General features: G+C 45.7%; 1 protein-coding gene across 2 annotated transcripts; it reads right to left on the reverse strand.

The window, feature by feature from the left end:
* Positions 1-18,863: 18,863 nt before the first annotated feature.
* antxr2b (ANTXR cell adhesion molecule 2b) lies at positions 18,864-58,131 on the reverse strand. 2 transcript variants are annotated; one of them, XM_056294810.1, is made up of 17 exons: positions 57,839-58,131; positions 57,545-57,607; positions 56,613-56,684; positions 55,985-56,066; positions 51,681-51,785; positions 51,427-51,495; positions 48,351-48,431; positions 39,593-39,653; positions 39,206-39,304; positions 37,769-37,838; positions 29,050-29,128; positions 28,799-28,894; positions 27,751-27,801; positions 27,429-27,524; positions 22,492-22,665; positions 22,066-22,146; positions 18,864-18,944 (listed from the first exon to the last, which is right to left on the reverse strand). In XM_056294810.1, the coding sequence occupies exons 1-17, from the start codon at positions 57,967-57,969 to the stop codon at positions 18,906-18,908; spliced, it is 1,449 nt and encodes a 482-aa protein (XP_056150785.1). In that variant the 5' UTR covers positions 57,970-58,131; the 3' UTR covers positions 18,864-18,905. The 2 variants fall into 2 exon arrangements, with proteins under 2 accessions (XP_056150785.1, XP_056150784.1); XM_056294809.1 differs by having other exon boundaries at positions 57,536-57,607.
* Between the last annotated feature and the right edge of the window lie 13,958 nt (positions 58,132-72,089).

Below are 72,089 nucleotides of genomic sequence, written 5' to 3' on the forward strand. Positions count from 1 at the left end.
TTTTTACAGTACTTGGAAACATGCATGGCTTCGTTATCCCTCTTGTGCGTGCGCTGATGGGCCAGCGCACAATTGGGCACTACCGGCAGGTGCTCGATTGCATCAAACGGGAAACCAGGAGGATTACGCAGCACCACTGGGCACCTCAAAAGGTCATATGCGACTTTGAACAGGCGCTTATCAATGCGCTGGAAACAGAACTTCAAAGGGCACAAGTGAGTGGATGCTACTTCCATTTCAGTCAAGCCCTGTGGAAGAGGGTGCAAAGACTTGGACTGACTACTGCATTCCGGGATGACCTTCAGTTGGCAGCAGTCATCCGCAAGGCGATGGCACTCGGCCGCCTACCACTGGACACAGTTCAAGGCAACTTCGCCCTGCTCGTTCACCACCCAGACACGAGGCGCGTCCAGCGGGACCATCCAGAGCTGCATGACTTCCTGCAGTATGTCGGGAACACATACGTCCACGATGGAGCCCTCTTCCCACATCCAATGTGGAACGTCTATGCACGCAACATGGAGCAAAGGACCAACAACCACGTTGAGTGTAAGTGACTAAGACTTATTTTCTGATTTATTGAATAATCAGCGAACAGACTTTATTTTTGATGTGTGGCCCATAACACGCTTAACATTTTCATGCGACACCACAGAAGCGTGCAGGCTATGATAACGTAGGCCAATTGTATGATTATGGTTGTGTAAATTAGGCTATACTGTTTTAGTCGATTATTTGTATCATTATTTAAAAAAATAATATAGCATCGGTGTAGGACTCACAGTCAACCATTGCTTTGGATACTCTTAAAGCTTGATGAATCTACATTGTTTCCATCAATTAGCTGTGGAATTCACCATAGGCTATGTGTTTAACTTTCATTTTAAAAATTAGTTTAACACAATCCAGCATAATTTTTGGAGGTCTACATCACACAAAGGCCTACACTCCTAAAGCTGTATTATGCATTCATGTTTATCAAGCCACTGTCAACATGTTCAGCATATTCACATTTCTTTAACAGTTTACATGATTAACCTCTTGTTTTTGTTTTTGTAGCTTATCATCGCACTCTAAATGATGCGGTCCAAGTGCGCCACCCATCCCTTTGGATGTTTCTGCGCCACATTAAGGACCAGCAAACCCTGGCAGAGGAAAGGCTGGAGATGGCGGAGCGAGGAGATGCTCCCCCAAGGCGGAAGCCCAAGTGGAGGAGGTTGGAGGCCCGTCTCCTGCGGCTCAAGGGTCAACTGGATGCTGGTCACAGAGATTTGGAATCATATTGGAGGGCTGTAAGCCATCACATTTTCAGATAGGCTGAGTAGAGGTTTTAGCCCCTCTTTGTTGAGTAGCCTAATGGGCTAGGACTACTCATTTTGCTTTTTTGAAGAAGAAAAAAGCCTTAACGTTAGGCTAGTTAGGCCTTGGAGATTTTTGTTTTAGACCATGCCTTTTCTGGGGGGCTTCTGCCATAGACCAACCCTTTTTCAGCCAAGCTTTTACTAGAAGCATTTTGTTATTAATAGCCTATTATCAGTGTTACTATTGATAGTATTATGCCTGTAATTGTTATTTGTTATTAGGCCTCTTTTATAATTAGGCTATTATTATTATTATTATTATTATTGAAGAAGAACATCAAAGGATGTAAGGTAGCACTCATCAAATGAAAAAAAAGACACAATTCTCTATTTTACCATTTCATTGTTTGGCATCAGTCAATAACTTGGCCGGGTGGTCTTCTTCAGAAACCTTAATGACTGATGCCAAACAATAAAATGGTGAAATAGAGGACTGCCTCTGTTATTTTTTTACCATTTGGTGAGTGTTACCTTACATCCTTTGATGTTCATCTTTGATTCATGTTTTTGGTTTAGCACCTCCACAAGCCTTTAGTTTTTTGAGAAGCACATATTATTATTATTAGGCAATTAGCCTATTGTGTAAGGTAGGCGGCCCCCATTGATGGATACTTTGTGCTGGTCCTAAATTCCAAGTCCTGGTCTAAGTTCTCTGCCTAAAAAGTTCATCATTAAAGTCTTTTTGAAAGAAAGTCTGCCAAGTGATTTAATATGGAGAACGAACTGCAAAGTAACAAGAAAGTGGCTGAAGTGTCCAGTGCTGTGCAAATTGAACTTTGAGCGAAGGTGGAAATGGCTACTGGTTATACTGGTAGGCGGGCCTACTGCAAGACACACTTGCGTTGATTGCCGACTGTCCATGCTGAGCCGGAGAGCCAACTAACTAGGCCTACAGCAGTAAATATTGGTAAGAAATAACAATAAAGCAAATTACAGCCTCCTCTATAGGCCGAATTTGGATACGCACTCAAGGTGGCCTGCGATATACAACAGCCAACAATGGTAATACGGCCTAATTTAATCAGCGGAGGAATAGATTGTCGTAGCCTACATCTCAGCCATGACCCCAGTTTTTATTATTTTGGACCCGTTAAGGAAATAATTTGCAAAAAGGGTTCTAAGTTCCCCGGTTTGCTCCTCGATTGGCAATAGCGGGGAATATAGGACCCTTTATTTGGAAAAAGGTCCTATGTTCCCCTGGAAACAGCGGGGAATATAGGACCTTTTTTCCAAAAGAGGGTTCTATGTTCCCCGGTGTCTATTGCAACGGGGATTATAGGACCTTCTTAGGGGAAAACGGGGAATACGGGACCCTTTTTTTTCGAAAGGGTCCTATGTTCCCTGATCGGGGAACATAGGACCCGGGGAATATAGGACCCGGGGACTATAGGCACGGCCCCATCTCATGCAAGATTGTGTTGCGATTTAACTTGCAAATGTTATGGGAGATGAAATTGCAATGAGTAGAAGTTTGAGTGCAGCTTTAAAAAAAAATCCTTGAATTTACTTTACACTAAGAAATGCTTAAGTAAACACGGGAAAGTGACCTGGACTCTACAGGAGGCAGCTGTCAGTTCTGAAGACTGTAATAATACGCGAAGGGGCAAAATGAGTGTGTATATATATATATATATATATATATATATATATATATATACATTGCATCCGGAAAGTATTGACACCCCTTAACTTTCCCCACATTTTGTTATGTTACAGCCTTATTCCAAAATGGATTAAATTCCTTTTTTCTTTTCATCAATCTACACACAATACCCCATAATGACAAAGCGAAAAAGGTTTTGTAGAAATTTTTGCAAATGTATTAAAAATAAAAAACTGAAATATTGCGTGTACATAAGTATTCACACCCTTTGCTATGACACTCAAAATTGAGCTCAGGTTCATCCTGTTTCCACTGATCATCCTTGAGATGTTTCTACATCTTGATTGGAGTCCACCAGTAGTAAATTCAATTGATTGGACATGATTTGGAAAGGCACACACCTGTCTATATAAGGTCCCACTGTTGACAGTGCATGTCAGAGCAGAAACCAAGCCATGAAGTCAAAGGAATTGTCTGTGGACCTCTGAGACAGGATCGTATCGAGGCACAGATCTGGGGAAGGGTACAAAAAATGTCTACAGCTTTGAAGGTCCCGAAGAGCACAGTGGTCTCCATCATTTGTAAATGGAAGAAGTTTGGATCCACCAGGACTCTTCCTAGAGCTGGCCGCCCAGCCAAACTGAGCAATCGGGGGAGAAGGGCCTTGGTCAGGGAGGTGACCAAGAACCCGATGGTCACTCTGACAGAGCTCCAGCTTTCCTCTGTGGAGATGGGAGAACCTTCCAGAAGGACAACCATCTCTGCAGCACTCCACCAATCAGGCCTTTATGGTAGTGTGGCCAGATGAAAGCCTCTGCTCAGTAAAAGGCACATGACAGCCCGCTTGGAGTTTGCCAGAAAGCACCTAAAGGACTCTCAGACCATGAGAAACAAGATTGTCTGGTCTGATGAAACCAAGATGGAACCTGGCCTGAATGCCAAACGTCACGTCTGGAGGAAACCAGGCACCTCTCCTCACCTTGCTAATACCATCCCTACAGTGAAGCATGGTGGTGAGAGCATCATGCCGTGGGGATGTTTTTCAGCGGCAGGAACTGGGAGACTAGTCAGGATTGAGGGAAAGATGAATTGAGCAAAGTACAGAGAGATCCTTGATGAAAACCTGCTCCAGAGCGCTCAGGACCTCAGACTGGGGCGAAGGTTTACCTTTCAACACGACAACGACCCTAAGCACACAGCCAAGACAACGAAGGAGTGGCTTCGGGACAAGTCTGTGGATGTCCTTGAGTGGCCCAGCCAGAGCCCAGACTTGAACCCCATTGAACATCTCTGGAAAGACCTGAAAATAGCTGTTCAGCGACGCTCCCCATCTAACCTTACAGAGCTGGAGAGGATCTGCAGAGAAGAATGGGAGAAATACCCCAAATATAGGTGTGCCAAGCTTGTAGCTTCATACCCAAGAAGACTTGAGGCTGTAATCGCTGCCAAGGGTGCCTCAACCAAGTACTGAGTAAAGGGTTTGAATACTTATGTACATGCAATATTTCGGTTTTTTATTTTTAATAAATTTGCAAAAAATTCTACAAAACCTTTTTCGCTTTGTCGTTATGGGGTATTGTGTGTAGATTGATGAGAAAAAAAAGGGATTTAATCCATTTTGGAATAAGGCTGTAACATAAAAATGTGGGGAAAGTGAAGGGGTGTGAATACTTTCCGGATGAACTGTATATTCAAATTAAAGTACAAAAGTGTTACTTGGAGAATAATGATGTATTGGTGGAAAGCAGCTACACAACACTAAGATGACAAAGTTTCCACAATAATAAACTTTATTTGTTCCATACAAAGGAATATATCAGAACAGGCGTGGGATGTGACTGTAGCATGTGGGACAATATTTCACAGCGAAGGGGGTGCGGTCAGCATGGTGCCAAGCTCAGTGGGCCGGCTCTGGAAGAGAGGACGGGTCAGAAGCTGATCAAACATCTACAACAAGTCAAACCAGTTGAGCATTTTAAAATGTTTCCTTCATTTAAAAGGTCGTTTTTACTTGGCACCTGAAGCAGCAGAACAACCTCAGTGAGTAGTTTTTATGATTCCTGCATTAATATCAAAGGACACATGGTGGCTACTTACTGCTCTTCACAGCTTTCTTTCCTGTGAGAAGAAAAGAAAAATGCATCAAAAAAAATGTCAGAGACTCATCATTAACCAGCTCCAGGACCAGATGCAGCATCAAGTCAACAAGGTGAATCTGCAGTGAGAACACACGACACGACTGAGCAGACCAACACTGACAAGATTTATTTGGGATGTCGAGTGTTTCACGTTTACTCTCCTGTACTGGACAGACGCACATGATGGTTTAGATTCGGGGACACTTTACTATAAACTCAACACCAGGACAAAATCCATGAGGTTCTGATGCAATACATCTCTCCAGTCTTAAAAACACCACCCTCCCACTATTAACACTCTCCCATGATTAACACTCTTCCACTATTAACACCCTCCCACTATTAACACTCTCCCACGATTAAGGAAAAAGCATATTTTATATTTAAGCATATTGGAGTGATGAAGAAGGACAGGATTAGGAACGAGTACATTAGAGAGACAGCTCAGGTTGGACGGTTTGGAGACAAAGCAAGAGAGACAAGATTAAGATGGTTTGGACATGTGTGTAGGAGAGATGCCGGGTATATAGGGAGAAGGATGCTGAATATGGAGCTGCCAGGGAAGAGGAGAAGAGGAAGGCCAAAGAGGAGGTTTATGGATGTGGTGAGGGAGGACATGCAGGTGGCTGGCATGACAGAGGAAGATGCAGAGGACAGGAAGAGATGGAAACGGATGATCCACTGTGGCAACCCCTAACGGGAGCAGCCAACAGTAGAGTAGTAGAGACTATTAATAAAAGAAGCAAGACAAGCATGGAGACCACTTCTTTTTTTCTCCCTGCTTGTACTTGGCCAATCACCCCACTCTTCTGAGCCGTCCCTGTCGCTGCTCCACCCCCTCTGCAGATGCAGGGAGGGCTGCAGACTACCATGTCTCCTCCGATACATGTGGAGTCTCCAGCCGCTTCTTTTCACCTGACAGTGAGGAGTTTCACCAGGGGGACATAGCGCGTGCGATGCTCACGCTATTCCCCCCAGTTCCCCCTCCCCCCCGAACAGGCGCCCCGACCGACCAGAGGAGGCACTAGTGCAGCGACCAGGACACATACCCACATACGGCTTCCCACCCACAGACACGGCCAATTGTGTCTGTAGGGACGCCCAATCAAGCCAGAGGTAACACGGGGATTCGAACCGGCGATCCCCGTGTTGGTAGGCAACGGAACAGATCGCTACGCTACTATTTTAGGACAGTTGTATGTTGAAAAATCTAACAGTTGACCTGACTTTTTATTCACCTGAGATTAAGCTAGCTAATCCTTGGAAAGCAGTCGAGGCCTAAACCACTAATCAACATTAAAACAGACGTCTGTGTCCAGCATCAATTTCTGGGTGCTATGGAAGAGATTACTGAATAATTCACTAGACAACATGACGACGCTTTAGCCAGATAGTTCAGTTCATTTGGACTCACCCCCATAAGATATTTTGTAGTACAGTAATGCCATGATAGCGATGCCCGGCCACATCTCCTGGTACGCCTGCGTGTAGTATGGGGACATCTTGGACCACCAGTTTGCAAACATGCGTCCAGCCATCTGTTGGTGAAGCGTTGAAGTAATGTTTCAGTTGGATCTACGGTACTCTCAAATGAAGTTAATGTTAAATATACGGCTGATCTTTTCTTTAAATAAACAGTTGTTTTTCTTCACTATCTATTATCCTGTGTGCTTTGTATCCGTTATCCAACCCGCTTATCCTGCTCAGGGTCGCGGGGATGCTGGAGCCTATCCCAGCAGTCATTCGGTGGCAGGCAGGGAGACACCCTGGACAGGCCGCCATGCCATCACAGGGTCCACACACACACACACACACACACACACACACACACACACACACACACACACACACACACATACAGACCTAGGGGTAATTTAGTCGGCCGCTTCACCTGACGTACATCTTTTTGGACTGTGGGCCCGGAGGAAACCCACACAGACATGGGGAGAACATGCAAACTCCACACAGAGGACGACCCGGGACGACCCCCAAGGTTGGACTACCCCAGGGCTTGAAGCCAGCACCTTTTTTTCCCTCAAAACCTTATTGATAACATTCAGTCAAACAACAGTAACATATACATAAGTTTAAAGAATAAAACGAGGAGAGATTGCCAGGGAAATCAGTTATAGAAAAATAAAAAGGGATTGTGCAAGACGCTTTTTACAATCAATAGAAGCAAAATAATACGTAGGAGGAAAAAAAACCCAAATATATTCAGGTGCACAGATTAATATTTCAGTGGCATTAGTCGATCATTTTATGTTTCAAATATTCTTCAGGTCTTTGTTGCGTTTCTATTTTTCAGCTTGACTAGAGAATTGTAATAGAGGTTAATATCAATTAGAGATAAGGTCAAGTTTGGTTTTCTATTGGTCCATTTCGTTCTATGTATATGGAATTTGCCAAAAAGTATAACCACTGCGCCACCGTGCTGCCCTGCGTTGGGTAATATTTTGTGAAAACTGACTGTAATGGTACATACACGAGACAAATGTTAGAGGTTATTTCTAGCGTTCTTAGCATCAGTACTGAAGATGAAACGTGACGTTAATGAGAATTTGATCCATAATGGTGAGTTACTCTCCTAGTGAGAGCATCACCCCACCACTTGTGTTGATTCCTTTGAAAAACGGAGCTTACACCTGAGCGGACTGCAGGCTCGGTCGTGGTTCGACCCAACTGACGTTAGCGCCCTAGCATTAGCCAAGGTTACCGGCTAACGGAATTAAAGCCCCCATATTTAACAAGTGAAACAACCACATGAAGCAGACGAACAGCCGATGGGGGGCTTCTCACATTAATGTCCTTTAGCCGGCACGCCGAGTAACCTAGTTAGCTCAGACACATTAGCTAGTGTCTGCTAGCGTTGCTAGTTAGCTCAGACGCATTAGCTAGTGTCTGCTAGAGTTGCCTGTTAGCTCAGACGCATTAGCTAGTGTCTGCTAGCGTTGCTAGTTAGCTCAGACGCATTAGCTAGTGTCTGCTAGCGTTGCCTGTTAGCTCAGACGCATTAGCTAGTGTCTGCTAGCGTTGCCTGTTAGCTCAGACGCATTATCTAGTGTCTGCTAGCGTTGCCTGTTAGCTCAGACGCATTAGCTAGTGTCTGCTAGCGTTGCCAGTTAGCTCAGACGCATTAGCTAGTGTCTGCTAGCGTTGCTAGTTAGCTCAGACGCATTAGCTAGTGTCTGCTAGCGTTGTCCGCCTGTTCACAATGAGCAGACTAGCCTCTGCAGGCAGCCAGCGGGCCCTGCAAACATATGTAAAGGGAACGTCTAGCAGCAGGATAATTGATTTTTCTTTCTAAATATCACAATGAAAGAATTGCTGGTTCACACGAAAAAGTACCTTGATTTTTGAGGGAAATGTTGTTGCTAAATCCACCAACCTCCTAGTTGTTCACACTGCAGACAAGGTCAAGACAGCTGGTTACTGGACGACAGTCGGTGTGACGCGTCGTCTTCTTCCTCGTTTTGAAGTGTTTACTGGCGATTGGCAAACAAACGAATTGCTGCATTACCGCCACCAGCTGGTATGGAGCGTGGCTCAGAACGTCCTTTAGTTAAACTATTCCCTCCCCTCCCAAAAAAAGAAAAAAAGGGGGGGCGAGCGCGTGTTTCTTGTTCCTTCTTTTTCATTGTTTGCAAAGTGCTCGAAAGGTACACTACCGCCACCCACTGATCTGGAAGGCAGTCCGGAAAGTCAATTTCACAAAAATACTTACTAGAAAGAACACTTAAAAAATTTATATATGTAAATATATCTATTCTCGGTGGTACATTGCTTGCACTGTTGCCTCACAGGAAGAAGGTCCTGGGTTCGATTCCCGCCTGTTGGTGTGCACCGGCTGTCTGTCTGTACTTTGCATATTTTCCCCGTGCTCAGGTGTGTCATCTCTCTACTAGCGGCCTTTCTGTGTGGAGTTTGCATGTTCTCCCCGTGCTCACATGGGTTTCCTCCAAGATGTCCAATAAAAACAAGCAGAACTATTCAGAACACCATTCCTGACCACGACACGGATGTCCACCTGGAACTGGTCCCCGGGGCCGAAGGAAAGGGCCGCCCACTGCTCCTGGAGGAAGGACAGCAGGGTGGGAAAAATGCAGACGGAACATTTCTTAAGCCACCACTCCCTGCATGCGTGCGTGCGTGCATGCGTGTGTGTGTGTGTGTGTTCTGGTGTGTAGCTGCAAGACGAAGAAAATATATGTGTCCCCTTTTTAGAAATTCTATACAAACCATATTGTTTACCCCCTTCTCACAATTTGGACTCAAAAACCTCTTCTTCTGACAAATGTACAGCAGCTTGTCATTACATGGTTCACAGTTTCTTTCTCTCCACAAACATCATAAGAGCCATCAGTCTAACTTTTAATCGAGGACAGCTTGCTGTCTTATCTTACTGTCTTATTCTTGTAATCACAGTCTAATTTTCCCTCTCCGGGTCATACAGACCCACTTTTGGATTGATTCTGGGCAAATGACATGTTATTATTATGATTATTGTAGTAGACCAACAGCGCTACCTAGTGGTGGTTAAGCTAGGCTCTCATATACCCCGGATGTTAACTGCTGCGACAGTCGGAGAGCTACAATAAAGAGGACAAGACGTTGGGAATTGGTCTCCGGCTCAAATCACTGTTATGGATATATTAGCAGTATAAGATACATCCAGATAATATAGAGAATATATTACAGTGGCGACGACGGATGGGATACCTTTAATGTGAGAAGGTAATCCCGGTAGTTAATAAAAGCGGACGAAGCAACGTGACGCTACAAGCTAGCTTCCAGCCAGCTAGCAAGAAAAGGCTAGCTAGCCAAGCCAAGCACAAGCATGGCGCATTTCATCGGCAATATTGCTGAATGCAAGGAAGGTAAAGAGGACTTCGAGTCGTACCTTGAAAGATTGGAGCAATGGATGATCGTTAATGAGGTGGAGGACGGTAAGAAGGCCAATGTTTTCCTGTCTGTGATAGGCGCAGAAGCCTATGGCCTACTAAAGAATCTCTGCATACCAGACAAACCGAGTAGCCTCACGTATACAGTACTGAGCGGGAAACTAGCATCCCATTATAAACCCAAGCCACTAATCATAGCTGAACGTTTTAGATTTCAGAAAAGAAACCAACTAGAAAATGAGTCAGTGTGTGATTATGTGGTTGCTTTAAAGCACTTGTCCACACATTGTGAATTCGGTCAGCATTTAAATGAAGCACTGAGAGACCGATTTGTTAGTGGTTTAAAGGTGGAGGCTATTCAGAGAAAGTTGCTCGCAGAACACAATCTGACTTTTGCAAAAGCATGTGAGCTGGCCTTATCTATGGAAATGGCGTCAAAGAATACGCTGGAGTTTGCCAACAAACCAAGCGGAGCTGCAACTGTGAATAAGATAGACAACTGTGAATAAGATAGACTACTTGCTTCTCTGTGGAGAAGCAAGTCGTTCACCAGCGAGTGGAAAAGCAAGCAACCTGCCAGTGACAACTCTAGACCACAGAGAACAGAAACGCACAAACCCTGTCACCGATGTGGAGGTAACAACCATGCAGCTCAAGTATGTAGGTATAAAACCGAGACATGCCACAAGTGTTCCAAGGTAGGGCACATAGCAAGAATGTGTGAAACTAAAAATAGACAGGGACATACACAGTATGTGGCTGAAGACCACAGTCCAAGTGAGAGAGGAGATGGAAATGAGGATGAACTGTTTGGTGTGTATCCGATGAATACAGTGTACTCCACGAATACAGTTGGTAATGGAAAAAAGGACATTAAGGTCAATATTAAGTTAGAAGGAAACCCTGTAGACATGCAGCTTGACACAGGAGCTGCTGTAACCCTGGTATCTGAGATAGTGTACAAGGAACATCTCTCACACCTGCCACTGAAAGAAAGTAAAGTGCGTCTGTCAACCTTTTCCGGTGAGAACATTCCCTTGATGGGCCAAGTGACTGTCAATGCGAAATATGACAACCAGAGTGGAGATTTACCTCTTGTGATTGTGAAAGGTGACAGACCAGCCCTCTTTGGCTGTAACTGGCTGGCCAATTTTAAACTAGACTGGGTAAGCATATTCTCAGTTACACCAGCAGGGGGCAGTGATAACAGATGTAGAGGCAGTGTTACAGAGACACAAAGCAGTATTTGCTGAGGAGCCTGGCACTGTTCGTGAATTTAAGGCAAATATCAAAGTGAAGCCAGATACAAAACCTGTCTTCAGAAAGGCAAGACCAGTGCCATACGCACTAAAAGACGCAGTTGAAAAAGAGCTAGATAGGCTGGAAAAAGCTGGTATTATCTCAAAGATAGACCATAGTCAGTGGGCTGCCCCGATAGTAGTTGTACCCAAATCAGACAAGTCAATTCGTATCTATGGAGACTATAAAGTCACGGTTAATCAGAGTGTGGAAGAGGAGACCTATCCACTACCGAACGCCGAGGATCTCTTCGCCACACTGGCCGGGGGCACTCTCTTTAGCAAATTAGATCTCTCACATGCCTACAAACAGCTTGAGTTAGAGAAGGACTCAGAGAAGTATTTAACAATAAATACCCACTATGTTTATCACAGACTTTCATATGGAGTGTCGAGTGCACCTTCTATGTTCCAGAATGTGATGGACCAGATACTACAAGGCTTAGAGCATGTGACCTGCTTCCTCGATGACATACTAGTCACAGGCAGAACAAAAGAGGAGCACCTGAGGAACCTAGATGAGGTTTTGAGCCGACTGGAGAGCAACGGGGTAAGAGTGAAAAGAGCAAAATGTGACTTTATGCAGGAGAAAGTAGAGTACCTGGGGCATCTGATAGATAAAGAGGGACTTCACCCCACTGAGACAAAGGTTGCCGCCATCGTAAATGCACCCCAGCCCACAAACGTCACAGAGCTACGGTCATTCCTAGGACTGTTAAACTATTATGGCCGTTTCATGAAAGATCTGTCGACCATATTGCAGCCACTACACTAACTCCTGAAGAAGGAAGTCGAATGGAAATGGACACCAGAGTGTGCAGCAGCATTCAAGGCTGCCAAAGAACGGTTAGTGAAAAGCTCAGTAGTAGTACACTACGACACGCAGAAACCACTGAGATTAGCTTGTGACGCATCCCCTTATGGGATAGGTGCGGTAATGTCACACATAATGGAAAATGGGGACGAGAAACCAATCGCCTTTGCGTCACGTACGTTGACAGAGGCAGAGAGTAAATATAGTCAGATAGAGAAGGAGGCGTTGGCCATAATATTTGGCGTGACCAAATTTCATAAATATCTCCATGGCCGCAAATTCAGTTTAATAACTGACCACAAACCCCTCCTTGCCATCTTAGGACCCAAGTCAGAAATCCCTACACTAGCCGCTTTGCGTATGCAGAGATGGGCACTGAGGCTTATGGCTTATGACTGCAGTATAGAGTACAGAACGTCAGCGGACAATGCAAATGCGGATGCGTTATCTAGACTGCCGGGGAAAGAAAAGGACAACACAGCGGAGGAGAACAGCATCTTTTATTTCTCATTAGTAGATGAGCTACCCATGCAGGCTACAGAGATTGCACAGAGCACTCTCAAGGACCCAGTCCTATGCAAGGTACTGGAACTGACCCGGTCTGGATGGCCGAGTTACATCAACGATGACACACTGAAACCGTACTTCAACCGAAGGAATGAACTGTCTGTGGAACAAGGATGCATTCTGTGGGGAATTCGAATTATCATCCCACCAGCACACAGAGAACGACTACTGTACGACCTACACCAAGGGCACCCCGGAGGGTGCAGGATGAAAAGTTTGGCGAGGGGCTATTTATGGTGGCCTCAGTTGGACAGTGATATCGAACGTGCAGTGCAGCAATGTGATGCTTGTCAGAGTGTGAGGAAACTACCAGCAGTAGCACCACTACACTGCTGGCAGTGGCCTACGAGAGTTTGGCAGAGGCTATATATTGACTTTGCAGAGAAGGATCAGCAACATTTCCTAGTGTTAGTAGACAGTCATTCAAAATGGCTTGAGGTGATCCCCATGGCAACAACTACCGTCGCCAAAACGATCGAAGTGCTGCGGAGCATCTTTTCGTCCTACGGTCTTCCTGAGGAGATCGTCTCGGACAACGGTCCACAATTCACCTCGCTGGAGTACAAAACATTCCTGAAAAGCAACGGCATTAAGCAGACCTTGGTGCCAGCTTACCATCCTGCTTCTAATGGTGCCGAAGAGAGAGCAGTCCAGACGGTGAAAGCTTCACTTCTGAAACAGCTGCTCGATGAGAAGAAACAAAACGTCACTATTACAGTAAAACACAGGCTCGCCAACTTCCTGTTGTCATACAGGACCACACCACACAGCGTTACAGGTTGCACACCAGCAGAACTGTTCCTCAAACGTCAGCCTAGGACCAGGTTCAGCCTGCTGAAGCCAGACCTCGCTCGAGTGGTGGGGGACAAACAACAAAAGCAGAAGGACTGTCATGACCAACCCGCCTCGAAGCTGAGACATCTGTCAGAGGGGGACTCAGTACTGATCCGAAACTTCCGTGGAGGAAAGGAGAGGTGGACGAAAGGGACAGTGGAAAAGAGACTCGGACCAGTCACCTACCTGGTGTGGAATGGAGTGAACCGACGTTCAGTCCACATTGACCATCTGCTGTTCGACCGACCCTCCAGTCCTCCTGAGGCATTTCAGTTTCAGGATGACCAGATGGGTATCAGCAACACCTACCCTGCAGTTGCGGATTGGGGGGGGGGGGGCACACCTGGAGCCATAGGTGCTAGCCCGTACTCACCTGAAGATACACCCGTTCCAAGGATGCAGGCTCCGGAGAAGCTTGCAACACCCTTACGAGGTTCGGTGGGCAAGGCCGTGTCGCCTCCTCACCGAGCATCCACTTCCCCTGAGGTGGTTGAGCGCCGATACCCTCAGAGAGAGAGGGCACCTCCAAAACGACTGTCTTTGTAAGATCAGCCGAGTTCCTGATTGAAAGAGTTCCTGAGAGACTAAATTGTTCAACTCCTGTTCAGAAAAAAATGTGAAAGAGTTCCTGAGACTGATATGTAAATGGGCAAATGTGGGTCGAAGTGGGTTGTGTAACCAGTAATGACCAAGTAAAAGATGCTGAAAGTAATTTGCCATATCAGCATGTTTTAGAGTGATAATATTTTACTAGGGGAACTTCATAGTTTAAGGGGGAGGAGTGTAGTAGACCAACAGCGCTACCTAGTGGTGGTTAAGCTAGGCTCTCATATACCCCGGATGTTGACTGCTGCGACAGTCGGAGAGTTACAGTAAAGAGGACAAGACGTTGGGAATTGGTCTTCGGCTCAAATCACTGTTATGGATATATTAGCAGTATAAGATACATCCAGATAATATAGAGAATATATTACAATTATGATTATGATTATTATTTTGGTCATAACGTGTAGGCCTACCTTTGTAATAAGAACACTAATTTGAATTCTCTACTTTTAAAGCAATTTGCATATTTGTCAGCTTCTTTGTTACCTTGTAATTCCCCTATCGGCTCTGTGTATAACTGTAGTCCACTGACTTCCGGTTTCTACTGCAGTGGTCATACCAGTTTCCTGTTTGTTGGCGTGTGCTATTGACAATGGCATATTTTTCGCAATATCTGCAAGATTTACCATGGATAAATGTCAACGACGTGCACAGAACCGTCGACAAACTTTCACCTGCACCTACCAGCAAATGGGTGAAACGTCTGAAGTTGTACATATCAGTTATGTCCACAATTATGAGGATGAGGAGCCTAATAATTGTCGACAATTCTGTGAGTGTCGTTGACATTTATCCATGGTAAATCTTGAAGGCATCGCGAAAAATATGCCATTGTCAATAGGATGTGCCACCCAGATAGCATTCGGATGTGGGCCACTTCAGGCAATGATGTGGCACCGATGGCCTTCTTCTGGCCCGGACAAAATGGATGTGAGGCTGAAGTGGCCCACATGTATAACAGTAAATACGACCCAAATATGCAAAAAAAAAATGTGGGCCTTTTTTGGCAAAGATGCGGTGCTCTCGGCAACATGTAATGTGGATGTGACCCTTAAGTGGCCCGTGTGGTAAATGGTGAATATGGCCCAAATATCACAAAACAAATATGGGCCACCTTTGGCAAATATGTGGCACATGTGGCATTGCTATGGCTTGGTTCTGGCCCAGATCTGGCAGGAACGGACCGCCCAAGTACCATCATTCCACGCGGTATGTGGGCCGGGTCCAGACCACAGCAGTTTTGCTACCTGGGCAACAAACAGGAAACTGGTGTGACCGCTGCAGTAGAAAACGGAAGTCAGTGGACTACAGTTATGCACAGAGTCGACTGAATGTGCTTGTAACCATGCAAAGTTTACACACATCTCATTTTTAAAATTCATAAGGACTTTAGGATGTAATATAAAATACTTCTAACTGAAACTACAGAACTGCAAATTAATTAATGCTTTACAAAAATCTGAGCGACTCATTAAGGCCTCGCTTCTTCTTGCCGTTGCATAAGTAATTGTGATGAACATCAGTCCACTTGAAAACAGACAAATAATTTGACAACTGTCAAGACGGTTTAATACATTTTGTTTCTGGATCCATTCATTGCTGTGGTTACTTTTTTTGCAAAAGAGTTAAAATATATCAAAGTGTTTAAATAGTATCAAAACAGAAGTGAAAATAAGCTTAAAATGCGGAACATTTGAAAAGCTGAGAGCAGTTGCTGGCTTGGCAGGGCTGCTGAAGTGCCACAAGGTGCATGGAGGTATAATAAGACAGTAAAGGTAATCCTTCTGAAGTACGGCCAGTAACTAGGGCCACAGCAACTCAGGGCCAAGTGATTATAATAAGATTGTCTTCATTTGTCCTTATACAGAAATTATACATTCAGTTGACATCCCCCCCGCCCCCACACACACACTCGCACTCACACACACAGGGTGTAGGGGTGAAGGTCAGCTACAGCACAGCATGCTCAGAGCCGGCAAAGATTCAGTGTCTTGTTCAAGGGCACTTCGTGGAGATTAAACGTGGGCAGTCTGTTTGAAGGATGGTCTTTCTGACTGACCCCCTACACCCCAACGTGCCTGATCCAGTGCAAACACAACATATATCACCCATCTGTTGTGCACGGATCATATACGAACACGTAAGTAAAAGTTCGCTCTGTGTTGTCCCAGTAGTGGAACGTTTCTCCGTTAATAAGTAGTTATTTTATCCATGTGGGCCGCGGAATCAGGTTACAGAATACAACTTGGCATCTTAGCATGGTTGGAGATGCTCGCCAGTCTCAATATACCAATGCAAAAGATGTCTGACCACGTTGAACGAACACTGGTGCAGAGACAAACACATACAGTGCATCCGGAAAGTATTCACACTCCTTAACTTTCCCCACATTTTGTTATGTTACAGCCTTATTCCAAAATGGATTAAATTCTTTTTTTTTCTCATCAATCTACACACAGTACCCCATAATAACAAAGTGAAAAAGGTTTTGTAAAATTTTTTGGAAATTTATTAAAAATAAAAAACTGAAATATTGCATGTACATAAGTATTCACACCCTTTGCTATGACACTCAAAATTGAGCTCAGGTTCATCCTGTTTCCACTGATCATCCTTGAGATGTTTCTACATCTTGATTGGAGTCCACCTGTAGTAAATTCAATTGATCGGACATGATTTGGAAAGGCACACACCTGTCTATATAAGGTCCCACTGTTGACAGTGCATGTCAGAGCAGAAACCAAGCCATGAAGTCAAAGGAATTGTCTGTGGACCTCCGAGACAGGATTGTATCGAGGCACAGATGTGGGGAATTGTACAAAAAATTTCTACAGCTTTGAAGGTCCCGAAGAGCACAGTGGTCTCCATCATTTGTAAATGGAAGAAGTTTGGATCCACCAGGACTCTTCCTAGAGCTGGCCGCCCAGCCAAACTGAGCAATCGGAGGAGAAGGGCCTTGGTCAGGGAGGTGACCAAGAACCCGATGGTCACTCTGACAGAGCTCCAGTGTTCCTCTGTGGAGATGGGAGAACCTTCCAGAAGGACAACCATCTCTGCAGCACTCCACCAATCAGGCCTTTATGGTAGAGTGGCCAGACAGAAGCCTCTGCTCAGTAAAAGGCACATGACAGCCCGCTTGGAGTTTGCCAGAAAGCACCTAAAGGACTCTCAGACCATGAGAAACAAGATTCTCTGGTCTGATGAAACCAAGATTGAACTCTTTGGCCTGAATGCCAAACGTCACATCTGGAGGAAACCAGGCACCTCTCATCACCTTGCTAATACCATCCCTACAGTGAAGCATGGTGGTGGCAGCATCATGCTGTGGGGATGTTTTTCAGCAGCAGGAACTGGGAGACTAGTCAGGATCGAGGGAAAGATGAATGGAGCAAAGTACAGAGAGATCCTTGATGAAAACCTGCTCCAGAGCGCTCAGGACCTCAGACTGGGGCGAAGGTTTACCTTTCAACACGACAATGACCCTAAGCACACAGCCAAGACAACGAAGGAGTGGCTTTGGGACAAGTCTCTGAATGTCCTTGAGTGGCCCAGACAGAGCCCAGACTTGAACCCCATTGAACGTCTCTGGAAAGATCTGAAAATAGCTGTGCAGCGACGCTCCCCATCTAAACTTACAGAGCTCGAGAGGATCTGCAGAGATGAATGGGAGAAATACCCCAAATATAGGTGTGCCAAGCTTGTAGCTTCATACCCAAGAAGACTTGAGGCTGTAATCGCTGCCAAGGGTGCCTCAACCAAGTACTGAGTAAAGGCTGTGAATACTTATGTTCATGCAATATTTCAGTTTTTTATTTTTAATAAATTTGCAAAAATTTCCACAAAACCTTTTCACTTTGTCATTATGGGGTATTTTGTGTAGATTGATGAGAACAAAAAGGGATTTAATCCATTTTGGAATAAGGCTGTAACATAACAAAATATGGGGAAAGTGAAGGGGTGTGAATACTTTCCAGATGCACTGTATGTGCTAGAACGAACCAGGAACAGCAGGAAAAAAAGAAACATGATGCCAATGTGGCCAAGACGATCAATATTACTCTAGAACAGTGATCCAGTATGAGCTGATGTAGTTTACATTAGACTGCCTGTGTTGGCTTCGGTGTGAGGGCCCAGTTCTACGAGAACACAGAGAGTTCGCAGCTGAGCTGAAGACACACACACAGACACACAACACATCTGCAGGCCCACACAGTGTCACCAGGTCTGTTTCTCTCTTCCTCCTGCACCCACCCATCACACAACACTGCTCAGCTATCACATGTGATTACCTGTCCAACACAACCACATCGTCACCACATGACACATGTGATTACCTATCCAACACAACCACATCATCACCACATGTCACATGTGATTACCTATCCAACACAACCACATCGTCACCACGTGACACATGTGATTACCTATCCAACACAACCACATCATCACCACATGTCACATGTGATTACCTATCCAACAAAACCATATCGTCACCACATGTCATATGTGATTACCTGTCCAACACAACCACATCGTCACCACATGTCACATGTGATTACCTGTCCAACACAACCACATCATCACCACATGTCAAACAGGTAAAATTATGTCTTGTTAATGAAAAAAAAAGTTACTGATTACAGCTTTAAATACTCAGGCAATCTTCTTTTCTCCCTTTCGTTTTCTCTTTTCGTCTCTCTCATCGTCTCTCATTGTCTTTTGCATGTTCTCTCTCCCTCTCTGCCCCCCCCCCCCGCTCTTCTCCCCCTTGTTGATTGGAGTCTCAGTGGCTCTGAACTCTGGTGAAGTTGATGCAGCGACCCTGAACAGAACAAGAACAGATACCACAAAGTCATATGTGGTGCAATAGAAAAATATAACCAAACCACGTATACTGTACACACAGTACATCTATTTAGTGCATACTCTACTGTAACATCACTCAGTACTACTCTCCAGGTATGTCAAAACGTGCTTGGCTTTATTTGCAGATATTATCATAATACCTTGTGCAATATTCTCAATGTCAATAATGTCAATAATGCATGGTGTGAATACTGTAGTAGTACAGACAGTAGTACAGTAACTTTGTAATTTTTCTCCTATATACACAGATAGATAAACAGATGTCTGAATAAACAGATAGATAACAGTGGCACTGATGAAAAGACAGCAGGCGGAGCTGGAGGTGGCAGAGTTGAAGATGATAAGATTTTCATTGGGAGTGATGAAGAAGGACAGGATTAGGAACGAGTATATTAGAGGGACAGCTCAGGTTGGCCGGTTTGGAGACAAAGCAGGAGAGACAAGATTGAGATGGTTTGGACATGTGTGGAGGAGAGATGCTGGGTATATTGGGAGAAGGACGCTGAATATGGAGCTGCCAGGGAAGAGGAAGGCCAAAGAGGAGGTTTATGGACGTGGTGAGGGAGGACATGCAGGTGGCTGGTGTGACAGAGGAAGATGCAGAGGACAGGAAGAGATGGAAATGAATGATCCGCTGTGGCGCCCCCTAACAGGAGTAGCAAAAAGTAGTAGTAGTAGTAGTAGTAGTAGTAGTAGTAGAAGAAGCACTAGTATTAGTAGTAGTGGTGATAGTAGTAGTAGCAGTGGTGGTGGTGGTAGTAGTAGCACTAGTATTAGTAGTAATGGTGGTAGTAGTAGTAGCACCAGTAGTAGTAGTAATAGTAGTAGTGGTGGTAGTAGTAGTAGTGGTAGTAGTAGCACTACTAGTAGTAGTAGTGGTGGCAGTAGTAGTAGTGGTGGTGGTAGTAGTAGTAGCACTAGTAGTAGCAGTAGTGGTGGTAGTGGCAGTAGAACTAGTAGTAGTAGTAGTAGTAGTAGTAGAGCTCTTCGAAGGGTATCCTTGGCCATATGTTATGATGTACAGCATATAAAGTAGTTTTGTAATCACACTCTGTTGGTGTTTGAACTGTTTCAGTCTGCACTGCAACATTGTTGTTCTTGTAATTACAATAGTATTCTATTATTTCTTTTAGAATTACAACAGTATTCTATTATTTTATTATAATTACAATAGTATTCTATTATTTTTATTATAATTACAATAGTATTCTACTATAATCACAATAGCATTCTTTCATTTTTATTATAATTACAATAGGTTTCTATTATTTTTGTTATGATTACAATATTATTCTATTATTTCTGTTATAATCACAATAGTATTCTATTATTTTTATTATAATTACAATAGTATTCTATTATTTCTATTATAATTACAATAGTACTCTATTATTTTTATTATAATCACAGTAGTATTTTATTTAGGTCTTGTTTTGTTTCAGCCTGTACAGAGAGATACCCTTTACCCCCTGATTCCAAAGTCACCAGAAAACGAGACATTTCAAACTCTCGGGCACGTGGCTACTACTTCATTGACAATATCAGATGATGTTATTTTAACTTCAGAACATTCATTTCCTTGTCTTTATGATGTTTCACCCAGCAACTTAAAGGAAGACCGCACGAGGCTCAGTAACCTAACAATAACACGGACGGTGGTGATTTGCCTGACAAAACGGATTCCCTGCACACAAACTAAATCCTTCTGTCAGCACCGCCTCAGGATAATGCGTCAAATGACGACACCGACTTGGGAAGTGAAAACCTAAGAGACTACAGGAGAAAAAAAAAGAAGAAGAGACTACAGGGGAGAGAGAGTATGTGTGCGGGCGTATTAGAAGCATTACGGCTGCAGCAGCATGTCAGGATGGCTGGTACCAGTAGTAACTACAGGACAGTCTCTGAACAGGAAAAGACCATTTTTCAAGTTTCATTTCACAAAATAGGCCAATCGGTACTTCCTGAATGTGACATCATGAAGAGTCACATTTTCCATTAAACCTGAGCTAGATAAGATAATGCTGTGGTGACCTACTTTGACCTTAAATATTCAACATATGGAAGAGAAGGCCCCTTTAAGACAGTGGACTCAGGGGTAAGCAGGGGGATTGTGGGTAGACTTGAGGGCGTGGTTTACTTGGAGTTTGTTTTGTGGACTAAACAACCTCACAGCTGTGTAGTCAAAAGGAGAAGTGGTCCTCCACACTGGTGACCCTTCCGCGTCCTGGTGGACGGGGACTAAGAACTTTGTGGTGGACGTGGGCAGTAAGCCAGAGCGGGTTTCGGTGGATCGCCTCAAGCCGACTCACCTGGACTTGAACAAGCCGGTTCAATTGGCCCAGCCCCCTCGGCATGGACGCCCCCCTGCCCCTACACCCTTCAAGAGGAGCCGTTTTGGCCACATTATTCATCCCCCGCCATGTTGATTTTTTTTCTCTCTTTTTGTCATGGTGAATTCTGTGGGGGGTGGGGGGGGGCATGTGTAGTGACCAACTTTGACCTTAAATATTCACCATGTGGAAGAGACGGTGCCTTTAAGACAGTGGGTTCAGGGGTTAGCAGGGGGGATTGTGGGCAGACTTGAGGGCGTGGTTTTAGAATATAAGTCTGTTTACTTGATATTTGTTTATAAACGACCCCACGGCTGTGTGGTCAAAGGAGAGGCGGTCTCGTCTCCTTTCTGGTGGGTTTGATCCTCCACATTGTATTTTCATTAATCCCCGTGGGGAAATTCATCTGCATGTAACCATCCTATTGTATAGGAGCAGTGGGCAGCTGCAGCGCCCGGGGACCAACTCCAGTTCTTCTTTCCATTGCCTTGCTCAGGGGCACAGGCAGGAGTATTAACCCTAACATGCATGTCTTTTTGATGTTGGGAGGAAACCGGAGCACCCGGAGGAAACCCACACAGACACGGGGAGAACATGCAGATTCCACACAGAAAGGCTCTGGGAAGGCCTGGGGTTCGAACCCAGGACCTTCTTGCCGTGAGGCAGCAGTGCTAACCACTGGACCACTGTGCCGCCCCATAAAGCTGGTTTGGGGTAAATGTAGAGGAAAATTATTATTTTACATACCTTGTCCTGTGGCAGGGGTCTCATGATAGCCACCCGGTCGTACTGTCTCCTCAGTAGGGCCACCACCGCATCACACCGCCCCTGAGAAAGCAGTCAACACATATTTTTGAGGAAAGGATCCAAAAGCATATTTAAATTTATATAAATAAGATTTTTAAAAAAAAAGGGAATTCTTCTAGATATGGTGTGACAAAAGGAGAATTTTTTTTCTTTCCAAAAACCTTCAAGAGAAAATGGTGAGGGTTTGAAAATGTTTACCAGCCATTAAATCCCACTTCAGTAGCTCTTAGTTATGTTTTGATATCAAAAATGTACTTTTTCAAAATTTGGAGTTGCTATTCAGTGGTTCTTTTTCAAAAAACTTGAGAATTGGCAGAAAAGCACAATACATGAACCAGCTACATGCCATTGAGGACAGCGGCTGACCTGGATGGGCGTGTACCAAGTGGAGCGCTGTGGGTGGTTGTATATGGGGGCTGGTCTCGGTGGGGGTCTGGGTATAACAGGCTCTTCCACTTCCAGGGGCATAGTTACCACTGCATTTTTAGCCTTTTCTAAACGTGCGCCCTCTTCGGTGGAACCCTTCTCACCCCAACGCACCTGTTAGGACAGGTAGAGAGAAACACCTGTTAGGACAGGTAGAGAAGAAACACCTGTTAGGATAGGTAGATATGACAGGTAGAGAAGAAACACCTGTTAGGACAGGTAGAGAAGAAACACCTGTTAGGACAGGTAGATATGACAGGTAGAGAAGAAACACCTGTTAGGACAGGTAGCGAATAAACACCTGCTAGGACAGGTAGAGAATAAACACCTGTTAGGACAGAAGAAACACCTGCTAGGACAAGTAGACAATAAACACATATTAGAACAGGTAAAGAAGAAACACCTGCTAGGACCGGTAAAGAATAAGCACCTGTTAGGACAGGTAGAGAAGAAACACCTGTGAGGACAGGTAAAGAATAAAACCTGCTAGGACAGGTACAGAGGAAACACCTGTTAGGACAGGTAGGGAGGAAACACCTGTTAGGACAGGAAGAGAATAAATACCTGTAAGGACAGGTAGAGAATAAACACCTGTTAGGACAGGTAGAGAAGAAACACCTGCTAGGACAGGTAGAGAATAAACACCTGTTAGGACAGATGTAACACCTGCTAGGACAGGTAGACAATAAACACCTGTTAGGACAGGTAGAGAATAAACACCTGTTAGGACAGAAGAAACACCTGCTAGGACAGGTAGACAATAAACACATATTAGAACAGGTAAGGAAGAAACACCTGCTAGGACCGGTAAAGAATAAGGATCTGTTAGGACAGGTAGAGAAGAAACACCTGTGAGGACAGGTAAAGAATAAACACCTGCTAGGACAGGTACGGAGGAAACACCTGTTAGGACAGGTAGGGAGGAAACACCTGTTAGGACAGGTAGAGAATAAACACCTGTTAGGACAGGTAGAGAAGAAACACCTGTTAGGACAGGTAGCGAATAAACACCTGCTAGGACAGGTAGAGAATAAACACCTGTTAGGACAGAAGAAACACCTGCTAGGACAGGTAGAGAATAAACACCTGTTAGGACAGAAGAAACACCTGCTAGGACAGGTAGAGAATAAATACCTGTAAGGACAGGTAGACAATAAACACATATTAGAACAGGTAGAGAAGAAACACCTGCTAGGACAGGTAGAGAAGAAACACCTGCTAGGACAGGTAGAGAAGAAACACCTGCTAGGACAGGTAGAGAATAAACACCTGTTAGGACAGAAGAAACACCTGCTAGGACAGGTAGACAATAAACACCTGTTAGGACAGGTAGAGAATAAACACATATTAGAACAGGTAAAGAAGAAACACCTGCTAGGACCGGTAAAGAATAAGCATTTGTTAGGACAGGTAGAGAAGAAACACCTGTGAGGACAGGTAAAGAATAAACACCTGCTAGGACAGGTATGGAGGAAACACCTGTTAGGACAGGTAGGGAGGAAACACCTGTTAGGACAGGAAGAGAATAAACACCTGTTAGGACAGGTAGAGAAGAAACACCTGTTAGGACAGGTAGATAGGACAGGTAGAGAAGAAACAGGCCTATGGATGACTTCACGACATTCACAAGGGGTGTGTGTGTGTGTTTGTGTATGTGTGTGTGTGTGTTTGTGTGTGTATGAGTTTGTGTGTACGTATGTGTGCATATGTGTGTGTGTGTGCGTGCGTGTGTGTATGTATGTGTGCATCTGTATGTGTGTGTATGTGCGCATGTGTGTGTGTTACAACTTTCCCCCTCACATCAGATGTGATGACTGACCTGTGAGAGATGGATGAGGCAGTCAGTGTGAGAGATGGATGAGGCGGTCAGTGTGGGAGATGGATGAGGCGGTCAGTGTGAGAGAAGGATGAGGTGGTCAGTGTGAGAGACGGACGAGGTGGTCAGTGTGAGAGAAGGATGAGGCGGTCAGTGTGAGAGATGGATGAGGCGGTCAGTGCGAGATGGATGAGGCGGTCAGTGTAAGAGATGGATGAGGTGGTCAGTTTGAGAGATGGATGAGGTGGTCAGTGTGAGAGATGGATGAGGCGGTCAGTGTGAGAGGAGGATGAGGTGGTCAGTGTGAGAGTGTGAGATGGATGAAGTGGTCAGTGTGAGGGATGGATGAAGCGGTCAGTGTGGGAGATGGATGAGGCGGTCAGTGTGAGAGATGGATTAGGCGGTCAGCGCGAGATGGATGAGGTGGTCAGTGTGAGAGATGGATGAGGCGGTCAGTGTAAGAAATGGATGAGGTGGTCAGTGTGAGAGATGGATGAGGTGGTCAGTGCGAGATGGATGAGGCGGTCAGTGTAAGAGATGGATGAGGTGGTCAGTGTGAGAGAGGGATGAGGTGGTCAGTGTGAGAGATGGATGAAGTGGTCAGTTTGAGAGATGGATGAGGCGGTCAGTGTGAGAGATGGATGAGGCGGTCAGTGTGAGAGTGTGAGATGGATGAAGTGGTCAGTGTGAGGGATGGATGAAGCGGTCAGTGTGAGAGATGGATGTAGTGGTCAGTGTGAGAGAAGGATGAGGCGGTCAGTGTGAGAGATGGATGAGGCGGTCAGTGTGAGATGGATGAAAAGGTCAGTGTGAGAGATGGATGAGGCAGTCAGTGTAAGAGATGGATGAGGTGGATAGTGTGAGAGATGGATGATACGGTCAGTGTGAGAGGTGGATGAGGCGGTCAGTGTGAGAGATGGATGAGGCGGTCAGTGTGAGAGATGGATGAAGTTGTCAGTGTGAGAGATGGATGAGGTGGTCAGTGTGAGAGATGGATGAAGTGGTCAGTGTGAGAGATGGATGAAGTTGTCAGTGTGAGAGGTGGATGAGGTGGTCAGTGTGAGAGATGGATGAGGCAGTCAGTGTGAGAGATGGATGAGGCGGTCAGCGTGAGAGATGGACAAGGTGGTCAGTTTGAGAGTTGGATGAAGTGGTCAGTGTGAGATGCTCTCTTGGATGAGACAGGAAATGCCAGGGTGGATGCTGACAAGGTCAGGCCATCACATTTGGATTGTGCTGGGAGAAAAAAGAGGAGGTCTCGTCCTCTGGATCTGTTGCACATTCACAGTGTTTGCTATTGGCTCATCCTCTTCATTTAAATCTGTGGCCTGTTCCAAACCTCAGGCTGGACCGTGTATCTTAATCTAGTTCCCAGACTTGTAAGTGGTTTACATGTGGATGTAATCAGACCTGAACACAGTCTGCGTCTGTTCTGCTACGTAAGTGCTATCATGGTTGACAGTTTACAATGTTTGTGTAATCCTGTCTCATGGCCTGTGCTGCGAGCCATGTTAATAATATCCTCACGAATAAAGGACGTCTGAATAGAAGTATGAGACCTGGTTTTGGCGGATATCCTTTATAAGATGTCATGAGGAAGCATCTGTGGGAAAACGCAGTTGTGAAGTCAATGTGGTGCTCTAGGTGTGTCAGCCCTGTGATGTCTCCCTGCCTGCCGCCCAAAGACTGCCGGGATAGGGCTCCAGCATCCCATGACCCTGAGAGCAGGATAAGAAGTTTCGATAATGGATGGATGGATGGATGGATGGATGGATGGAGTGTTAAAGTGTTAAAGGTAGGGTAAGTGTTAAGGGTAGGGTTAAGGGACAGGGAATGATTGTAGTCAATGAGGGTTCCCCACAAGGACAGATCAGCGAGGATGTGTGTGTGTGTGTGTGTGTGTGTGTGTGTGTGTGTGTGTGTGTGTGTGTGTGTGTGTGTGTGTGTGTGTGTGTGTGTGTGTGTGTGTGTGTGTGTGTGTGTGTGTGTGTTCTGGTTATACACCGGGAGCTCTTACAGTTGTGTCCTCTCATATGTTCCAAAATTTGTAAAATGTTGTACAAATCACAGATGGAAAAATAAAATCAAGCACGAGCTCTTTTTAAAGGAACGCAAGGTAACTTTAGTCCTTTAGTGACAAAATGACAACACTTCCATAAAAAACAAGTGCATGTGAGAGATATTACATTATGAACAGCAGATGACAGTTTTTATTTACTCATGATGTTGAATTGATGTTATGGGTTACATTACAAGACACAGTCTTCATCATAAATGTGTCTTCATGGAACAACAGGACATATCTACTGAAAGATGCTGCGTTAACCTGCAACATCTTCAGTAGATATGTCCTGTTGAGCAGGATGGCTCTACTGAAGAGGCTGCAGTAGCCTGCAGCACCCCCGCGCCCCTGAAAGCAGGATAAGCGGTTTGGATAATGGATGGCTCAACAGCATCAATGCTGTATACCAGTGTTTCTCAACCCAGTCCTCAAGGACCCCCTATCCTGCAGATGTTCATTGTAACCCTGCATAGGGAGCCCTGCTTGTACTTACTCGACCAATCATCTAGCAGCACTTAATTATGCAAGGTGTGCGACGTCTGACAAAATTCATTGCTGATTGGTTGAATAACTACAAACAGGTACCTATTCAGGGTTGCAAAGAAAATATGCAGGATAGGGGGTCCTTGAGGACTGCGTTGAGAAACGCTGCTGTATACGACAACGTGACATGAGAATGAGCTCAACACGTGCAGACATTACCTTTTTGGGACTGGTATTTTTTACTTTTTAGCACTGTATACAGAAAAAGAAGTATCACCCCATTACATCATCTTGAGTTGAAAATGAGATGTCGAAAAAAAATAAATAAATAATTGAGTTTCTTTTACAAGAAAAGTCAGATATTCTAGTTTGTTTTTCATTTAAAGTGTTGTTTTCAGGTACGTAACACTTCTTCTTTGGGTGCATAGCACCTAAAGAAAACGTTCTCGTGTGCCCTCTTTTGGGGCTACCAATGAACCCAAACTAAGATGAAGTGAGCACCGAGCAGAACTTTACCTCCATGCGTGTGATCCCACCTGCCCCCCTGCCTCCATAGTAAGAAGCATCCACCGTAGGCCATCTGTGTTTGGGTAAAGGCTCCTTCTCTGGCTCCTACATCCAGTAAAGACGGATACACGTTAGGTATCATGAATGCCTGCCCTAGTAACCCTGCTATTACTACTATGAACACTACGTCAACATAACATCAACTCTACAGGAACATCTACACCACTTCAGATGGTGCTGCTGAACAGACTGCTGCTGTCTTCTATGTGTACATCTGAGAATGACGTTTCTTTTTTTCAGATACATACTCTTAAATATTAAATATACTCACCGTCACAGGGCGAGGGGGTGGAGGACGAGAGGGAGGTGGGTCTCTTATTACCTGGAGGAAACCATGTAAAACAATATTACTATTACTGTAACTATTACTACTGCAACTGTTACTATCACTACTGATACTTGTACCACCACCTCTGCTCCACCCAATACTATTTCTATCTCTACTACCACTACTACTACTAATGTTACAACAAACTACTACTTTTACTATTGTTACTACCACTACAACAATACTATGTACTGCTGTATATAATAGTGGTAGCAGTGCTATCATGCACTATTGCCTACTACAATAACTGCTACAAACACTACTACCACTACGTCTACTATTAATTTTATTACTACCACATCCACTTCATCTTCCACTGCTTCTACAACTGCTACAACTTACACACTACTACAACCTCCTTTACAGCTATGACTATTCCTATTGCTACTACTACTACTACTACTGTAATACTACTATACTACAGCTACTACAACCACTGCAACTTTTTTGGGGGGGGGGTTTCCCCCTTTTTCTCCCCAATTGTACCCGGCCAATTACCCCACTCTTCCAAGCCGTCCCGGTCGCTACTCCACCCCCCCTGCTGATCCGGGGAGGGCTGGAGACTACCACATGCCTCCTCCCATACATGTGGAGTTACCAGCCGCTTCTTTTCACCTGACAGTGAACAGTTTCACCAGGGGGACGTAGCGCGTGGGAGGATCAAGCTATTCCATCCAGTTCCTTCTCCCCCCTGAACAGGGGCCCCAGTGCAGTGACCAGGATACATACCCACATACGGCTTCCCACCCGCAGACACGGCCAATTGTGTTTGTAGGGACGTCCGACCAACACAGGGATTCGAACCGGCGATCCCTGTGTTGGCAGGCAACGGAATAGACCGCCACACCACCTGCACGCCTGAACCACCGCAACTTTTACTCTTGCTTCTACAACTGCTGCCCTCACTCTTACTTTGATACCAACAAAACTGTAGTACTACTTACTTACACACACACACACACACACGCACACACACGCACACACGACTCACCACTGTGCAGCAGAGAGGCCAGAACCACCACAGTAGACCCAAAGTCAGTAACAGGAACAAACTCAGCAGTAACCACAACACCCAGGTTGCATCTGACTGGAACACACACACACACACACACACACACACACACACACACACAGTTTATTAATAATGTGTGTTGTTATGTTTATGTGAACAGGACAGACGGCACATGTGGCTGAATGTGAAATCCTGCTACGTGTTCTTACACCCCCTAGTTGGGCACTCACACATTCGGTGGCGTACATGGTGACGGGGCTGGAGATGTAGGACTGTCCGTTGTTTAGGCTGACCAGCACGTCTAGAGACCTGCAAATATCACAGGCTGTTCAGATTTACTTGTGGTACTCAGAACCAGAACCGGTATCTGTTAACTCCACTGAGCACGTTTTCTCAAGTATGTAAGCAAAATAAAGACTCTGCACAAAAGACTAAGTCAAACGTCATAGTATAACATGTATGTCAGGCTTGTGTTTTATGTGGGACGTCAGTGCAGAAACTAGGGCACGCTGTGTACAATGTTCATGAAGTCTTACGTAAACATGAGGTAGTGAGACAGGTCTCATGCAGCAGTGAAGTTTCCAGAAGTACATAGGCACAATTATGACACGTTTCCAAAAAATGAGTATTTATGTTCGTATTACAAAAGGAATATGACAAAGTTTGTAGGAGCCAAATGTCTCCTAATGGTTAATAATTAATGTTTTAATTAGTAATTTGAATAATTAGTTTAAATACTTATTTTTTACACATCGTATACTTAAGGTAACTGCTTTCTTTATTATGTATTAAGTTTGCTGTGTAGTCTAAGATATATGCATGTCACTTTAAGAACTGGAGAAGGGTGTTCCTGGGTTAACGCACTCCAGAAGAGGAAGTAAGTGGAAGAGTGAGTTGCCTAAAATGGAAGAGTGGAGCCAGATGGTTTTTCTGACCATGCATAGCCTACATGTATTCGTGCTTTGTGTATACATGTATTATGTCAGGTTAAAAGTTATTATTTCATGGATGCAATTCATTATTTCACTGTATGTTTCACTGTTTCGCTGTATTTCTCTGAAGGCTCTTCTCTTTTATTTAGTTTATCAGGATAGCTATAGCAGCCCTTACATCTTTGTCAGAAAAACCCTCTTGCTCCAAGTGGAAAAGGAAGATTGAGACGGATTCAAGGCATTGTGGACAGCAGGGAAACTCGCTGACGAGGATTACCCAAGCACTGGTGAGCGACGGTAAAAAGAAAGGCAGCACGGTAAGCAGTAAAAAACTTATCGCTAGCGTTGTTTAATTTGGAGACGTTTCAAAGTAACGTGGAAATATGGAAGAAGGGTTTGAGGAGCTACCTCGACAAAAGAGGAATGAGAAAATGACGGAAAAGGCTGTCGAGGACAAACTGCATAGGTTAACACAGTCTAGAAGAGCTAAGCTAGGTCAGCTAACCAACCAGGCAAATGAGCTGGAGCGGCTAATGGAAGATGATGCTAACGTCAATGCAGTGAATAGGAAATTACGTTTGAATTATCAGGATTCGCTTGGGGAAATAAACAAGCTAAATGATAATATCAAACAATTAATCGTCAAGTTCTCTGAAGATCAAAATTCATACGAGTCTAAAATAAGTCGTATAAGATGATTAATACAAGAAGTGGAAACGTGGCTAAAGGCAGTCGAGGAGCGGGTAGAGCAAGCTAGACGCTGTGATGCAGAGGTAAAGCCTACAGACAGTGTATCAATAGCGTCCTTTGCTTTGAGCATTAAGAGTGGAAGGCGTGGGTCAGACATTGGAAGCAAGGCGTCCTCCAGTGCTTCTTCAGCGCATTTCAAGGCTGAGGTAGAGAGAGCCACATTACTTGCAAAGCTTGTTGCTCTCAAGCAGAAGCAAGATCTTGAACGTCAGGAAGCTGAGTTGAAGGCAAAAAGGGAAGCATTAGAACTACTAACTGCTATTGCTGCATCTGATGCTAAAATCAAAGTATTAGAAAATTTTGAAACTCAGCGCTTATCCCACGTAAGTCCTACATGTCGAATGACTATTGAATCTGGAGTTCTACCACCACATGCAGAGCCAATCGTCAACACAGAAAACGGGGGTGAAGAATTCAGGTCACTTTGTCCCCAGCCCACTAGTGTAGGTCAGTTTAGTAATTTTATTGTAGATGATCATGCAGTAGAAACGCTCTGCAGTGTCAGACACGCCAGAATAGCATTACAGAGTTGATGGTGAAGCAGCAAAAAATTATGACCTTGCCACCGTTAGACATCCCTATCTTCAGCAGTGATCCTTTAGAGTACAATCTTTTTGTAAGAGCCTTTGAGCATGGAGTAGAATCCCGCACCGAAAGCTATAAGGACCGTCTCTACTTCTTAGAGCAATTCACTAGTCATCCACCTAAAGAGTTGATAAAAAGTTGTCTTCATATGAAGTCAGGTGTAGGTTATTGCAGGGCTAAAAAGCTGCTCAAATAGCATTTTGGGAATGATTACAAGATTGCTGTAGCCTACATGAACAAGGTCTTGAGCTGGACAACTATCAAGCCAGAGGATAGAGAAGCTTTAAATGCATTTTTACTCTTTCTAACAGCATGCTGTAATATCATGACTGAAGTGACATGGAAGAACTGGATAATGTTGTGAACTTAAAGGCTATCGTAGCAAAGCTTCCATACAAGCTACGTGAAAGGTGGAGAGCTGTTGTGTGTAGTGTACAGGAGCAATGTGACAAGAGAGTCAGGTTTAAAGATCTGGTTGAGTTCATAAACAAACAGGCCAAAATTGCACTTCATCCAGTCTTTGGCGATATAAAGGATGGCACAACTGCTAAAGGATCCACAACGAAACAAGATGATCATAGAACACAGAAAAGAAGTGGAATCAAGAAGTCGTTCACCACAAGCGCTATACCATTGGGTCATCAAACAAAAGATGCAGTGCAAACAGAACACACGAATCCCATCACACCTACGGCAAGGACATGTCTCTTCTGTAAGGGTGAACACGCCATAGGGTCATATAGTAAGCTAAAAGACAAGCCACACAAAGACAAGTTGGAATTCTAGAGAGGCAAAGGACTGTGAAGCATGGTCACATGAGCAAAGCCTGTAAAGTAAAGGTGAGTTGTCAGGTGTGTTCCTTAGCTCATCCTACACTGCTGCACATTAAGAAAAAGGACACGGTTGCTGAGCCAAAGAAGAGGACTGATAACTGTGAAGGTCAAACAGTTTTGAGTGCATTTGTCTGTGCAGAGTCTGATGGTTATGAGTTTACTGGGGCCAGAGAAGATGAAAGCACACTCGCAATAGTTCCTGTCCAAGTCAAAGCCAAGAAGGGAAGTATGGTGGTGCAGACTTATGCTTTTCTGGACCCAGGGAGCTCTGCCATGTTCTGTATGAAGGCATTGATGGATAAGTTAAAGCTCATTGGAAGGAAGACCGACATACTGCAGAGAACCATGAATGAAGAGAAATCTATATGCACTTACGTGGTGTTTGGCTTGGAGGTCAGCAGTTTGTCAGGCGGCGAGTTCCTTGAACTTCCAGATGTCTTCACGCAAAGGTCAATACCTGTAGGTAAAGAAAACATACCCCAGCAGAAGGATCTTGAAAGGTGGTCTTACCTCAAAGAAATCTATCTCCCTCAAATTGAGGCCGACATTGGGCTGCTCATTGGAGCAAATGTACCCAAAGCTACGGAGCCGTGGGAAGTGGTGAACTGTGTTGGTAATGGACCATACGCTGTAAGAACCAAACTAGGTTGGACTGTGAATGGGCCCTTAAGGGAACTATGCAGTCATGCACATATGAGAAAACCAATGAAGACAACAGTGAATCGTATATCTGTGGCCTGTTTAGAGAACCTGTGGCTTCAACAGTTCAAGATGGATTTTCCTGAGGGAGGAAAACATGATGAAGTAGAGATGTCTGGAGAAGATCGTCCATTCATGGACATGGTCATGGAATCAGCTAAACTGGTGGATGGTAATTACACCATATTTTTACCTCTAAAAAGTAAATTTGGTCAACATTCCAAATAATTGCAAGATAGCTGAACAGCGAGCACACAACTTACAGCCGAAGTTTATCAGGAATGCCTGCTTTCAACAGGAATACACAGATTTCATGGAGCAGCTTATTCAAAAGGGCTATGCAGTGCAGTTGTCCAATGAAGAATTGACAAACAAGGAAGGGAAAGTGTGGTATATACTGCACCATGCAATTTACCACCCAGTGAAACAGAAACTGAGTGTTGTGTTTGACTGTGCTGCATCCTATAAGGGCAGATCCTTAAATGATCAGCTTCTTCCAGGTCCAGACCTGACCAGTAGTCTAATTGGCATTGTAATCTGATTCAGACAAGAACCCGTTGCAATCATGGCAGATGTGGAAGCAATATTCCACCAGGTTAGAGTGCCTAATGATGACTCTGATTTACTCAGATTCCTTTGGTGGACAGGTGGTGACTATAACCAACCCTTGACTGAGCACAAAATGACTGTACACTTGTTTGGGGCTATGTCTTCACCTAGCTGTGCCAGAAAGTGTGCTGAAGACCAGAGTGGGCGGTTCAAAGCTGAAGTGATAGAGACAGTGTTGCAGAATTTCTACGTGGATGACTGCCTGAAATCTGTTGCTACAGATGAAGCAGCCATATCAATGTGTCAGGACATGATCAAATTCTGTCAGAAAGAGAAGTTCTCTGATGAGATTTTAGCTTTGCTCAAGGGACAGAATGTGAAATGCAGTAGCCACTTTATAAGCTGAACCCTGTGTTTCAAGATGGTCTGTTGCGAGTTGGTGGAAGGCTATGTCGAGCGGCTATGCCAGAAAGTTGTAAGCAGCCTGTCACTCTGTCTAAAAACTTTCCCATTGTTGATGAAGTTCTACGACAGATCCATGAGGAAACTGGACATGGAGGCTGCAATCATATGCTCTCTAAACTGTGGCTTTGGATCCCTAGTGCCAACACAACCATTCGAAAGGTTCTCTCAAATTGTGTTACATACAGTCGCTTAATGGAACAGTTGGGAAAAAACTAATGGCTGATCTTCCACGAGATCGGTTGATGCCAGATGATCCACCCTTCACCAGAGTTGGGGTGGACTATTTTTGACCATTTGAGGTGAAACGTGGAAGAAGCCTCACATAGAGATATGGTGTTATATTCACTTGTTTAGCTGTTCGTACAGTTCACACTGAGCTTGCCTCATCATTGGACACAGACTCGTGCATAAACGCAGTCCGGCGCTTCATAGCAAGGAGAGGACAAGTGAAAGAGATTCGTTCAGATAATGGGATGAACTTTGTTGGGGCTAATCATGAGCTGAAGACAGCCATTGCTGACTGGAACACCTCTGAATTTCAGCATTTGTTTAATCAATATGGGATAAAATGGACATCTAACCCTCCTACAGCTTCTCATCATGGTGGAGTGTGGGAGCGGTTAAGAAGATCGGTTAGAAAGGTGCTGAATTCCACTGTGAGAGAACAAGTCCTTGATGAAGAAAGCCTTCACACAGTCTTATGTGAGGTTGAGTCGATCATCAACAGCCGACCTATCACAAAGGCATCTAGTGACCCCAATGACTTGGAGGCACTGACGCCCAATCATCTCCTGCTGCTGAAGGTGAAACCATCATTACCACCAGGATTATTTGACAAGGATGATCTCTACTCACGGCGTAGATGGAGGCAGGTGCAATATATGTCAGATTTGTTTCGGAAGAGATGGATTAAAGAGTACCTACCTCAACTCCAGGAGCGGCAACAATGGCCCACAGCATCAAGAAACTTTGCAGAAGGAGATGTGGTTCTTCCGGTGGATGACTGTGCTCCAAGAAATTCATGGATTATAGGAAAAGTCATTGAGGCTATTCCAGACAAGAAGGGGCTTGTTCGCAGAGTTCGCATAAAGACAAAGACCAACATCTTGGACAGACCCATCACAAAGATCTGTCTCCTCACGGAATCTGAATGGGCAGGTGGGAAAGACTGAGCCCCCATGATGAGCCATGTGCTGGAAACCTCTGTCTCTCTGTCTCTGTCTCTCTGTTTCTCTCTCTCTCGCTCTCTCTGTTTCTATTTTTTCTTTCAGAAAACGGACCTGTCAAGTTGACTGGCGAAATATTGGACTGTGTGCTTACCAAGCACTTCCTTTTCATATTTTGTAACATCAGATGTTTGATAATACAAATGCCTGTTCATTTTATGTATTCATGGAATTTGATATGGAATTTGTTATGGATGTGGTAATTGTTCTAGGCTTTAGCATTATCAGAACAATTGAAGGCCGGTAATGTAGGAGCCAAATGTCTCCTAATGGTTAATAATTAATGTTTTAATTAGTAATTTGAATAATTAGTTTAAATACTTATTTTTTACACATCGTATACTTTAGGTAACTGCTTTCTTTATGTATGTATTAAGTTTGCTGTGTAGTCTTAGATAGGTGCATGTCACTTTAAGAACTGGAGAAGGGTGTTCCTGGGTTAACGCGCTCCGGAAGAGGAAGTAAGCGGAAGAGTGAGTTGCCTAAAATGGAAGAGTGGAACCACACGGTTTTTTGACCGTGCATAGCCCACGTGTACTCGTGCTTTGTGTATACTTGTATTAGGTCAGGTTAAAAGTTATTATTTCATGGATGCAATTCATTATTTCATTGTATGTCTTCAAGCAAGTTTAAATAAATACTTAAAACGCAAAGGAAGAATCACTCTTGGACCAAACAGATAAGTGGAACACGTGTCAGCCATAAAGCTCTTCTCATTAGTTTATCAGGCTAGCTCTAGCAGCCCTTACAAAGTTACAGTTGCACACACATTCATACCCACGAACAATTTAGTACAGGTGATTCCCCTGACCTACGTGTCTTTGGACTGTGGGAGGACACCCAGCGGACATGGGGAGAACATGCAAATTCCACACAGAGGACGACACCCAAGGTTGGACTACCCCGGGGCTCGAACCCAGGACCTTCTTGCTGTGGGGCAACTGCGCTAACCACTGCACCACCATGCCTCCTGTAACTAATGTACATGTCTAAAAATAGTCTTACTGGCGTCTCCCTTCTTCTCGTCCTTCAGCTTGTCTCCATCTCATTTTTCATGTGTAAAAATTACTTGTCAAAAAAGTCTCACATAAATTCCGGTTGTGTTGGCCAAACTGTGAGCACATTTTTGAAAAGAACAGGATAAGATAAACGTTATTGTCCTGGAAGGGGAAAACTGTCTTGGACATCAAGTGCTGCTTATTCAGCATTGAACAGTCAAGACATAAACTACAAAAACACATAAGCAAAAATCTACGTTTTTGTCAAGTCGAGACTATGAAATAAAAATCGGTGCAGCTCTCCATCAGTTGGTTGTGAGCTAACGAACAGTCCCTATGAGGAAGACACACTGTGGGTGAGGTGAGGTGACTGGCTGGAGAAACATCTCGACCAGACACACCTAACACTGGGACAGAGCTGGGGGGACATGGACGACACTTATTTAGACATTTGATTTTAAAACTCCTGTGTTTTAAATCTAACTTAGTTTCAACACGTGGGCCCTCATTTACTGTCGGAGCCACAGAAGGCTGGGCATCAGATCTGCCACATCATCAAAGTCTTTGTTTGATGGAGAGCTGGCGCTGGATTGGCTGGGAGAGCTTGGTCTGCTGCGTCCTGTGGGCTCAGGGACCACAGCCATGCCTGGAGCTGTGCCCGAAGAGGTAACACTGGGGGCGGTCTGACAGGACGCGGAAGCGGGACAGGCTAAGCGAACTGCTAGCCCATGCAGACCGGCAGTTCCGATAACATTGAGGGTGGTCTGGCAGCGGCCTCGCCTAGCGTTGAGTGTGTTCTCAGTGTTGTCGTGTGGAGTGCGGGGAGGTGTGTCGAAGGTGTCGGGCTGGCAGAGCTGGCGTTGGATCAGCTGGGGGAGCCTGGTCTGCTGCGTCCAGTGGGCCCAGGGACCACGGCCCTTCTTGGAGCTGCACCCAAGGAGGAAACACCGAGGGCGGTCTGACAGGGTGCAGATGCGGGGCAGGCTAAGCTAACTGCTAGCCCATGCAGACCGGCAGTACCGACAGTCATCCTGGCGTTCACTCTCTTGGACAGTGATTTTTATTTATTTATTTGGGATATGTTGGATATGTGTTTTTGCAGGGTTTTTTTTTGTAGTTTGAATATATGTGTTCTTGTAGTTTTTTTGTAGTTTGGATATATGTGTTTTTTTGCAGTTTGGATATATGTGTTTTTGTAGTTTTTTGTAGTTTGGATATATGTGTTCCTGTAGTTTTTTGTAGTTTGGATAGATGTGTTTTTGTAGTTTTTTTGTAGTTTGGATAAATGTGTTCTTGTATTTTTTTGTAGTTTGGATATATGTGTTGTAGTTTTTTTGTAGTTTGGATATGTGTGTTCTTGTAGTTTTTTTTAGTTTGGATGTGTTCTTATATGTTTGTTTTTGTAGTTTGGATGTGTGTGTTTTTGTAGTTTGGATATGTGTTTTTGACTTGTGTTGCACTGCGGTGGGCTGGGGGAAACGACGTTTCGTTTCATTTCCTGTGCGCAGGTGCATGAAATGAAACGACAAATAAGTGTTCCTGGTTGCTGGTCTACAACAGAACCAGGTGTTCTCGGCTGTGTGGATCATGGACGCTGATTGGCTGGTAAATACTGCAGGCAAGCACAAGGACCTCTTTCCTTCCTATTCAGAGTTCGAAATTCTTTCAAGAACACCTCGACGGAAACATGACCTGTATTTCCCCCGTCTGGGGCCTGAGACAAGACGTTTATAATCAAGTCGTCATGATGTGTTTCAGCAAGGACACAGTGAAGTGAATCTCATGACTTCATTAAAATGTGCACGTGAGCAACACAGTTGTTTCTGTTGGAGGAATGGAGCGATTCTACGGTTGGAAGGTCAAGATGTTTGCTTAAGGTGTTGTGTGTGTGTGTGTGTGTGTGTGTACGTACTGTCCAGCCTCAGTGAGGACCGGCGCTGGGCACAGCAGATAGCCGTCCTTAACCACTGTAGGCTTATGGTCTAGGGACGGAGAGATAAGTAGTAAGATGGGAAACAGAAAAGTGAAGAAAAACTTCCATTAGCAAAGTTCAACCAAAGCAACGCACCAACTTGTGATCTCACATTAACACACTGAAACCCACAAAATGTTAAACACGTCAACTCTTATAAACTGCACACAAATATAACAGATAAAACTGAAGGACACGATTTAATATAGTAGGTCATATGAACAATTAAAAACAAGGATGAAAGGAAAGACAAGAGGAAAAAATGCAGCAGTGTGTGCAAGCCCCGAGTTCCTCTCTCCCCCTGTAAGTGATGTGATGTAAATAGACTGATGAGAAAGAGGACAGAATGGACCTTCTGTTCTCTGGAGAGTCAATAAGAGGCTTCCACTGTTTGACTGGAGCACCACAGATAGTCTCTCTGTCCACCACCCTCTTTCCACTTACACATAGACACTCACATCTCATGTCCCGGCTACTGTTACCCATCAAGGTGCCTGTTGCACTTCTGTTAGCATGGACAGCCCCAGCTGTGCCATGCTGGACCCATTCACATACATAAGGGATGGAGAACACCCAACCTGATAGTCTCAGGATGGAGGGTGTCCTACATTGTACACAGTGGGATTGTAACTGCAAAGTCCTCTAGGACTAAATTGTGATTCAGGGCTTTACAAATAAATATGGCTAAAAAAGCAACAAAAGCGTCAGGGTAGAATGATGGTCTATTCCACTGCCTACCAACATGGAGATCACCGGTTCGAATCCCCGTGTTACCTCCGGCTTGGTCGGGCACCCCTACAAACACAGTTGCCCCTGTCTGCGGGTGGGAAGCCGGACGTGGGTATGTGTCCTGGTCGCTGCACTAGCGCCTCCTCTGGTCGGTCAGGGCACCTGTTCGGGGGGGGGGGACTGAGGGGAATAGCGTGATCCTCCCACGTGCTACGTCCCCCTGGTGAAACTCCTCACTGTCAGGTGAAAAGAAGCGGCTGGTGACTCCACATGTATCGGAGGAGGCATGTGGTAGTCTGCAGCCCTCCCCGGATCAGCAGAGGGGGTGGAGCAGCGACCAGGACGGCTCGGAAGAGTGGGGTAATTGGCCAAGTACAATTGGGGAGAAAAAGGGGGAAAATGTTCAAAAAAACCCAACAACAACCAAAAAAAAACAAAACAAAAAGCTACAGAAGACAAAGACCAATTTACAGGAAAAAAAAAACTAAGAAAGGGTGTAAATATTTCAGATAAAGACTATATATATTGAACAATGTTTAATGTACACATCATAAGCATACCTACACATGTTCTCTACTGACAGTGACCCATAGATACTGACAGTGTGCTTGTTGACATGGGGTTATGGTCCATAGATACCGTACTGACCATATGTGTTCTGGTTGACAGTCAGAGTACAGAGTATGTCGCCCTCCGAGCTCCTGGCTCTGCTGAAGCCTCGCCCCCTTATTACGATGCTGAAAGATTCTGGGAAATATTGACATTAGAGGACGAGATAAAGAAATAACTCATCCTATTTGTAATTTTTATATTTTGAAAATCTAAAATAAACCGTTAACATCCACTGCCTCTTGTGGTTTTAACATGGGAAAAGCTGAATCCATGTTGTTAGTTCTCCTTGTGGCAGCTGTAGAGTGTGTTCTAACAACCATATGGTGCCATTCAGATCTTAGTGAAGGCAACTATTACACAACTCTGTGTTGTGTCAATATGCACACATAATAATTAAAGAAAAATTTAACTCAGCCTACTTACCATTCACACAAACACGTGGCACCTCTATTTTGAAGACTTCTATGCACGACTGTTTCAAAATCTGTGTGGACAGACATACAGGGATCAGAACGAGGTCTTAATATTTCACTACAGACATACAGGGATCAATACGAGCTCTAAACATGTCTACTACAGACATACAGGGATCCGTACGAGCTCTAAACATGTCTACTATAGACATGCAGGGATCCGCACAAGCTCTAAACATGTCTACTAATAGTCCATGGGCCAGAGCTCAAAATTTCCTATTTCGGTACACTCAAGGTGGCAAAACTTACTTATAATTTTTGAAAGGATCCATGTCTGTAGATGATATTTTGGTATGATAACCATTCCTGAGTGGCAGCTGTATCACAGTTATCAGCTCATGAAGTTAACCACCCGCTAAAGTAAATTGCATTTTAGACGCTGGTGCATATCCTGGTTTAGCCTCATGGTCAGGACATTTTTCAATGTTCTATAATATTGTCTTTGGTATCATTTTAAAGGGGACCTTCTTAGCTTTCATTCAAGCCCTGTTGTGGATATTTCTCACAAATATAGAGGTCACTTGAGCTCTTCAACCCGTCAATAACACACATCTTTCTGCAATGTTCGCCTAAACTATATACTTTCTTTTAGCCCTGTGGCATCTAGGAATATCAGGGACACAAAACACAAAAACTGGAATACTCACAGGACTGTAAAGATTCAGGAAATGTATAATATACCCATACTATTTCATTGTGTGAGGTGATTGTGAACCTTAAATTAGAAGGGCATTATTACTAAGAAACTAACTAGACCAAAGCCAGTTAGTCCATGGGTCAGACCAGATATCGATATCACCCAAGGTGACACAACTTCACTGGTGCCATTTTATTTGGTACACTAACAGAAGTAAAATAATACATGATAACCTTTCCAAATGAGCAGCTATTTCATTTTTCTTTCAGGAAACCTGTTTCTGTGCCTCTCACGATTGTGTATTTGCCCAGATTTTTACAAATATAGCATTTCAACACCCCTGGTACTGATTAGCCTAGCTTAAACTCTGGGACAGTTCTTAGTTGGCCAACAACCAAGGATAACCAGTACTGTGTACTTCCATTCATTGTGCTAAGCTAGGCTAACGTGCAGCCAGATAGCTTTCTACTAAACACATATAGAGGAAACTGGTATCTATCTTCTTGTCTCACTCTGGAGAAGATTGTAAGCTAATTTCCCATAATGTTAGCATGTTCTTTTAATGTATATGTTAATATGATTAGTTAAAGTGGCTACGAGGAACTTTCATCTTGTGTTGATTTTAGCGGCCTCATGTGGACAAAATACAGCTGTTGCATAGCAACTAGGTAATGTATCTATTTGTGGCTATGTAAGATAAATAATGGTAATATGACGCTGGTGAAGCAAAGTAAACTTTGTTTTAGTAGTGTTCATACACCTAAGTTACATGTATTTGTTTGTATGTGGCAGGTGAAAACTGACTGAATATGGCCACTGGTGAACAAGCAAGTTTTTACCCAATACCAAAGCGCCCACGGGTGGAGTGCATTATCCACTGTTCTGATGATACAGATAAGCTGGTTTCACTACAAAGTGTCGACTCATGGAGAACTCTGCTCAGGGCAGCTCAGATACGAAATCATGCACCAGTTTTGAAACTGGCAAAAGACATTCCTGAGGGACAGATTCCAGCAATCTACTACCACAGAAAGTGTCGCAGTATCTTCACTATGAAGCAAATTCTTGATGGCCTCCTTGCAAAAGAAAAGAAAAGTTGTGTCTCTGCTGAAGAGAAACAATCTAAGAGAGTAGCTCGACATGCTCCAAGTACATCTAGGACTTATGATGCAGAGTGCATATTTTGTCAGAAAAACAGCAAATATTCCAAGAGACAGAATACGAGAGAAGTACTGGTGCAGTGTCGAGAACTGCGAGCTGATGCAAAGATCAGGAGTGCATCCACAAAGAAAAGGGACAGCAGAATCCTTGCCATTGTGAGTAGAGACCTTGTAGCAGCTGAAGGGCACTACCACAGGTCATGCTATAGACTTTACACCAAAGAAGAGGTTTCCAAAGGAGAGGTTGCCAGCAATGAAGATGATGATGCTGCAGCCCAGTATGAAGCTGCTGTGAATAAGGCATACAATGAGCTGTTCCTCTTCATCAGGATGGAGCTTTTTGGCAATCCTCAAGTGATGACAATGACTGATCTCTCTTCTAGACTGGTAGCTTCAATGAACTCCCAAGGCATTGCCCAAGTCAAGGAATCAACCAAGAAGCACATAAGGCGAAACCTGGAGAGTGAGTTTGCTGGAGCCTTGCAGATATTCCCTGATGAGAAAGGAAAATTCCTCCTCTATCCCGATAACTTGTCCATGAGGGAACTTGCCAAAGAAAATCAGTCTCTCAAAAGGGAGCTGCAGACCCTGAAAAGTGTCAGTGCACAAGATGTTATAGCCAAAGCAGCCATCAAATTGAGAGCAGACATTAAAAGTCAAGATGTTCCTCAAACCTGGCCGCCTGAAGTCAAACCAGAAGCAGAATGTCCTACCATTCCAGAGTCGCTCATTATCTTCCTGTACTCTCTACTCACAGGCTCAAATGATCCTGATCATGCATCCCAGAGAGTGCAGTGCCTTCTGCAGTCATTTGGCCATGACATAGTATATGCAGTGACATGTGGAAATACCAAGCCTTCCAAGCACATTGTTCTGCCATTCAGTGTCAAATTGTTGACAGGAAATGTAGAGTTGATAAACATCCTCAACCGACTTGGTCACAGTGTGTCCTATTCACAGATGGGAGAGATCAACACTGCCCTGTGTCTCCAGAAACTCTCATCATCAGGGAGTGGCATTGCCCTTCCAGCTAACATCCATCCTGGCATATTCACAACTTTAGCCTGGGACAATATCTACCGTCTTGAAGAAACTGTCAGTGGTGAGGGAACATCTCACAGAGTCAATGGGATTGCTGTGCAAGCAAAGCCAGTCAACCCACTTCCTGTCCAACCCATGCCCACTGTTCCCAAAACAAAGAAGAGAAGCATTGATGGACCCCCACCAATGTTACCAACTTACAATGCTGGACAACGGGTAGGGTCACCACAAAGCAAAAAGTCAGATGCCGATACTGCAGCCAATACTAAGCTTGCCAGAGAGAAAAACCTTCTTTGGGTCCTAGCACGCATGTCACAACAAGAAGAACAGTCAGTCAGCAGCTGGACAGGCTTCAACATCCTGACTCGAGGAGAGATGACGGTCATCCCCGACAATATAGACTATCTGCCTACCATCAATGCTCCAGCGACACAAATGTCTACTGTCAACGAGGTGCTTAACCAGTCACTGAGCATCATGCAGTGCTTAGGCCTGAGGAAGATTGTCTGTGTCTTTGACCAAGCCCTGTATGCGAAGGCTGTCGAGATCACATGGAAACACCATGACAAGTTCCATGATATCATCGTTAGGCTTGGGGTATTCCACACCATCTGCACACTGCTGGCAATAATAGGAAAGCGTTTCCAAGATGCTGGACTCAAAGACCTCTGCATTGAGTCTGGCATGATTGCAGAAGGCTCAATTGCTGGTGTTATGGATGGCCGCAAGTACAACAGGGCAGTGCGACTACACAAGCTCCTGTATGAGGCTCTCATGCGACTGACCTTGAATGGTTTCCTGTCCTGGTTGGAAGAAACTCACAGGAATGACATGGTTCACCTGAATGAGACACTGAAGACCATTGACAGCCTTGGGAAAGAAGTCTCACAACATGCTTTGAAGGAGGTCCTCGAGAACAGCTCTTGTACACGCATCATGGATCTATTTGAAGTCTACCGTGAGTTCCTTAGAGGTGGAAACGGCAGCCTCTCGAACTTCTGGATGTCCTATTTGGACATGGTTGAAATCTTGTTGGGGCTCATCCGAGCATCCAGAGAGGGAGACTGGATGCTACACTTGGCTAGCATTCGAGCAATGATCCCATGGTGCTTTGCTTATGACAGGATGAATTATGCACGCTACCTCCCCTACTACTAGGCCCAGATGTCTGAGCTGCCCATCACACACCCAGATGTGTACACAGAATTCATGGAAGGAGGCTTCTCAGTCCAACTGGGCTCCACCAATCCCTTTGGCCGAATCCCTGTTGACCAAGCTATAGAAGAAACGGTGAACAAAGACACCCAAACAGCTGGAGGGACAAAGGGATTCAGCTTGAAGCCAGGAGCTGTGACCAAATATTATCTCACAGCTGAGTATAGAAGCATGTACCTCAGACAGCTGAGAGACCTGACAGGTCAAGGCAGGTGCAAATGGTCTCATCCAGATCTACAGAGTCCAAGGATCAAGAGAGATGAAGCAGATGTCCAGTCTGTCATGGACCTTATGGAGAATAACAGGCTCAATCCTATGTCCCCTGATGAGATTGATTTGGTTAGCCTCTCCACTGGCAACATGGCTCCACCTGATGTGACCATAGATCTCTTGAGAGCTCTTGAGAAAGGAGAAGAGGCCTACCAAGCATTCCAGCAAACAAGGTTAGATGCAGACCCACCACCTGTGAAAGTCCACGACAAGATGACCAAGCAAAGTCTGAAAACATTCTCCAATGTCAGCACAAAACAAGCTCATGGAAAGAAAGCACAGGATGTGGTTCTGAAGGCAGATAGAAACCTTTTCAGTCACATGATCCTGGTGGCTGAAAGCAGGAAGGTGAATCTGAAGGATGTCCTTGCCTACCCATTGGGCCCACTACCATGGCCACTGGCAAATGCTGATGGGTCCTTACGAAAAACAAACAAGGCTGCACTTGCCAGAGAGCTTGAAAAGAATGTATCTCCTGCAGAAGACATCCCAATCCCATCTACTTCCATCATTGATGGGATGAGCCTGGTCCAAAAAATGAATGGCAACAACAAAACCTTTGCACAGGTGGCAGAGTCAGCCTTGACCCAGGTCCTCCATGAGGGAGCACAGAGTGGGAGGATTGATGTTGTTTTTGATGTCTATCACCAGACTTCGATCAAAGATGCTGAACGACTGAACCGGGGTGGAGATATCACTCTCCAGTACAAGAATCTTGCAGGGGGACACCACGTCCAGCAGTGGAGAAAATTTCTGTGCAGTTCCTCCAACAAGACCAGTCTCATCAAGTTTCTGGTGGAAGAGTGGAAATTCCCACGATACAGAGCTATGCTGCATGGCAAGGTGTTGTACATGACCTGTGAGGAAACCTGCTACAAGTTGACAGCAGAACTGCACTCCACACATGAAGAAGCTGACACCCGTCTGCTCCTGCATGCATTGCATGCAGCAAATGCGGGCTCAAAGTCAGTTATCATCACAGCTGAGGACACTGATGTCATGGTGCTTTGTCTTGGCTTCCAGAAGGACATCACCTGTCCCATCTACCAGAAGTGTGGGACTCAGAACCGCACACGGTTTGTCGACATCACCAAACTGGCAAGTTCACTTGGAGACAGCATCTGTGACAGCCTAATTGGCTTACATGCCTTCACTGTCAGTGCATTCGCTGGTCGAGGGAAGCTGAATGCCCTGAAGATAGTGAGAAAGCACACTTCCTGCCAAGAGACTTTTAGTCAACTGGGACAGACATGGAATGTGAGTGATGAGCTGTTCCAGAAAATTGAGCAGTTCACCTGTCGGATGTATGTTGCTAATAGCAGCACTGCTGAGGTGAACAAACTGCGTTACCAGCTCTTCTGCACCAAAAGGGGAGAGGTTGAGTCCAGCCAGCTGCCACCATGTAGAGACTGTCTCTTTATGCATGTTCAACGAGCCAACTATCAGGCAGCACTATGGAAGTGCTGTCTGCAGGCTAACCCTGTGGTGCCAAGCCCTACTGAGTATGGATGGACAGACGATGAAGGCAAGCTGGCCATTTACTGGATGCGCTCCCCACCTGCACCAGATGTGGTCTTGGAAATGCTAACATGCAAGTGTGTGCATTCATGCAAAATGCCAAGCTGCATGTGCCTGTCAAATGGACTTCCATGCACAGACATGTGCAGGTTACAGGCCTGCAGTAACCAAAAACAGCAGGATGGTCCAGAACTGGACTTTGAACTTGGGGAGTCAGATGATGAGAGAAACGAGCAGTTTGATGAATGACAGTGTGATGATTCTGATGGTATTACTGTGGTAGTACTCTATTGACGCACAGGATGTTGATTCTGGACTTGGTTACCCAGAGCTTGATAACAATAATGTAACCATATTCACATATACCCATTACCCTACCCATTACCATTACATATACCCACTAATGATATGGGATTACATGTATCATTGACTAAGTATATGTAAATGTCAATGTTGTTTAAAATATTAAAATAGTTCATTACCTCACTATGGTATTCCTTTTTATCATGTATTTTGATTGTGTATTTAAACAAATGTATAGAGACCAGTTTGTGACCTAACTGGCTTTGGTCTAGTTCTCATTTAAGGCTCACAATCACCTCACACAATGAAATAGTATGGGTATATTATACATTTTCTGAATCTTTACAGTCCTGTGAGTATTCCAGTTTTTGTGTTTTGTGTCCCTGATATTCCTAGATGCCACAGGGCTAAAAGAAAGTATATAGTTTAGGCGAACATTGCAGAAAGATGTGTGTTATTGACGGGTTGAAGAGCTCAAGTGACCTCTATATTTGTGAGAAATATCCACAACAGGGCTTGAATGAAAGCTAAGAAGGTCCCCTTTAAAATGATACCAAAGACATTATTATAGAACATTGAAAAATGTCCTGACCATGAGGCTAAACCAGGATATGCACCAGCGTCTAAAATGCAGTTTAGTTTAGCGGGTGGTTAACTTCATGAGCTGATAACTGTGATACAGCTGCCACTCAGGAATGGTTATCATACCAAAATATCATCTACAGACATGGATCCTTTCAAAAATTATAAGTAAGTTTTGCCACCTTGAGTGTACTGAAATATCGTCTGGCCCATGGACTATAAAGACGTACAGGGATCAGTACGAGCTCTACACATGTCTACTACAGACATGTAGGAATCAGTATGAGCTCTAAACATGTTTACTACAGACATACAGAGATCAGTACGAACTCTAAACATGTCTACTACAGGGATCTGCACGAGCTCTAAACATGTCTACTACAAACATGCAGGGATCAGCATGAGCTCTAAACATGTCTACTACAGACATGCAGGGATCAGCATGAGCTCTAAACATGTCTACTACAGACATGCAGGGATCAGTACGAACTCTAAACATGTCTACTACAGACATGCAGGGATCCGCACGAGCTCTAAACATGTCTACTACAGACATGCAGAGATCCGTACGAGCTCTAAACCTGTCTACTACAGACATACAGGGATCAGTACAAGCTCTACACATGTCTACTACAGACATGTAGGAATCAGTAAGAGCTCTAAACATGTTTACTACAGACATACAGGGATCAGTACGAGCTCTAAACATGTCTACTACAGACATGCAGGGATTCGCACGAGCTCTATAAACATGTCTACTACAGACATGCAGGGATCCGTACGAGCTCTAAACATGTCTACTACAGACATGCAGGGATCAGTACGAGCTCTAAACGTGTCTACTACAGACATGCTGGGATCCGTACGAGCTCTAAACATGTCTACTACAGACATGCAGGGATCAGTACGAGCTCTAAACGTGTCTACTACAGACATGCAGGGATCAGTACGAGCTCTTAACATGTCTACTACAGAGATGCAGGGATCCGTACGAGCTCTAAACATGTCTACTACAGACATGCAGGGATCGGTACGAGCTCTAAATGTGTCTACTACAGACATGCAGGGGTCGGTACGAGCTCTAAACATGTCTACTACGTTACATTCATCAGAACTGTGAAATGTGATTCAACAAGTGTGTTTCCTTCAGCAAGATCACCCTCTTCTATTTATTTTGTTTTATTTTTCTCCCCAGTTGTATTGGCTGCAGACTACCACATGCCTCCTCCGATACATGTGGAGTCACCAGCCTCTTCTTTTCATCTGACAGTGAGGAGTTTCACCAGGGGGCGTAGCGCATGGGAGGATCACGCTATTCGCCTCCCCTCCCCCAACAGGCGCCCCGACCAACCAGAGGAGGCGCTAGTGCAGCGACGAAGACATACCCACATCCTGCTTCCCACCTGCAAAGACGGCCAATTGTGTCTGTAGGGACGACCAACCAAGCCGGAGGTAACGGAGATTCGAACCTGCAATCCCTGTGTTGGTAGGCAACGGAATAGACTGCCACACCATCCGGACGCCCATCACCCTCATTTATTCCTTATTATCATTCTTCTGTGCACCTCCTATACACTTAAAAAACAAATTCCCCTGGCCTTTGTCGTGTGGCGAATAAACAACTACACCAAACTAGTCTTAGTCTGTCGTGCGTTTTGTGGTTGTTTGTGTTTCCATACACATTTTTCATACATGCAGATTCAGTAAAAGATATCCAGTGAGCCAGCATGAGGCAGTGCGTGTGAGTTTTTCCTCCATTTGGTTTTTGAGCGATCTCATGTTGTTGTGAATTCAAACATGAATGGCAGAAGTGACAGAATCTGCTAGAATGAATGAATAGGTCAGATGATGTAACAATTCACCCCCAGGCTCCTCATGTACTCGCACTGAACTTCCATTCAGCTGAAGCAAGCACACTAGTCTTCTTCAGCTAATGGAGCACACCAGTGTTCTTCAGCTAATGGAGCCGTCTGGAGCTTTACCAAGTCCACGATGTCTCTGAGGGCGTGGAAGCCAGACCGCACGGGGAAGACCTGATCTGCACTGTCCGCAATGTCAGCAAGCTGTGAAGGAGTGACATGGAAATAAGCAAGTACAGAAACTGTTTCAACAACAAGACTCTGACAGAGGCTGTAAATCTGCCTCCAAACCACCATGCATAAAAAAATAACATAAAAAAACCCATTTCCCTTATTCTGTGTGGGAACAGCTTCCAGAAGGCTGATGCAACCTCAGTGACATATTTGAAAGGCAATATCAATATTCTTCAGAGAAACACGCCCCCCATACTCCCCTTTTTCCCCCAATTGTATCCGGTCAATTACCCCACTCTTCCGAGCCGTCCCGGTGTCTGTTCCGTGCCCTCTGCCGATCCAGGGAGGGCTGCAGACTACCACATGCCTCCTCCAATACATGTGGAGTCACCAGCCGCTTCTTTTCACCTGACAGTGAGGAGTTTAATCAGGGGGACGTAGCGCGTGGGAGGATTACGCTATTGCCCCCAGTTCCTCTTCCCCCCCGAACAGGTGCCCTGACTGACCAGAGGAGGCGCTAGTGCAGCGACCAGGACACATACCCGCATCCGGCTTCCCACCCACAGACACGGCCAATTGTGTCTGTAGGGACACCCAACCAAGCCGGAGGTTAACACAGGGATTCGAACTGGCGATCCCTGTGTTGGTAAGTAAGAGAATAGACCGCCATGCCACCCAGACGCCCAGAAACACTTTCTATCAGTCAGATCTTAAGGTGAACGTCATCATTTCTTGTAGGTAAACTGAATATAAATCCCCTCAGCTGAGTTGGAGTGATATAACGGGCCTGATTTAGGCTGACCCTCCAAACCGGTTTCTCATGTTGTGTTTCAGTCACACAACATGGAAACATGGCAATTTAGTTTATTCTCTTATGTGTTTATCTATAAGTCTTAAAGGAGCAGTACGAATGGAAGAAACCATACAAAGTAATGTGGTTTTGTCATTAGTACACAACAGTAAAGATGCACCAGATAATTAATTTAAATGAACCATGGTGTATAAAAACAATGACTTAAACCATGAGACATACATGAAAAGGACTAGAATGGCTGCGGGGTGAGATTATTTCACTTGATTCCCTGAATGAAATTGAAATGAAATTGCACATTGAATATATACTACCCATTTTTTTCACTGTTCAAGGAAAATAAGGTTAAAGAAAACAATCAGAACATAAGAGTCGTGTTAAGATGGACCTTTTCTGTAGTGTCTCAGCAGGAGATGTTTGGGGCCCCGTTAAATAAAGTGGAGAATCAAACAGACAACAAGGTCAGTCTCAGTATGTTGGTTTGTTTTCCACTTACACTAAGAAGAAAAAAAGTATTTGAGATCAGGATGTTTGCAGGGTGAATTCACTGCAAGGGGCTCCAGTGAAGTTCTGAGGGGTCTCAGCCCATCTCAACACGTGCAGCTTGAGCCCTGCTCTGACTTAACGCTGTTAAGTCCAGTTGGTCTGCAGGCAGTGGACCTGGCTAATGACTGAACTGCATTGCGACTTAACGCCAGCAGAACAGGAAACACATCAGCTGCGAGCCAATTAGAGCAGGATGTCCTCATTTCCTCACCACACACAGGAAACCAAGCAGGGCACCGTTTCAGTCCACGACTGGCCATGATCGATGAGATTTCCAAAGTAAATGACTTATTTACTTACAATGACAACTAATTACATTTTATTCTTGTGTTATGTTAGCAGTGATTCTACACGATAATACATGGGGCCGCGAAAAGGCTGGCAAAGAGACATTTAGTTTTGCCAGCCACCCTTGGGAAGGATTTCAAATGACAGTATTCTAAAGATCATAATTCCAAATACCACTCCACCACAATGGCTCCAATTGTGTAAAAAAAAAAAAACTTGCCTACCACCAACATGGGCCCCCACAATGCTGCCCAGTGGTCCTCAACGCTCAGTGAGCCATGAGGGGTCCTGTGCCCGCCCCCCATCCATTATTAATGTTATTATCTGCAGCTGTGTTTATCCTGCTATGCTTACACCACAGCGTACCAAGAGAAGCCTGCCATGTTTTTAACCTTTACATGGTTTTGTCAGCAAACTCCCTAAAATAATCTATGGTTTAGTGACACTTTAGGTACTGTGTTGATAATTATAAATTAAAGCTTGAACTGAGAGTATGTCTCCTTTATTTGTGCAACTTTACTTTGCCTAGTTACTTTAACCACACAGACACATTCAAAAATTGTGCACATCATTAACTACCACTAGCTACTAACGCACAAAGAAACACTCAACAAGGATACAATGAATCCTGAAAATTAATTGTCTATGGTTGCTTGAGACACAAAAACATAAAATTTGGGCTGGGTTTACACAGTACGCATAATGGCCGTGAATCCACTCTGTACATAAGTGTAGTCCACTGACTTCCGGTTTCTACTGCAGCGGTCATACCAGTTTCCTGTTTGTTGGAGTGTGCTATTGGCCATGGCATATTTTTCGCGATGCCTGCAAGATTTAGCATGGATAAATGTCAACGACATACACAGAACTGTCGGCAAACTGTCACCTGCACCTACCAGCAAACGGGTGAAAAGTTGCAAGTTGTACCTATCAAGTTACGTCCACAATTCTGTCCGTCCGTCTGTCCGCTCATCCTCATAATTGTGGACGTAACTTGATATGTACAACTTGAAACTTTTCATGCTATTCCCCCCAGTTCCCCCTCCCCCCTGAACAGGCGCCCCGACCGACCAGAGGAGGCGCTAGTGCAGTGAAAAGGACACACCAACATCCGGCTTCCCACTCGCAGACAGTCAGTTGTGTCTGTAGGGACACCCGACCAAGCCGGAGGTAATTCGAACCAGAGATCCCCGTGTTGGTAGACAACGGAATAGACCGCCACACCCCCAGGTGCATTTCTATGAGTTGCTCTTAAGCAATTAAACAATCTCAGCGAACACCACCTGATTCACATTAGAACTGTTTTGGCTTTTCAAAGTTTGCTCATAGTCCCTCAACACGTCTTTGGAACCATGAAAACAAGATAGTTACCTATCTTACCTGTTTATGGTCAAAGTCCATGACTCCGATACAGTACACTGTAGCACCGTACCCCCTAGCTTTGTTGGCCTGAAGAGCAAGGACACATTCGGGGAGAGGAAATGACAGGTCTTTATCATCATCATCATTATCACCACTGCTGTTTGTCTACATATTTCTATGTGTTTGTGTGTGTGTGTGTGTGTGTGTGTGTGTGTGTGTGTGTGTGTGTGTGTGTGTGTGTGTGTGTGTGTGTGTGTGTGTGTGTGTGTTACCTCTTGCACAGTAAGCTCATATGGGTAGATCTCAAGTTTGCCATCAGTCAGAGCAATGATGATGCTGGAGGACCTGGAGGTCTGAGTCCTCATCTGCTCTAACACCTGGGGGAGAAGAAGATGAAGAAGAGGGAGAAGAAGAAAAACAGAATCATACAGAACAAGGTAATACGTTTTCCACATTATTGTCTTGTGTAGCTTAAAGCTGATAACAGGACTTTCCGCCTATTGGCGGTAGAGGAGACAGCACACCCTTTCCCAAATTTCTGTTTCATAACACTCATTTATGTATAACCAACAAAGCCAAGGTAATTAGTTTCAATTTAAATATCATTGATACAACACACACATAAATGCTAGTCTGTAAATATGTAAAACATGTCACCTGCTGTGCACCCATAAAGATTTTGTGGGAAAGCACAGTGTTTAGCAATCGACTTGTCAGAAAATCAGTAAATCTATGGAACAAAGTTTTGTTTATTTTATTTTCATCGAGGCACGGGGGAGATTTTCAACACTAACAGCAATTTAAAGGTAATATTTTATCTTACAAATACTTCTTCAAGCAGCTTTACTGGGCTGAACAAGGTGGTTATAATGTGGTTATACTGTGATGGAGCTATTTTCCACTAGGGAGCAGCTGTACTGAACATATTGCTCTATACTGAACATATTGATCTACGTATACTGAAGATACTGATCTTGTATCAGTTCTGATTTGCACATTCAGTTTTCACATCGCCAGATATGTGACATCATGCACTGTAACACCTGCACACAGCAAATAAGCTGAGAAAAAGATAAAAAATAAAGACAGACAGACAGACAGACAGACAGACAGACAGACAGACAGACAGACAGACAGACAGACAGACAGACAGACAGACAGATAGACAGATAGATAGATAGATAGATAGATAGATAGATAGATAGATAGATAGATAGATAGATATACTGTGAATTCAAGAGGCAGAAGCCACAGAATCAGAACAGAATATAAAAGTACCTATTTGACAAAAATACAAAAATATAAAGAACACAATCTGTGTACAAGGGAGGAACATGACAACTTCTTGAACTTAAGGCAGAGAAATTATGTTGGAATCGAATCAATGCCATTCACTGATTATTTACATCACACATGGTGATGTAACACTGTTCAACACTGGAAGCATGCAGGGTAAAACTAATCATCAGATCTATAACATCAGGAGTATTACTTTCCTCCATGTAAAACTACCTGATGAGAAGTGATTTCTGCTGCTCATGTTAATAAATAGCTAGAATGAATAGATAACTAGGATGAATAGATAGTTAGGATTAATATATAGCTAGGATGAATAGATAGCTAGGATTAATATATAGCTAGGATGAATAGATAGTTAGGATTAATATATAGCTAGGATGAATAGATAGTTAGGATTAATATATAGCTAGGATTAATATATAGCTAGGATGAATAGATAGCTAGGATTAGGATGAATAGATAGCTAGGATTAATATATAGCTAGGATGAATAGATAGATAACTAGGATGAATAGATAGCTAGGATTAATATATAGCTAGGATGAATATATAGCTAGGATTAATATATAGCTAGGATGAATAGATAGCTAGGATTAATATATAGCTAGGATGAATAGATAGCTAGGATTAATATATACACTACCGTTCAAAAGTTTGGGATCACCCAAACAATTTTGTGTTTTCCATGAAAAGTCACACTTATTCACCACCATATGTTGTGAAATGAATAGAAAATAGAGTCAAGACATTGACAAGGTTAGAAATAATGATTTGTATTTGAAATAAGATTTTTTTTACATCAAACTTTGCTTTCGTCAAAGAATCCTCCATTTGCAGCAATTACAGCATTGCAGACCTTTGGCATTCTAGCTGTTAATTTGTTGAGGTAATCTGGAGAAATTGCACCCCACGCTTCCAGATGCAGCTCCCACAAGTTGGATTGGTTGGATGGGCACTTCTTTGAGCAGATTGAGTTTCTGGAGCATCACATTTGTGGGGTCAATTAAACGCTCAAAATGGCCAGAAAAAGAGAACTTTCATCTGAAACTCGACAGTCTATTCTTGTTCTTAGAAATGAAGGCTATTCCATGCGAGAAATTGCTAAGAAATTGAAGATTTCCTACACCGGTGTGTACTACTCCCTTCAGAGGACAGCACAAACAGGCTCTAACCAGAGTAGAAAAAGAAGTGGGAGGCCGCGTTGCACAACTGAGCAAGAAGATAAGTACATTAGAGTCTCTAGTTTGAGAAACAGACGCCTCACAGGTCCCCAACTGGCATCTTCATTAAATAGTACCTGTTAGAGCCTGTTTGTGCTGTCCTCTGAAGGGAGTAGTACACACCGGTGTAGGAAATCTTCAATTTCTTAGCAATTTCTCGCATGGAATAGCCTTCATTTCTAAGAACAAGAATAGACTGTCGAGTTTCAGATGAAAGTTCTCTTTTTCTGGCCATTTTGAGCGTTTAATTGACCCCACAAATGTGATGCTCCAGAAACTCAATCTGCTCAAAGAAGTGCCCATCCAACCAATCCAACTTGTGGGAGCTGCTTCTGGACGCGTGGGGTGCAATTTCTCCAGATTACCTCAACAAATTAACAGCTAGAATGCCAAAGGTCTGCAATGCTGTAATTGCTGCAAATGGAGGATTCTTTGACGAAAGCAAAGTTTGATGTAAAAAAAATCTTATTTCAAATACAAATCATTATTTCTAACCTTGTCAATGTCTTGACTCTATTTTCTATTCATTTCACAACATATGGTGGTGAATAAGTGTGACTTTTCATGGAAAACACGAAATTGTTTGGGTGATCCCAAACTTTTGAACGGTAGTGTAGCTAGGATGAATAGATAGCTAGGATTAGGATGAATAGATAGCTAGGATTAATATATAGCTAGGATGAATAGATAGATAACTAGGATGAATAGATAGCTAGGATTAATATATAGCTAGGATGAATATATAGCTAGGATTAATATATAGCTAGGATGAATAGATAGCTAGGATTAATATATAGCTAGGATGAATAGATAGCTAGGATTAATATATAGCTAGGATGAATAGATAGCTAGGATTAGGATGAATAGATAGCTAGGATTAATATATAGCTAGGATGAATAGATAGATAACTAGGATGAATAGATAGCTAGGATTAATATATAGCTAGGATGAATAGATAGCTAGGATTAATATATAGCTAGGATGAATAGATAGATAACTAGGATGAATAGATAGCTAGGATTAATATATAGCTAGGATTAATATATAGCTAGGATGAATAGATAGATAACTAGGATGAATAGATAGTTAGGATTAATATATAGCTAGGATGAATAGATAGCTAGGATGGATAGATAGTTAGGATGAACAGATAACTAGGATGAATAGATAGTTAGGATGAATAGATAGTTCGGATGAATAGATAACTAGGATGAAGGTCAGAAGAAGTGACCATGTTTCAGAATGATCGGCTCCTTTGCTGTTTGAGGGGACATAAGATGCAGCTAGACTGTTGGTCTGTTGGATTATTTCGTTTTAATATGGAGACATAATTACAGACACACAACCACATTCCCACCATGCCATGAAACCAATATGTGAAAGCAAAAGAAACCTTTTAAAGGGAAATTTCTTTTAAAGATACAAGAGTTGGTTGAAGGATCTCTGACAGTCACGTCAGTGTTCAGGAATATAAGCAAGTCACACCAAACATGTTAGTCAAAGAGGTCTTCATACTATATTATTATATTATATTATATTATATCATATTATCCATCCATTATCTGAACCACTTATCCTCCTCTCAGGGTTGCGGGGATGCTGGAGCCTATCCCAGCAGTCACTGGGCGGCAGGCAGGGAGACACCCTGGACAGGCCACCAGGCCATCACAGGGCCTATATCATATTATATGATATCATATTATATTGTATTATATTATATTGTAAATATGCCTGTCTGTGTATTCATTCACTGATGACGTCAAAGCTTTGGGAGGGACTTGCTTTCATTTGTTTTTTGCTGGTTCCATTTGACTTGGATTTATGTTCAGCATTGTAGACTGATTTCTCTAAGCTTGTACAGAAAATTCATTTTATCAAAACAACATCAGGATAGTTTTCCACTTGTAAGTGGCTTAAACAGTCAGGGAAGTAATTCATCTGCAGCATCCATCACCCAAACCGCTTATCCTGCACGTGATAATTTTAACAACAGGGTTTCTGGCAAGCAGTGACATTATTACACAGAGAGTCAGGGGGTTGCACACAGAAGGTCCTACCGCTTTCATTCCTTCATGCATGTAGGTTTCACCAGCAGGTCTGATCTGGCTCAGCTTAGTCAAACCCTCCTTTACCTCAGAACTGCACAATGGGAAACACAAAACCCAACAACATCACTCAGACTAGGACAGACAGGATGGACTGGAGAACATCTGTTGGCTTGCTTCAGCAGAACTGTAAGATCAGTTCATGTCCTTGTGAAGAAAAGAGTGATCAGTGCCATCATCTGTCTTCTCCACCCTCAGACACTCCAAACATTATTCCATCTAATTCCACAGAGACTTTTTCCACAAATAAGTTAAACATAAAGGTTTTTTTTTTGCATCAATAAAGATATATAAAGATATATAATCTGAAAATCTGGACCACTTGTAAAACTGAACAACTTTCATGGTCTGAAGTGTGCAGGACCAGTTGGGTACAAGAAGGTACACCGGATGTGTCCATGTCTTCTTGCTGAGGCAACCGCATTTAAGATGACAGACACAAGAAGTGGGGGCTCAGTCTGTGTTACCTGGGAGTGTTGTGAATATGTTGTGGACATACTGGCAAAGAAGGAGGGGCAGTAGAGGTGACACGTGTAGATGGGGGGGGGGGATAAAATGGAGGTAAAAAATACAATGGTACCTGTCTCCTGTCAGCGGCAGTATGACGACAGCTCTGGATGAAAAGACAATGTAGGACACCCTCATCCGGGGACTATAAGATAAACACACACGCACACACACACACACAACCTTGTGGATGTTGTGTTAGATAACTGTACCCCTTAATCAAATTAGATTTACAAACAGCAGTGCAGTGTCGGCAGTATTAATGCCGTGTCCCAACCTGTGAACAACACAGGACATGGAAGTCCTGATCCACCCAGCATGAGCTCCGTGTTTTACCCGCTAACCGTGGAAACACACTTCACTGTGAGGATCTGCTGCTGATCTGGTGTTTATATTTAGAACCATGCTATTGAGCTTAAAAATAACACACACACACACACACACACACTCTCTCTCTCTCTCTCTTTCTCTCTCTCTCTCAAAATAGAAATGCCCTACTTTCCCTTTGTTTGCATTGTGGTTAAGTGACCGATACTGTCCACTTTCTGTGCACACAGACTCACAAATAATTAACTCATCACACAGAATAGAAGAGGATGAACAGAATAGAAGAGGAACAGAATAGAAGAGGATGGACAGAATAGGAGAGGATGAACAGAATAGAAGAGGATGGACAGAATAGGAGAGGATGAACAGAATAGAAGAGGATGGACAGAATAGAAGAGGATGGACAGAATAGGAGAGGATGGACAGAATAGAAGAGGAACAGAATAGAAGAGGATGGACAGAATAGGAGAGGATGAACAGAATAGAAGAGGATGGACAGAATAGGAGAGGATGAACAGAATAGAAGAGGATGGACAGAATAGAAGAGGATGGACAGAATAGGAGAGGATGGACAGAATAGGAGAGGATGGACAGGGTGAGAAAGGGTAAGAAAAAAAAGACAGAAGAGGGAAGTGAAAAGGAGAGGAAGAAGACTCTTCTTCATTTTACCTGACAAACCTGTTGGTGAGCTGCTCCACAAAGCCGTAGATGTCTCCCCAGTGCCCCGCCACACTGCCGGACCTGCGTTTAGAAAGAAAGAGCACGGGGTGTTAAATCAAACACACCCACACATAACGGCGACAGAGCTTCATGTGATCAAACGCACCCAGTGCAAAAGTACTAAACAGAGCCATAAATGGAGGCAGACGTGTGATGTAAAGGGTTCAGATTTATGGAAGGATAAAACATCTGCGACACGAACACATACGGGCAGAATGTAAGCAGAACCAGAGGCCAACATGTGATCCTCACCTGTCCAGAACAAAATAAACATCGAAGGCTCCGTCACACGAAGCGTCGTCACCCTCACAGAATGACGAATGTATAGCCAGAGTGAAAAGGATAACTTTGCTCCAAAGACATTCCATAATGATGAATGACATGCAATTAGTAGTTTGGAGAAGTAGTGTAATTTCTGGAAAAGTCGCGCGTTTGAAGCCGACAGGGGGTTAGGAATCCTTCCGGTTGGTCGACATCGCACCAGCATCGTTATCCTCAGCGGTTGCGCGGTGTGAGTGGCGGACGGGGGCCCGATGAGAGCTCCCTCGGCCACCGGGCACCACGCAGCTGCCGTGGATATCCACGGAGCATGCGCAGTGCCGTCGGCTACGAAGCGCGTCTCTTGACACCGTTAAGTACGATGCCGTGGTGTTTTAACGGTTTCTCAAAATCAGCGCGAGCAGAAAAGCCTCCTCGCGAGGGAGCATTTGAAACTAGTTAAACGCCATACAATGCGGAAAGGGAGAGATTTCACGATTTTATCATTTTACTTTAACGTGTAAATCAACATTATTTTTCAGCAAAGAACGAACAGTTTATCGTTCCATAGGTAGATACGCTGTACAGAGGCGTTATTTTCTTGTCGCGCGCTGGGGTATGGTTGAGGCGCGTGCGTGTGTGTGTGTTTTTCTTCTCACTTAAGTTTTTATGTTTTCAAAAAGATATAAACAGAACAGTACAATAACATCAACACAAAAACAGAATACAGTCAAATATAAAAACATAAAAAAACAAACAAACAAATCAAAAATAATAAATTGTTGTCTGGAAATATTTCAATATTCAATATTGTGCGTGTGTGGTGGACACGTATTGGGGACAGAATTCAACCCAGGAACTAAGGGTTAAGTCATGGTTGCCCTGGCAGGTTAACGCAGGGTTAAGTTATGGTTGTCCAGCCAGTTTTCTGGGGATTCTTGCCACCCCCGCTCAGTCGAGCTGTGGTTTGGTTGTCTCTCTGATTTACCGTGGATTAAAGAAAGTTGCCTACACGGCTAAAGTGTGAACCTACGGTCTTCTCCGTTCCTTCGGCTCTACACTGGTGACCCCGACGTCGGTTTTCGGATAAGTTTTCTGAAACCACACACATTATGGCTACGAACGCCGTTGCAATGAAACTGCCGGAGTTTTGGGAGTCTTCCGCGGCTACATGGCTCGCCGTCCGGCATTTCCGTTTCCTGCTAGAGGGCCGCGAGTTTACTGCGTACGTGGACCACAAGCCCCTCACGTTTGCCATGTCCAAGACGGCCGAGCCATGGTCCGCTCGCCAGCAGCGACAACTCTCCTACATTTCGGAATTCACTACCGACATCCAGCACGTCGCTGGTAAGTCTAACCAGGTAGCTGACTGCCTCTCTAGGGCAGTGATTGGAGCGGTCCACCTAGGCCTTGACTATGCACAGATGGCCGCTGACCAGGCCACGGACCCGAGCATCCTCCGTCTCCGGGCCTCCGACACGGGGCTCCGCCTGCAGGACGTTCCTTTCAGCGACACAGGTGTCACCCTCCTGTGTGACGTCTCCACAGGACAGCCCAGGCCCATCGTCCCGCACAGCTGGAGACGCCCCGTATTTGAAGCTGTGCACGGCCTCTCTCATCCAGGCGGTAAGCCATCCGTGCGCCTGACCTCTGCTAAGTTTGTGTGGGAGGGACTTAAGAGAGACGTGAAAGCGTGGGCCGACTCGTGTGTTGCCTGTCAGCGGGCTAAGATACACCGCCACATTAAGGCGCCCCTGGAACGCTTCGCAGTGCCGGAGAGACGATTTGACCATGTCCACGTCGACCTGGTTGGTCCCCTACCCCCCTCCCAGGGGTTCACCTACCTCTTCACTGTGGTGGACAGGACTACGCGCTGGCCTGAAGCTGTTCCCCTGGCATCCACGACGTCTGCTGATGTGGCCCGGGCTTTTATTGGGTCGTGGGTCTCACGTTTCGGTACGCCTTCCGACCTTTCATCTGACCGCGGGCCACAGTTTACCTCAGAGCTATGGAATGCTGTGGGTGAGGCTCTGGGCGTCAAGCTTCATCGCACTACCGCCTACCACCCTCAGGCGAACGGCCTATGTGAGCGCTTCCACCGGTCCATGAAGACTGCGCTTCGGGCTACTCTCAAGGACTGCAACTGGGTCGACAAGCTCCCATGGGTCATGCTGGGCCTGCGGACCGCCCCGAAGGAAGACCTACAAGCCTCCTCTGCGGAGCTGGTGTACGGCACGCCGCTGCGAGTCCCAGGCGATTTCATGCCCAATGCAACGCGTCCCTGGTCAGCTGTGGACCAACGAGCCTCCTTGCTGGACGGGGTCAGAGCTTTCACACCCGTCCCTACCGCCCAACACGGCGCGCCGGTGGCCCAGGTGCCCCCAGGTCTGCAGTCAGCGGACTACGTGTTCATCCGTCACGACGCACACCGCCCCCCTCTGCAACCCCCTTATGACGGCCCCTTCCGCGTCCTGGAACGGGGAACTAAGCACCTGGTGGTGGATTTTGGGGGCACGGCCGAGCATGTTTCAGTGGACCGAGTTAAACCCGCACACCTGGACTTGACGCAGCCGTTGGAGTTAGCCCAACCTCCTCGTCGCGGTCGTCCCCCGGCTCCGCCTCCTCCCCCCGTGGAGGCCCGAGCTGCCTCTTCTGCTCCTCAGGCCGACCTCCACAGGCCCGCGTCAATGCCTCCCGGAGACACTCCGGCCCCTGTTATCCGGAGCCGCCGCGGACGGCCTGTCGTCCCCCCGCGCCTGCCTGACTTCGATTACTAGGGCGAATTCTGGGGGGGCTCATGTGGTGGACACGTATTGGGGACAGAATTCAACCCAGGAACTAAGGGTTAAGTCATGGTTGCCCTGGCAGGTTAACGCAGGGTTAAGTTATGGTTGTCCAGCCAGTTTTCTGGGGATTCTTGCCACCCCCGCTCAGTCGAGCTGTGGTTTGGTTGTCTCTCTGATTTACCGTGGATTAAAGAAAGTTGCCTACACGGCTAAAGTGTGAACCTACGGTCTTCTCCGTTCCTTCGGCTCTACACGTGTGTGTTTTAATAACCGGCTGTGGGCTCGTCCACTTGCTATTGTTAAACCCCGATGGTAGCGGTGACTGTCATGGCGTCCTGCGCTCTTCTACTGCCGTCAGGACGTGTTAAACCTCAGAGCGGATCACTCACTTCCCTCCACCATCACGGACAACTCCCCCATCCGTATTATCCGCTCACCGGTCTCGCAGTGGAAACGCTGCCCCCCGTCGGCAACGTAAACAGAAGAGGGGGGAACGAGGCGGGCTACATGCTAAGCTAAGTAGCGCTCCCTTCAAAGTGTCCCTCCCCAGCATCTTCATGGCTAATGTCCGGTCGTTAGCTAACAAAATGGAGGAGATAAGACTCAGGCTGTCCTCTCAGAAAAGGCTGCAGAACTGCTGTCTGCTGATGTTTACGGAGACTTGGCTCAACAGCAACATAGCCAACTCGGCAGTCGAGCTAGCGGGCCGCACAGCCTTCCGTGCCGACAGGACAGCGGACTCCGGCAAGACCCGTGGAGGAGGTTTGAGTATTTATGTCAGTAACTCTTGGTGCAACAATATAAAGATGGTTGAAAGGCATTGCTGTGCTGATCTCGAGCTCCTTATGATTCAGTGCAGGCCTTTTTACCTGCCCAGGGAGCTAACGGCCATTACCATCGCTGCTGTATACATCCCCCCACATGCTAATGCTAAGGTAGCACTTAAGCAGCTACAATGTGCCATCAGCAGACAACAGACCCAACACCCGGACAATGCCTTTATCATTGGTGGTGACTTTAATCAGGCTAACCTCAGGGCTGTATTGCCCAAATTCCATCAGCATGTCTCCTGCCCCACTAGTGGACAAAACACCCTGGACCATCTCTACAAACATCAAGGACTCATACAAAGCTACTCCCTGCCCCCACTTGGGGCATTCTGACCACCTCTGCCTGTTCCTGGCCCCAGCCAACAAACCCCTAATAAAACGGGTCAAGCCAGCAGTAAAGACAATCACTGTCCGGCCAGAAGGAGCAGTCTCAGAACTCCAGGACTGTTTTGAAAACACAGACTGGAGTATTTTTGCACATTCAGCTACCCATGGCTCCCGTATAGACATTAATGAACAGACATCTGCCATACTAGCCTACGTTAACTTTTGCACTGAGAGTGTCACAACAAAAAAATCAGTCCGCACCTTTCCAAACCAGAAACCCTGGATGACCAGTGAGGTCCGGCAGCTGCTGAGGCCTACAGCGCAGCCAGATCCAACCTCAAAAAGGGCATCAGAACAGCCAAACATAAATATTCCCTACGAATAGAGGACCACTTGTTGTGGTTACTATTGTATTTAGAAATCACGTCAGGACACAGCGCTGTCGCTCGACACAACCTCTCTGTTGCATTCTTTATTTAGACTGACACAGCATCACAGGCAGACCCGATCAAACATCCCAGAGCCTGCAGGCATCACCAATCGATCCCAGCACAATAGAACAGCACCAAATCCAATGCAGCACTGTCGATGTGTGCAGACATAACACCCCCCCCCCCCGGCAGGATTTCAAACATGAAAGGTTGACACAAAGTCCTCTAGGTGGCCAGGGCGTAAACGTGTGTGAACAGGTTGCGGGGCGGCCTGAGGCTGGGCAGGCCGAGGTGGGGAGGGAGAAGGCAGGGGAAGCTGAGGCCCAGGAATGTCTGGGGCCCATGTAGGAGCTGCATGAAGCCCCGGGGCGTCTCGCCATGCTAAGGGAATGGCTAAGGTTGTGTCACCAGCTGTGTGTGGCGGAGCTGACACCTTCCGTAGACGACTGGAGTGCCACCGAGTGCCATCGCTGAGGAGGTAAGTGGCTGGGCCCAGCTGACGGGTGACTTGGAGAGGAGAGGACCAGTATGACACCATTTTATTGTCCCTGTGGGGCCTGCGGACCCTGACCCAGTCTGACATATTGATGTCTGGCACCCTGGTTCGTTTTGACTGGTCAAACCGTTGCTTCATCCGCGTCTGCTGACGAGTGACTGAGGCTCTGACCCCCAGAGGGAGGTGCCTGGGGTGTGGAGGGGCGGAGCCTGTCAAGGGGCATGCACAGTTCCCGGCCTAGCATGAGAGAGGCTGGGGAGATGCCTGTGGTCGAGTGCTGTGTGGCCCGATAGTGCAGCAGAGTGTGACGGATGGCCTGCGTGAAAGAGCACCCTTGGGCCATGTGTGCTCTGAGGCCGTTCTTCAGTGACTGGTGAAAACGTTCAACGCCGCCATTGGCCTGGGGGTGGTAGTACGCAGTGCGTATATGACAGATGCCCTTGCTTTTGAGATAAGCAGTGAACTCAGCAGTGACCAGCTGAGGGCCGTTGTCAGTGGTGATTGTCTTTGGGAGGCCCCCTGCGAGAGAAAAGAGAGTCCAGGAAGTCGATGATGATCTGTGAGGTCACAGTGCCGGAAGTGGTGAGTTCAGGCCATTTTGAGTGTAGATCGAAGGCGACCACCATGAAGCGTTGGTGGTGGGGAACTCCATGGATCTCACCACAAATGTCCAACTGCAGGTGTTCCCAGGGCTGAGAGGGCCAGGCGAGAGGTTGCAGGGGTGGGGGAGCCTGGTGGCCAGTCTTGCCACTCACAAGGCAGGCAGAACAGTCCTTCACCAGAGCCTCAATATCTCTGTCTATCCCCGGCCACCACACCAGGTCTTGGCAGCGCTGTTTCAGTTTCACAATGCCCAGGTGGCCTTCATGCGCCATATTCAAAACACGTGCACGGAGAGCAGCTGGGACCACTGTGCAAAACCCACGTGCCACGCAGGTGTCGTTCCAGCAGGAGAGCTCCTGTCTGACTCGGGCGAACGCAGCCAGCTCCTCTGGGACCTTGTGAGGCCAGCCGTTCTGGAAGTAGCTGCGGAGCTGGGAGAGGACAGGGTCCTGTTCGAAGGCTGCCCTCAGCTCCTGCAGAGAGACAGTGGCCTGGAGGGGTGTGTGTAGCATTTGGACAATGTCCTTTTCCACACAGTCAGTGTCCGTCTGTGGAGCTGGGGTGGAGACAGAGCGAGAGAGAAGGTCGGCGTCAACATTGTCTCTGCCTGGGGTGAACTGCAGGCTGAAGTTGTACTGGCGGAGGCGGTCAGACCAGCGGTGCAGCCTCAGGGGTTTGTGGCCTGTCCCAGATGTGGACAGCAGCGCTGTCAGGGCCTGGTGATCTGTCCTGAGGGTGAAGGAGCGGCCATAGAGGTAGAGGTGCCACCTTTCACAAGCCCAGATACAGGCTAACGCCTCACGCTCACCCACGGAGTACCGCTGCTCGGTCAGGTTGAGGGCACGGGAGGCGAAGGCGATGGGCTTCTCCACACCGTTCTGGGTTTGAGACAGCACAGCCCCTATCGCTGTGGCTGATGCATCACAGGTCACAAAGGTGGAGCTGGAGATGTCGAAGTGAGCCAACACTGGTGGTGAAGTCAGTTGAGTCTTGAGATCATGCACAGTGTCACTGCATGCCTTTGACCACACCCATGGCTCGTCCTTACGCAGCAGCTGGCGCAGGGGGGCTGTGGTCGCAGAGTACTGGGGAAGAAACCTCAGGTAGTAACTTGTCATACCCAGGAAGGAGGCGACCTGGGCGGCCGAGCTGGGCTCAGGGATGGCCTGAATGGCGTCCACGTTGGATTGTAGTGGAGTTACACCGCTCGACAGCCGGAACCCCACGAACTTGATGGCTGGCACAGAGAGGACACATTTCTCAGCATTGAGAGTTAGCTTGTGCTTGGACAGGGCTGTGAAGACCATGTTGAGGCGCTTGTCGTGGATTTCACTGGTGGGCCCGTGTACCACTATATCGTCCAGATAAATGGTCACGCCCAGTATGCCAGCCAGCATGGAGACCATGATTTTCTGGAAGCAGCTAGGGGCGGAGCTGAGACCGAAAGGCATCCTGGTGTAGCGAAACACTCCTGCATGTGTCACAAAGGCTGTGAGGTTTCGGCTGCTGGGGTGGAGGGGCACCTGTAAGTACCCCTGTCTGAGGTCGAGCTTGGAGAACACCTCAGAGCCATAGAAATTAGCAGTGAGTTCTTCTGAGGTGGGCAGTGGATACTTATCAGGGACCACTGCCTTATTTACTGCACGTAGATCGACGCAGACACGCAGGCCCCCCGACTTCTTCTTAGCCACCACGAGGTTTGAGACCCATGGTGACACGTCCACCGGTTCAATGATGCCAGCTTCCAGCAGTTGTTGCAGCTCGGCGGAGACCCCATCACGGAGAGCCAACGGGATGCGGCGCAGTGGTTGGATGACAGATTTCACAGCAGGGTTGAGGAGAGGTTGATGGGCGAAGGCGGAGAGGCAGCCCAGCCCCATAAACAGCGATGGCCACTTCTGCTGCCAAGGTGTGGCAACAGTCAGGATTGCTGCTCCCCTTGTGTCTAAGAGGGAGAACCCCAGAGCGGAGAACAGGTCCAGGCCCATCAGGTTGGCCCCACGGCGTGCCACATGAAAAACTGCATTGGGCACCAGCTTGGTTCCATAGCGGACAGTCACTTGGAGAGAGCCAACCAGATCGATTTTGGAGTCACCATACCCACAGAAGACAGCTGAGGGTGCGGACAATGGCAGTGAACCGAAAAACTGACTGTAGGTATCAACATTCAGGAGAGACACACCTGCACCGGTGTCCAACAGCAGGGGGATGCACACATCATTAATGTTGACTGTGCATGATTTGAATGACACTGGCCCAGAGCTCACCTTGTGAATGACGGCGGTTGAAGACTGGGGGGTGTGGCCCTCTGACCCAGCCGGGGAAGATCGACAGACGTTGGCAAAGTGATTTTGCTTACCGCAGCTACGGCATGTCTGGCCACGGGCAGGGCAGTTCTGAGCCCTTGAAACATGAGACCGAGATCCACAGTTACCACAGGACTTTTGAGGGCGGGGCCGAGAACGCCGTCGTTGCAGTTGCAAGACGTCCCCAGTGGGTTGCGTCCCGAGGGGCAGCCGTGAGTAGAGGGAGGAGTCGTTGGCAGCTTGACTGGAGGTGGCCACTTGCTGTGTATTTAGCATAGCAGCACACTCAGCTGCTCCCTCAACCTGTAGTGCGATGGTAATTGCTCTGGACAGCAGCAGATCGTCTTTTTCCAGCAGGAGAGTCTCACGCACCTTTGCGTTGTTGGTGTGTTCGATTAGCTGGTCGCGAACCATCTCGTCCTGAAGCGCGCCAAACTTGCATGAGCTAGCTAGCCCTCGCAAATTAGCTACATACTGCTGCACAGACTCACCAGGCAGTTGGTGTCGCTGACGGAATATAAATCGCCGAAGGAGAGCACTCTGTGGAGTCCCACAGCTTCGTCAAAGTTTGTGACGTTCCCCAGAGTCCCGAGCACACGATGACCCTCTGCTCCCAAGCAGTGTAGCAACAGAGCCGTCTTCCTAGCCTGGCTCACGTCGTCGAGCCCTGAGGCGATGATGTAATTTTCAAAACTGTGTAGCCAGCGAGTCCATGGTACCGGAGGCTCGCCAGGTAATGCCAGGAAGGGGGCAGGTGGTGGGAGAGAGATATCAGCCATCCTCGTCGCCAATATTGTATTTAGAAATCACGTCAGGACACAGCGCTGTCGCTCGACACAACCGCTACGTTGCATTCTTTATTTAGACTGACACAGCATCATAGGCAGACCCGATCAAACAACCCAGAGCCCGCAGGCATCACCAATCGATCCCAGCACAATAGAACAGCACCAAATCCAATGCAGCACTGTCGATGTGTGCAGACATAACAGTTTCCACGGGAGCCCTAAGAGATGACTTAATCAGGGACAAAATAGTCATCGGCATTGCTAAGGAGGGCACACGCAGACGGTTGCTAAGGGAAAAGGACTTGACTCTAGTCAGTGCTATTGAAGCATGCAGAGCAGCAGAGCTGAGTGATTTGCCGTTGAGATCCATGGAGCAGGAGAGATCACTCGTGGACAATGTCAATATTGTAGGGAAACAAACATTCAAAAGTGTTCTGATCTGTTATTCCCACCGATATATGCTTATTTAGGTGTCATTAATTATAAATGATTAGGCACACCGTTATTACACAATGCCTAACGTGGCTTGCTTTATTCCACCGTATTGCAAGACTGCCCGAATAATATTCCTCGCGCTTCTTCCCACATCAACAGGTGACGTCACATACATACGGGTGTCCTTACATGCCAAACCGGTACATGACATCCCTCCTTTTCTGGGAAATAAACTTCAGGTTATTTTCAATTCAAAAATATGAACCCATATAATGACAGTTGAAGTAATACTTGGGGTAGTATTGGTCGAGGATCAATGACCACACCGGTTTATAGAACTCAGGTTTAAGCGTGGCTCAGTAGGCAGACGTAATAACCATACATGGTAGTGGTGTAACCATAATAACAGTCCGGGTAGTACATAACACCTAGTGTAGTTCCAGTGTATATACATGGCGTTATATCACTACACCCCCCCTGTTTAGTTTTCAATTTTTACAGTATCAAAATACAAACATATTCAGAGCCCTCCTTTTGTGTGTGATTGTCTCTACTCATAGTCCTTGTAGTGAGCTGGTTTGGAAACAGCTCTTCCATATCTTGTGCGTACTGTCTTGTGTGTTTCACAGGTTTGGCTGGAAGACGTTCCAGCTGCATGAGTGTCCCGTTGAGGTTCTGTGAAGCGGGTTCTTGCGCTCCTCAGTGCATGGGGGTGGTGAATTTCCCGCAGGTGGCTCCTGCCACGTCTGAGTTTGTTCCCATTTGATGTTTGCACAATGTAGCTCCTTGGCTCATCGCACTTTTGTACGACGGTGGCTGGATACCAAGTCCCTTTTTCCTTGTTTAGGACAGATACATGCTGTCCGGGACCGAGTGGAGGTAGTTCTCTGCCGCTGCTGCGGTCATGATGTTCCTTCATGTTTGCTGTTCTCTGCTCCCGGTGGAGTCGGTTTTCCTCCTTGCCTGGGTCTCCTCGACTCGGCAGCAGGGTGGGGACTGGCCTTCCGAAGATCAGTTCTGCTGGTGATGGTAGTTTACTGTCGATGGGTGTTGCTCTGACCTGTAGTAAGGCAACTTGTATGTTACCTCCTTGTCTCATGGTTTTCTTCACAATGGATTTGATGTGTCGCACATGCCTCTCAATGAATCCATTGCATTTTGGATAGTGGGGTGAGCTTGTCACGCGCCTGATTCCCAAGTCAGCCGTGAATTTCTGGAACGCGTGCCCTGTGTACTGGGGTCCATTATCTGTATGTATCTCGCCAGGCCTTCCAAAAAGAGACATGTACATTTCCATTTTTTGTGCAACTGCCCGGCTGGACACAGGCATGGGCATTTCATCCACTAGAGGGAACTTAGAATATCTGTCCACAATCTGTAAATACTGATGTCCATCGATCTCGAACAGATCAGAAGCTAGGGATTGCCATGGTTTTGACGGTGTGTTGTGTGGGTTGAGAGGTTGCTTTGGATTTGCATCCTGATGTTCCACGCATACGCTACATGACCTGCAGACTCTTTCGATGTCATCGTTCATTCTGATCCAGTAGATACTTTCTCTTGCCAGTCGCCGTGTCTTTTCGATGCCCTGGTGTCCTACATGCAGCTGTTCGAGTATAGAATCAGTCATGGAGTCTGGGATGAGCACCTGTCTGCCTTTGAATATGACTCCTGCTTCAACTGCGAGCTCATCTCTGAATGACCAGTACTCACGTAGTTGTCTTGGTAGAGCTTTGATGTTGTCTGGCCATCCCTGGTGGATCAGCTCTTTTTTTAAAATAAATTTATTTCTGATTTTTCCCTTTTTTCTCCCAATTTAGTGGCCAATTGATCCCTATTTTAATTCAAACACCCACCCTCGTATTGCATGCGTTCGCCAACTGCATCTCTCCGGCCGGCAGTCTCGAAGGAAAGCGCCTCCCCACTTTCGTGACAAGGCGAATCCAAGCCGAACCACTGTTTTTCCGACACACACAGAGACGCATTCACATGACGAACACAAGCCGACTCCGCCCCCCTCCCGAAGACAGCGTTGCCAATGATTGCTGCTTCATCGAGTCCGGCCATAGTCGGATCTGACGAGACCGGGGCGCGAACCCCAGTCCCCAGTGGGCAACTGCATCGACACCAAGCCGATGCTTAGACCGCTACGGGATCAGCTCTTTCAGTGCATTGAGTCTGGGGTCGCTGGTGGTTTCCGTGCGGAGTGCGTCCTGTTTCTCGGGAGAGAAGTTTATCGTTGCAACAGTGAGCATCTCTGGATCCTCGACTTCTGCCTCTATTCCGTCAATGCACTTGTCCAGCTCGATGTTGCTGTTGTTCTCAGGGTTGGGTAGTCGGCTGAGTGTGTCTGCCAGGACCATCTGGTTTCCTGGTCGATACGTGACCTCGTAGTTGTATCCTTGTGTTTTTATCAGCATTCGCTGAAGCCGTGGCGGGGCGGCATGCAGTGGCTTTGTGCATATGGTAACGAGGGGTTTGTGGTCTGTAACTACAATAAATGACTTCCCATACAGGTAGGTATGGTATCGCTGCATTCCATAGACTATGGCCAGCATTTCTCGCTCTATGTTGCTGTACCTCGATTGGCAGTCGTCCAGTGTCTTTGAGCCAAAAGCCACGCCCAGTCCTTTCTGTGATGCATCGACCTCAAGTGTCAGAGGTGTGCTTGGATCATAGTACTTCAGGCAGTCATGTTCGTTGATAACTTATTTCAGGTCCTCAGAGCTCTTTTGGTGGTCAGTGCCCCATGTCCAAGGCACGTCACTTTTCAGCAGCACCCTCAGTGTGTGTGCTTTGTCTGCGAACTTTGGGATGTAGGGTGACAGGTAGGTCAGCATCCCCAAGAATCTGCTCAGTTCATCTTTGTTCTGGGGTGTCGGCATTTTCTGGATGTCCCTGATTTTGGCTGGGTCAGGTTTGATACCTTTGTCTGTGTACAGGTTGCCAAAGAATGAGATGCTTGTCTGTTTGATTGTGCACTTGTCACTGTTGAACACAATACCTGTCTTGGCTGCTCTCTCCATCAGGTTGGTCAGGTTCCTGTCATGCTCCTCTTCGCTTGCTCCGTAGACTGCGATATCATCGGCTATGCTGACGACACCGTCGAGCCCCTCCAGGATTTGGTCCATCTTTGCCTGGAAGAGATCTTGAGAGACACTGAGACCAAATGGCAAACGTTTCCAGCAGTATCTACCAAATGGAGTTCGGAATGTGGTTAGCAGTTGTGACTCTTCCTCTAGGTGTATTGACCAATATCCAGCTTTTGCGTCAAGTTTGCTGAATATTTTTGCATTTGCAAACTTCGGGTTCAGTTCCTCCACAGTAGGAATCTTGTGTGGGCATCTCCTAAGGCTGGCATTAAGCTTTTGGGGGTCTAAGCATATGCGAAGGGAACCGTCTTTCTTTGTGCTCTATGCCAGACTCGAGCACCAGTCTGTGTGCTGTTCTACTTTTCTTAACACATCTTGTTCGACTAGGTTATTCAGTTCATCTTTCAGTTTGTCTTTGATGTGAATGCTGCACTTACGTGGTGGGTCTATGAATGGTTCAGCATCCTTTTTCAGGAAGAGCTTGGCCTTTCTACTGAAGTTGCCAATTTTGTCAAACTGGTCTGGGTATGCTCTCTTTAGGTCTGCACTGTTAGATATGGTCATTTTGGGTTTTGTCTGTCTTGTGTTGACTTTTTTCTGGTTTGCATGTCCTTTCTCGGTCACTGCATCTACATTGACAGTCACTAGGTTTAACAGTTCACATGTTGGCAGCCCAACTATGGCTGGCCCTGGTACGTCTACAACATAGAACTTTGCATTGATCCATTTGGATTCTTTGTACTGGCATGGAATGTCAATGGTGCCTAGGCAGGGGATGGCGTGACCACTGTATGCAGATAGCCTCCTGTTGGTTTTTTTTCAGTCGTTTCTGGGTGCATGCATTTTCACCGTACACCTGCTTGAAGGTACGCAATGGGAGTGTGTTGCCTGACGCACCTGTGTCTATCTTCAGACATAGTGTGTATCCACGACCAGGTAGGTCAGGTGGTGTCACCTTCAGGACTGTGTATGCCTCCTCTCTGGCCGGCTTGCTGTCTATGCTATGCATGCACTTTTCACTGATAGTTCTGGAGTGGAACTGTTACTGGTAAGTACTTTCGTTCTCACTGTCTGTTTCACTGCTACTCTCTACAGCATGTATGCGAGTCCTGCTCTGTTGCTTTTTGTCTATATAGGTTTTGCGCTTGTGCTGTTTGTCTTGTGGTGTGTGTGACTTACTTCCCCCGCTCCTGCTCTGGCTGGAGTGTTCCTGGCGCTCTCGTCTGGCCTTCCTGCAGCACCGTTCCCAGTGACCTTTTGCACCACACGCATTGCATTCATCATCATATGCAGGACATTGACGTGGTTTGTGGCTTTTCCCACAGTTACGACATATGCGGTCCCTGTCCACAGCGTGGATTCTCTCATTGTGTGACAGGCTAAGTTTGTCTAACTGTTCATTGCCTGCTGTCAGGGCTTCGTATTTTCGTCCCTCGGCCAGAACCTCTGCTAAGGAATATCCTTTTGGTTTGCCGTATAGATCATTCCTCAGGGCATCATGGGGAGTGCTCGCAATAATAAGCTCAATCATACGCTCGTTAAGCTCTTCGTCTGAAAACTGACATTTCTGTGCTAGTGTTCTGGCTCTGGTCACAAAATCATCAATATTCTCATCTGGTTTCTGTCTGTGTTGCATCAGTTGCAGTCTATGGATTCTGAAATTTACGTTCAACTTCAGCTGTTTTTCAAAGAAGTCCCATAGTTTGGCAGGCTTTTTCTTTTCATCATCGGTGAGACCACTGGCGTTCAGTCTTTTTAATCCTTCATCTCCGATTCCACGACATATTTTCCTAACTTGTTTAGCTGTGCCATTTATTTCTTCATCTTCTAAATACAGAGTCATTTTTTGTTTATACAGTGAAATTGCCTCACCCAGGTCCAGGTCTGACCAATTCATCGTCGGTAGATGCGATGCCATGACGTCTCCTGTTGCTAGCTAGCTAGTTAGCTTTGCGGCTAGCTCAGCTCCGGCGCACTCTTGCTTGAATGATGACAGAAATTATCCACGGACAATTTTATCAGTCTATCTTCATTCTTCATAGAGAGTACTTTACCGCTGCCACCATGAAGTAATACTTGGGGTAGTATTGGTCGAGGATCAATGACCACACCGGTTTATAGAACTCAGGTTTAATCGTGGCTCAGTAGGCA

Source organism: Lampris incognitus, chromosome 15 (assembly GCF_029633865.1).
Source record: "Lampris incognitus isolate fLamInc1 chromosome 15, fLamInc1.hap2, whole genome shotgun sequence".
Classification (NCBI taxonomy): Eukaryota; Metazoa; Chordata; class Actinopteri; order Lampriformes; family Lampridae; genus Lampris; species Lampris incognitus.

Coding starts and splice junctions, on each gene's coding strand:
- antxr2b (XM_056294809.1), bottom strand. CDS start 57,969: ATGTCATTCATCATTATGGAATGTCTTTGGAGCAAAGTTATCCTTTTC. Junction 28,895..29,049: donor CCATGTACGCCACCGAATGT/GTGAGTGCCCAA, acceptor TGTGTGTTCCAG/TCAGATGCAACCTGGGTGTT. Junction 27,525..27,750: donor CACCCCCTCGCCCTGTGACG/GTGAGTATATTT, acceptor TACTGGATGTAG/GAGCCAGAGAAGGAGCCTTT.